The sequence below is a fragment of the Nomascus leucogenys genome, chromosome 15, assembly GCF_006542625.1.
Source record: "Nomascus leucogenys isolate Asia chromosome 15, Asia_NLE_v1, whole genome shotgun sequence".
NCBI classification, from domain to species: domain Eukaryota; kingdom Metazoa; phylum Chordata; class Mammalia; order Primates; family Hylobatidae; genus Nomascus; species Nomascus leucogenys.
Window position 1 is genome coordinate 66118375 of NC_044395.1, and position 70947 is coordinate 66189321.

General features: G+C 37.9%; 6 protein-coding genes and 1 long non-coding RNA gene across 7 annotated transcripts; all 7 read right to left on the bottom strand.

The window, feature by feature from the left end:
- Positions 1-2268: 2268 nt before the first annotated feature.
- LOC100605695 (olfactory receptor 52Z1) lies at positions 2269-3355 on the bottom strand. The gene has a single exon (XM_003254520.3). The coding sequence runs from the start codon at positions 3313-3315 to the stop codon at positions 2356-2358; it is 960 nt and encodes a 319-aa protein (XP_003254568.3). The 5' UTR covers positions 3316-3355; the 3' UTR covers positions 2269-2355.
- Positions 3356-24121: 20766 nt separating this feature from the next.
- Positions 24122-25081, bottom strand: LOC100581301 (olfactory receptor 51V1). The gene has a single exon (XM_003254824.1). The coding sequence runs from the start codon at positions 25079-25081 to the stop codon at positions 24122-24124; it is 960 nt and encodes a 319-aa protein (XP_003254872.1).
- A 14838-nt stretch (positions 25082-39919) lies between these two features.
- HBB (hemoglobin subunit beta) lies at positions 39920-41665 on the bottom strand. The gene is made up of 3 exons (XM_004090649.3): positions 41399-41665; positions 41046-41268; positions 39920-40182 (listed from the first exon to the last, which is right to left on the bottom strand). The coding sequence occupies exons 1-3, from the start codon at positions 41488-41490 to the stop codon at positions 40054-40056; spliced, it is 444 nt and encodes a 147-aa protein (XP_004090697.3). The 5' UTR covers positions 41491-41665; the 3' UTR covers positions 39920-40053.
- A 5646-nt stretch (positions 41666-47311) lies between these two features.
- Positions 47312-49103, bottom strand: LOC100580435 (hemoglobin subunit delta). The gene is made up of 3 exons (XM_003254822.3): positions 48817-49103; positions 48464-48686; positions 47312-47566 (listed from the first exon to the last, which is right to left on the bottom strand). Exons 1-3 carry the CDS (start codon positions 48906-48908, stop codon positions 47438-47440), a joined length of 444 nt encoding a protein of 147 aa, XP_003254870.1. The 5' UTR covers positions 48909-49103; the 3' UTR covers positions 47312-47437.
- Positions 49104-57450: 8347 nt separating this feature from the next.
- LOC115830493 lies at positions 57451-59030 on the bottom strand. The gene is made up of 3 exons (XR_004026046.1): positions 58888-59030; positions 58545-58766; positions 57451-57724 (listed from the first exon to the last, which is right to left on the bottom strand). It is a non-coding gene; the product is annotated as an uncharacterized LOC115830493 (long non-coding RNA).
- Positions 59031-63910: 4880 nt separating this feature from the next.
- LOC100581638 (hemoglobin subunit gamma-2) lies at positions 63911-65529 on the bottom strand. Its single transcript, XM_003254825.4, has 3 exons — positions 65355-65529; positions 65009-65231; positions 63911-64127 (listed from the first exon to the last, which is right to left on the bottom strand). Exons 1-3 carry the CDS (start codon positions 65444-65446, stop codon positions 63999-64001), a joined length of 444 nt encoding a protein of 147 aa, XP_003254873.1. The 5' UTR covers positions 65447-65529; the 3' UTR covers positions 63911-63998.
- A 3289-nt stretch (positions 65530-68818) lies between these two features.
- On the bottom strand, positions 68819-70433 carry LOC100582529 (hemoglobin subunit gamma-1). The gene is made up of 3 exons (XM_004090648.3): positions 70261-70433; positions 69915-70137; positions 68819-69035 (listed from the first exon to the last, which is right to left on the bottom strand). Exons 1-3 carry the CDS (start codon positions 70350-70352, stop codon positions 68907-68909), a joined length of 444 nt encoding a protein of 147 aa, XP_004090696.1. The 5' UTR covers positions 70353-70433; the 3' UTR covers positions 68819-68906.
- Between the last annotated feature and the right edge of the window lie 514 nt (positions 70434-70947).

The following is a 70947-nucleotide window of genomic DNA, read 5'->3' on the forward strand; positions in this document are numbered from 1 at the left end:
AAAAAATAAAGATGTAAATAAAGAAATACACCTCAGATTACAATCTTGTCTTTTTTCTCCCCCCAAAATCAAAATTTTGTTTGATTGATATTAACTAAGACCTCAGTTATAAAACAATAATTTGTAGTAGTACTGGTCTTTGATCTCTGCTCATTTGAAATACTATTCTCACCTTATCAATCGCTTAGCACCCTGTACCTTTTGTTTTTTGTTTTTGCTAATTCTGTCTAGAACAACATATCAGTTTTAGCTAAATGCTTCCAAAACTGCCTGCTTTAAAATTGTTTCGTTTCTGTCCTTTTTTTGGCTTCTTTCCTTTCCTTTCCTTTTTCCTCTTTCCTTTTTCCTCTTTCCTGTTTCCTGTTTCCTGTTTTCTCTTTCCCTTCCCTTTCCTTTCCTTTCCTTTCCTTTCCTTTCCTTTCCTTTCCTTTCCTTTCCTTTCCTTTTTCCTTTGCTGCTGAAGGGTTACTGGTTAAGGAGACAGTAGAACATGAAAACTTCTTCTCATGTCCAGGGCAATGGTTCAGTAATGTTACATTCAGCAGCTACATAGCAACAGCCATTTCCTAAATCCTTTCAGAATCTGAGTGCTCAACTGAAAGTTTATTTAGAGATTGTAAATTCAATCATTTTTACTTCTACCATTTTAACTGTCAAAATGACATATATATATTACTGTGTAGCTATATACGTATATATGACTATATATATTCATATACCTATTTAAGATATCATGTTTCATGCATTTTGGATGTGAAATTGGCATTTTCTTAGCTCCCCACTGCTAAAAGCAAGTATACAAAATCTTCCTACCTTTCAGTCAAATCCTCTGTCATCATACTGCAGCAATCTATCTATTCCCTCATTTTCCGTCATATTATGACTTTTATGGAGAAATGCAACACTGAATGTAAATTTCACATTAGAATGTCCAAAACATTCTGTAGAGTAGAAAAAAAACTATATGAAGTTTAACAGATGTAGTGAGAAATGCAAATATTTTGAAGATAATTCAAAATAGCACTTAAATATTTAGAGTAGTACTAGCAGAAACAAATTAATTAGATTTTTTTAGAATGTTTTATGTATTCTCCCTTCCCAATAATGGAAATACTGTAGGAAGTCCATTTCTAACTTTCTTATTCTTTGGTGCACAAACGTGTATGTGTGTGTGTGTGTGCATACATATATATATATATGTGTGTGTGTACATACACATGTATGAAGGTACATCCACATATAAATGTAGATAAATTCGTGTGTGTATATGTAAATGTAAGTGTTAATACATGTATAAATTTCTCTAAAAATCAGAGAAAAAGCTAAGCATAAGCCAAGCATGAATAGATTGCAAGTGTTTAAGATAGTACCTCAAATTTCTCAAAGTATTTTTTTTGTCTTTCTTTAGGTGTAGATAAAGTCATTTTTTAAACATTCTCATGGCATTGTTCTAGGCTTTTAAGAAGGAGAGATTGTAAAAATTTGTATTGATGTGACAGGATTAAAGTATAGTCTGTAGATAATATCATAGATAATTACTTTTGCTGTGATTACATTCTTTTGTATTTAAGTTTCTTGGAAAATATTCTCCTTAATCCTCCTTAGCTTTTTAAAAAATGTTTATTTTAAAAATTTATCACCCAGGTATAGAAATTTTCAATCATTTTACTTCTTCAGTGATGTTTCTGTTGATGCCATGATGCTCTATTGATGACTTGGGTCTAAAATCTCCACTATAGGGGGAAAATATGTATCAGCTTTTACGTCATCCAGGTAATCTCATATTTGTTAATTTAATATTGGTTATTATTTGCTTTAATTCACTATTATTCACTCATTGAATACATATGTATTATGTCTATTCCATACAATAGACTTTGTGAGATGTCAGTGAGTTGGAAAATATTTTAGGGATAACATTTTAACTTAAGTAACAGGTGTTGACAAAAATAACTATAATATTATGGCTTCATGTTATTGGTTCAAGTCTCTGCAGAGTACAGTGAGAGTGTTGTACATTTCAGCAGAATTTCATACTGACTATAAAAAGCCCAGTGACTGACTCAAAACCCCAATTCCTAGCTCTACGTAGGAAAAGTCAATCTGGATTAAACCCTAAAATATATTTCTCTTTTCTCAATTATCTTTATGTATTTTTAAGTTAAAATTCATGAAAATAGTATTTCTGAAAAAATGGAGAATTTCATTATTTTGAAGTATTTTTTTCAAAATCTTTGATCTTTGAGTGCCTTAGCAAAATTCCGTGGACACTTTTATAGACACCATCCTTTTAAGTGTGTTTGAGGATTTCTATGGACTGTATTTATTCTATTCCCTAAAACAGACTTTTTAATCTTAAAAGCATACACTGACAGGAGAGAAAAGCAAAATCACTCGATCTTTAATTTGTTTGGTCTTCACCCCATAAATGATGGGGTTTAGCATAGGGGGCACCAACACATAAAGATTGGCCACTAGGATGTGAATGTGGTGAGGGATGGTTTTACCTCCAAAGCGATGGGCAAGAAATGAAAAGAATGCTGGGGTATAGAACATAAGTATGACACAGATATGAGAGCCGCACGTACTAAGGGCCTTGAATCTGGCAGCCCAGGAAGGTATCTGAAACACTGTGTGAAGGATCATTGTGTAGGATATAGTGATAAGCACTATATCCAGTCCTGTAGAGAGTAGGGCCACAGTGAGGCCATAAATGATGTTGACATTGATATTGCCACATGCCAATCTGGCAATGCCCATGTGCTCACAGTAGGAATGAGGAATGATGTTTCTCCCACAATATGTAAGTCTGTATACCAGGAAGATGAACGGACAGCAGATGAAAAAGCTCCTGACCACAGCTGCTGTGCCAATCTTCCTGACGGCTGATGAGGTTAAAATGGTGGTGTATCTCAGTGGGTAACAGATGGCCACATAGCGGTCAAATGCCATTGCCAGGAGAATAGCAGATTCTGCCACAAAGATGAAATGTATGAAGAACATCTGAGACACACAACTACCAAAGGATATATCCATGGAGTGGAACCAGAGGATAGCCAGCATCTTAGGGGCTGCAGCAGTGGCAAGCAGGAAGTCAGCTGAGGACAGCATGGATAGGAAGAGATACATGGGCTCATGGAGACTGTGCTCAGTCATGATCAGGAAGATCAAGAAGATATTGCCTGCAACAGCCACAATGTACATAAAAGAAAAAGGGATGGAGATCCAGGTATGCAAGCCTTCCAGCCCTGGGATTCCCATCAGGACATACCACACATCCTGGGGATTAGTGTGATTGCAAAAGAAAGGAGCCATATGTACAGTTTATTCCAGGCCTAGTGCCATTAATGAAAGACTACAAGGTTGAGGATTTAGAAGCACCACCTTAGGCTGAATGAGGTCTCATCAGATATTTTTTCTTTCCAATGTTTTCTTCTCTGGGAAAGGAGAGTAAAATGGGTTAATAAACCTAATATTTAAGTCATATGAAATAATTAATTTTTTGTACCTTAAAAAATTAGTAGACATTATTTAATAACTGCTTAATATGTGTCATACTACTTTACAAATATTAACTTATTAAATCTTCACAATAACCTACTGAAAAGCCCTTTAAATAACCATTATATAAATACTATTATTTCTACAGATTTAAAAAAAACCCACAGACTTTCAGCCTCTTACCCTAGGCCCTACTGGATTTAAAGTAAGGCAGGGTAAATCTGAAAGCTTTGATCTTTACTACCATCCAATGCTGCCTATCAAGATAAAACTAGATATAAAACACAGTATCAAATTTTTTACTGATCATATCCCTAAGGAAAATAGAGAGTTATGAAATTGAGTTGTTCTACTTACAGAAATGGGAGGGAATTAAGTCTAACAAAATAGATTTCAAGCAATATAGCATATATACCCTCTTCTACATTTATTGGCCTTAACTTATTGTTAAGCCATATGCTAGCCATTGAAGACATACAGCAAATTAAATTGTTCTGCCAATTAATCTATTCCTCAAAAATATAAGATAAGACATTATAAATTTAGCTATTTGCAATGCCAAACTGAGCTGGGTTTTTAAATGTATATGCCAGCCAGGCACGGTGGCTCACAACTGTAATCCAAGCACTTTGGGAGGCCAAGGCGGGCAGATCACAAGGTCAGGAGTTCCAGACCAACTTGACCAAAGCAGTGAAACCCCGTCTCTACTAAAAATACAAAAATTAGCTGGGCGTAGTGGCGTGTGCCTTTAATCCCAGCTACTCAGGAAGCTGAGGCAGGAGAATGGCTTGAACCTGGGAGGCAGAGATTTCAGTGAGCAGAGATCGTGCAACTGCACTCCAGCCTGGGTGACACAGCGAGACTCCCTCTCAAAAAAAAAAAAAAAGTGTATGCCTCATAGGTGGTAAAGAATAAAATATTTTGTTTCTTTCCACTTCAGTCACTGATTGAAAATGAGACAATACACATTGTATTTCTTTATATATATATATATATATTTTATTATTATACTTTAAGTTCTAGGGTACATGTGCACAACATGCAGGTTTGTTACATATGTATACATGTGCCATGTTGGTGTGCTGCACCCATTAACTCGTTATTTACATTAGGTATATCTCCTAAAGCTATCACTCCCCACCGCCCCCAACCCCACAACAGGCCCTGGTGTGTGATGTTCCCCTTCCTGTGTCCAAATGTTCTCATTGTTCAATTCCCACCTATGAGTGAGAACATGTGGTGTTCGGTTTTTTGTCCTTGCGATAGTTTGCTGAGAATGATGGTTTTCAGCTACATCCATGTCCCTACAAAGCACATGAACTCATCATTTTTTATGGCTGCATAGTATTCCACGGTGTATATGTGCCACATTTTCTTAATCCAGTCTATCATTGTTGGACATTTGGGTTGGATCCAAGTCTTTGCTATTGTGAATAGTGCCGCAATAAACATACGTGTGCATGTGTCTTTATAGCAGCATGATTTATATTCCTTTGGGTATATACCCAGTAATGGGATGGCTGGGTCAAATGGTATTTCTAGTTCTAGATCCCTGAGGAATCACCACACTGTCTTCCACAATGGTTGAACTAGTTTACAGTCCCACCAACAGTGTAAAAGTGTTCCTATTTCTCCACATCCTCTCCAGCACCTGTTGTTTCCTGACTTTTTAATGATGGCCATTCTAACTGGTGTGAGATGGTATCTCATTGTGGTTTTGATTTGCATTTCTCTGATGGCCAGTGATGATGAGCATTTTTTCATATGTCTTTTGGCTGCATAAATGTCTTCTTTTGAGAAGTGTCTGTTCATATCCTTTGCCCACTTTTTGATGGGGTTGTTTGTTTTTTTCTTGTAAATTTGTTTTTTTTTTTTTTTTTTTTTTTTGAGATGGAGTCTCGCTCTGTCGCCCAGGCTGGAGTGCAGTGGCACAATCTTGGCTCACTGCAAGCTCCGCCTCCCGGGTTCACGCCGTTCTCCTGCCTCAGCCTCTCCGAGTAGCTGGGACTACAGGCGCCCACCACCACGCCCGGCTAATTTTTTTGTATTTTTAGTAGAGACAGGGTTTCACCGTGGTCTCGATCTCCTGACCTCGTGATCTGCCTGCCTCAGCCTCCCAAAGTGCTGGGATTATAAGCATGAGCCACCGCGCCCGGCTTTCTTGTAAATTTGTTTGAGTTCATTGTAGATTCTGGATATTAGCCCTTTGTCAGATGAGTAGATTGCAAAAATGTTCTCCCATTCTGTAGGTTGCCTGTTCACTCTGATGGTAGTTTCTTTTGCTGTGCAGAAGCTCTTTAGTTTAATTAGATCCCATTTGTCAATTTTGGCTTTTGTTGCCATTGCTTTTGGTGGTTTAGACATGAAGTCCTTGCCCATGCCCATGTCCTGAATGGTATTGCTTAGGTTTTCTTCCAGGGTTCTTATGGTTTTAGGTCTAACATGTAAGTCTTTAATCCATCTTGAATTAATTTTTGTATAAAGTGTAAGGAAGGGATCCAGTTTCAGCTTTCTACATATGGCTAGCCAGTTTTCCCAGCACCATTTATTAAATAGGGAATCCTTTCCCCATTTCTTGTTTTTGTCAGGTTTGTCAAAGATCAGATAGTTATAGATGTGTGGTTTTATTTCTGAGGGCTCTGTTCTGTTCCAGTGATCTATATCTCTGTTTTGGTACCAGTACCATGCTGTTTTGGTTACTGTAGCCTTGTAATATAGTTTGAAGTCAGGTAGCATGATGCCTCTAGCTTTGTTCTTTTGGCTTCGGATTGACTTGGCAATGCGGGCTCTTTTTTGGTTCCATACGAACTTTAAAGCAGTTTTTTCCAATTCTGTGAAGAAAGTCATTGGTAGCTTGATGGGGATGGCACTGAATCTATAAACTACCTTGGGCAGTAAGGCCATTTTCACGATATTGATTCTTCCTATCCATGAGCATGTAATGTTCTTCCATTTGTTTGTGTCCTCTTTTATTTCATTGAGCAGTGGTTTGTATTTCTCCTTGAAGACGTCCTTCACATGCCTTGAAAGTTGGATTCCTAGGCATTTTATTCTCTTTGAAGCAATTGTGAATGGGAGTTCACTCATGATTTGGCTCTCTGTTTGTCTGTTATTGGTGTATAAGAATGCTTATGATTTTTGCACATTGACTTTGTATCCTGAGACTTTTCTGAAGTTGCTTATCAGCTTAAGGAGACTTTGGGCTGAGACAATGGGGTTTTCTAGATATGCAGTCATGTCGTCTGCAAACAGGGACAATTTGACTTCCTCTTTTCCTAATTGAATACCCTTTATTTCTTTCTCCTGCCTGATTGCCCTGGCCAGAACTTCCAACACTATGTTGAATAGGAGTGGCGAGAGAGGACATCCCTGTCTTGTGCCAGTTTTCAAAGGGAATGCTTCCAGTTTGTGTCTGTTCAGTATGATATTGGCTGTGGGTTTGTCATAAATAGCCCTTATTATTTTGAGATACATCCCATCAATACCTAATTTATTGAGAGTTTTTACCATGAAGCATTGTTGAATTTTGTCAAAGGCCTTTTCTGCATCTGTTGAGATAATCATGTGGTTTTTGTCTTTGGTTCTATTTATATGCTGGATTATGTTTATTGATTTGAGTATGTTGAACCAGCCTTGCATCCCAGGAATGAAGCCCACTCGATCATGGTGGATAAGCTTTTTGACATGCTGCTGGATTTGATTTGCCAGTATTTTACTGAGGATTTTTGCATCAATGTTCATAAGGGATATTGGTCTAAAATTCTCTTTTTTTGTTGTGTCTCTGCCAGGCTTTGGTATCAGGATGATGCTGGCCTGATAAAATGTGTTAGGGAGGATTCCCTCTTTTTCTATTGATTGGAATAGTTTCAGAAGGAATGGTGCCAGTTCCTCCTTGTGCCTCTGGTAGAATTCGGCTGTGAATCCATCTGGTCCTAGACTTTTTTTGGTTGGTAAGCTTCATAAGTGAAGGAGAAATAAAATACTTTCCAGACAAGCAAATGCTGCGAGATTTTGTCACCACCAGGCCTGCCCTACCAGAGCTCCTCAAGGAAGCACTAAACATGGAAAGAAACAGCCAGTACCAGCCACTGCAAAAACATGCCAAATTGTAAAGACCATCGAGGCTAGGGAGAAACTGCATCAACTAACGAGCAGAATAACCAGCTAACATCATAATGACAGGATCAAATTCACACATAACAATATTAACCTTAAATGTAAATGGGCTAAATCCTCCAATTAAAAGACACAGACTGGCAAATTGGATAAAGAGTCAAGACCCATTAGTGTGCTATATTCAGGAAACCCATCTCATGTGCAGAGACACACATAGGCTCAAAATAAAGGGATGGAGCAATGGAAGCAAATGGAAAACAAAAAAAGGCAGGGGTTGCAATCTTAGTCTCTGATAAAACAGACTTTAAACCAACAAAGATCAAAAGAGAAAAAGAAGGCCATTACATAATGGTAAAGGGATCAATTCAACAAGAAGAGCTAACTATCCTAAATATATATGCACCCAATACAGGAGCACCCAGATTCATAAAGCAAGTCCTTAGAGACCTGCAAACAGACTTAGACTCCCACACAGTAATAATGGGAGACTTTAAAACCCCACGGTCAACATTAGACAGATCAAGGAGACAGAAAGTTAACAAGGATATCCAGGAATGATATGAATGAATGAATTCAGCTCTGCACCAAGCAGACCTAATAGACATCTACAGAACTCTCCACCCCAAATCAACAGAATATACATTATTCTCAGCACCACACCACACCTATTCCAGTTGACCACATAGTTGGAAGTGAAGCACCCCTCAGAAAATGTAAAAGAACAGAAACTATAACAAACTATCTCTCCAACCACAGTGCAATCAAACTAGAACTCAGGATTAAGAAACTCACTCAAAACCACTCCACTACGTGGAAACTGAACCGCCTGCTCCTGAATGACTACTGGGCACATAAGGAAATGAAGGCAGAAATAAAGATGTTCTTTAAAACCAATGAGAACAAAAGACACAACATACCAGAATCTCTGGGACACATTTAAAGCAGTGTGTAGAGGGAAATTTATAGCACTAAATGCCCACAAAAAAGAGCAGGAAAGATCGAAAATTGACACCCTAACATCACAATTAAAAGAGAAGCAAGAGCAAACACATTCAAAAGCTAGCAGAAGACAAGAAATAAGTAAGATCAGAGCAGAAGTGAAGGAGATAGAGACACAAAAAACCCTCCGAAAAATCAATGAATCCAGGAGCTGATTTTTTGAAAAGATCAACAAAATTGATAGACCGCTAGCAAGACTAATAAAGAAGAAAAGAGAGAAGAATCAAATAGACGCAATAAAAAATGATAAAGGGGATTTCACCACCAATCTCACAGAAATACAAACCACTATCAGAGAATACTATAAACACCTCTACGCAAATAAACTAGAAAATCTAGTAGAAATGGATAAATTCCTCGACACATACACCCTCCCAAGACTAAACCAGGAAGAAGTTGAATCTCTTAATAGACAAATAATAGGCTCTGAAATTGAGGCAATAATTAATAGCTTACACATTGTATATCTAAGTACTACCACAGCAGCAAGTAATTTAATGTTTTCACATTATAAACAGGAGTCTATATTACTTCAATAAATTACTAGTTATTACTAATTACTAGTTCTAAAAAATGTGGATAGAAGCAAGTGTAATATTGGGTGAAAAGAAAGATTAGGTGATGCAACACCAGGGTAGGTGGCATATACACAGATAGATTAGATAGGTAGACAGCTAGCTAGCTAGCTAGAGAGATAGATGCATGGTATAAACATAGATAATAATATGTGAATGACAGTTAGCTTCTATACTCTCAGTCCCCTTTCTCAAATAAAAGCTGGCTAAGTTCTCATTTTTTGAGGTGGCACAGGGGCTTAAGAAATGACTACTCCCCCATCTCTTGATTCCATTACAGTTCAGTATACTGATCATTGTATAGCATAGTCTGCTACCTTTACTTTTGTTTTTCTTAAGTGCTAAATATTCTGGTTTCAAATTTTATATGATGGAAATGTTTGGGCCTCATTTTTTGAATTACAGTTTAGAATATAAAATACCCACATGGTTGAGCAATTTAGCCTTGCTTTAAGTTGGCATGAGGTTCTTTAAAAATATTAAGATAAAATTTGAAGTTATTTAACTCTGTGGATCTACTTTATTTACATAAACTAATTGTTTTACTATTTAATATATATCTCACATTGTTAGAATATTTTAAGTAAACTGTTGATGTTTCAGAGAAAGAAAAGATTAATTCTGAAGCATTCCTGACACAGTTCTAGGCCAGAGCCATGCATGTGAGTGAAGTGTAGTTATAGAAGTGAGGGTTACAGTGACTGGGGCTTCATCAGGACATTAGGGATGGGAGAGAAGAATCTAAGTGAAAAAAAAAATACAGGAATGAAGATAAGGGGGAAAGAAAACAGGTTTTCTGGCCTTTAAAATTTTTCTGGAGATCTTTTGTGATACCAATGGTTTTTTAATACTTGTTTGTTTGTTTGTTTGTTTTTCCTAAAACATTGTCATATGTGATTACCCAAATTATAGGCCTGGGTTCCTTGTAGCATTATTCTAGGATATTTCTGATAGCATATTCTGGCTGAATCATGAATGTATCCACAGAGCAAAGATAGCATGGTGTAGTAGAAACAGTATAGCTCTAAGGACATATATAATTGTATTTAAATACTGACTCTATGACCCTGGAAACGTCATTTAATTTAAACTTTAGTTCTCTTGCTTGTAAAATACCTAAAAATAAGCATAAATTTAAAATGTGAGTCATTTCTGAAGTCAGTATTTTAGGAAGGTAGCTACAAAAGTCATTTATATCTCTATCCCAACAATAGATGACATCAAGGCACTAACAAAATTGTAGCAATTAAGACCAAAATTATTGTCAACTTGAATAAGTTTAACTTTCGGGACTTCAGGCTCATTATCCATCAAACTGAGATTGAATTGATTTAGGGTATCCATAAATACTAGGAATAAATTTCTTTTTTTTCTTAATAAATTTCTTATGCTGGGCACATGGTATCAATTGGTAATCTTCACCCCGAATCTGTCATTTACTTTTATAAGGTGCAAATAGTTCAGCATGGTGACAGACACATGAATTTTGAAATGGAGTTTTATTTTTGCCCCATCACCAGTGTAACATCTTTGTTACACAGGGAAGAGAGTTAAAAATTTTGGAGTGCTGACTTCTTAATCTGTGCCTAGACTATTACCTGATGCATAATAGTCAATAAACTATAGAACAATGCACACACATGCACACACACACATTAAACTACTAAAATTTTTTATTACTGAGCCTTGTTTTAACTACTAGAATATAAATTCATTGAATCTTTGTACAACATTCAAATCTGCATATCAAAGAAAATGAGCATTATATAAACATATTCTAAGAGAAAACTAAAATATTCTTTTTGAAAATGACTCACTTAACACAAGAACACAAAAAAATACAATTGCAAATCAACTCCAGCTAAAGCCAAGTCCAGTACTCCATGAGTCAGAAATCAAGGAAAATGTGAGATGACTAAGTTGTTGGAAGAATGAGCAGCTTCTACAGTTTCTTGCCTTTTTTTCTTTTCTGGTGTCATTTTCTACATGTTTTCATTGAGCATAACTCAGTTTACTTACTTGTATTTTCTAGAATCCTGAAGATATTTAGCAGGTTGAGAGGAGACAAAATAAATGCAAAGAGATATCCAAACACAGATAGGAAATCTGGAACTATTTATACTTCTTTTAAAGCATCTCTTGGGCCCAAGGTTTTCAGCTTGAGAGGACTGAATTTTACTCCTCCCATGGAAGGAGATGACACAGAGTTGGTTCTGGTACATAGTCCACAGGGAGAAACATACTGCATTCTCTTCCATTATAATTTGTGCATTTTTTTCTTCAGCCACCACTCTCTGACACCTAAGTTAACACATACATCTACATGTCCAGGTCTTTTGTCCCTGTCATATATTGTTCCCAATGAGCCATTGGCAAATATAGGTTGCCATGGAGACATATGGGAGAAGGACCTTACACATCTTAGATGGCATCTAAAAGTTAATTTTCTCATTTTATTTCCCTTTAATTTTTAAGGCTCTATTGCTTTCCCTGTTTTTTCTTGGTCAATGGTAAATGGGTCAGAATCTGAAGGGCCAAGAAATTATATTAGCTACTGTAGAGATCCTATTCTCTTGAAGGATACTTTAATGAGGAATACAGATGAAGATAAAAAGATAGAAACAAATACTATGATATTCATGGAATTAAAAACTGGCTTCACACAGATAAACCAGATTTATGGAGAGAGATGTTTCCTTATTCTCTCAAGTGGAGTTTTCCATATATCTGTGATTTTCTGATATTTTTCAAGGAATCCCTAAAGGCTTTTTTCACCTATAGTAGTAAAACTTATTTTAAAAAAAATAGTAAAACTTCCCTATAAATATGATGTTTGACATCAGCTGACCCTGACTGGATGATCTTGATTGGATGCTAGGCAAGTGCCCAGGTCCTCCAATCAGTCATCTAGACATCTTAGTTCTCACTGGCTAAGAGAGGTCATATTTTATTACATAAGTATGAGTGCTATATGGAGGGAAATATAAGAATTGTCACGTGCATTTCAAGTGCTTTCCATTCAAAGGTCTTGAAACCAAGTGAGGGTAAGTTGGACGGATTCACCTTGCTTTTTTAGACATTAAAAAAAAAGGATAGTACTTATCTTCCCACCTATCCTTGGAAAAGAAATTAAAAGAATCAAAGGATATTAGAGAAAAAGAGATGGAGAAAGGAGGAGAATTTAGGGGACAATAGAAATTGATGTCTGCATCTGACTGCCTGGTAGTGACCAGAAGAACAAAGAATAGAATCCATGAGGTATACTCTGCTGATAACTTATTATAATATTTTTAAATCTAGGGACTCTAAAGCTTAAAGAACTTTTTTTGAGCAAACATTTTCAGTAAATAATGATTTCTGATGCATATAATAAGCAAGAGGGCAGTGATCCAAACTACTACTGCTGTGATACAAGTACCATGTTACTACTTTAAAACACACCTTCAGCAATATTCTATGCAGATGAAATAATCGTTATTGATATGTTTAGTTTTCTTACAGAAGTCTACAGTCTTTGAGCCACATGCTTTAGAAAAATAATTTTCCAATTTTTATGAATGTTATATAATCATATTATTGATATCAAGTAATATCATTGGAGTCTTGGTATGCCCTTAATAAGCATATATCTATATAATTAATATACCTAGATATTTTTGCAGGGAACATGTAAGTATTATGTAGAATAAAGATTATAAAAATTCTCACATAAGTTCATGTCAGAAATTGCCATCACTTTAGAGCATATTGTGCTATTAAAAGACTCAGTTTTTAAATTTCTATGGATTTCAAGGAAATGGATAAATGATTGTGGCCTTGTTAACCAAAATAGCAGTAAAAATGGCTTTGGCTACTGATTTAATTTCTGTAAATTAAGGATGTTGGATTGCTTGAGATTTTAGCTCTAACTCTGCTTCAATATGTAAGATACTTCTAATTGAGTCTAGATAATTGTTCTATAGGAAAATTAGTGTCCTGGATGCTAGACCTTCAACCAAAAAATGAAAAAGATACAATTAAATGAAAGCCTTTATCTTACTATAGGACTTGAGTGGAGGAAATCCAAGAGAAGAATTCCAGATGGTCCTTTCTTTGAGCAAGTAATTTGGCATAATTGGACGCCTGGTTTCTTCTCATTCGTAAGTTAGTAAAGCTGGGAGTTGGTGCTAGTAAAGCTGGGAGTTGGTGCCAGAAAGGAGAGCAGAAACATTTATTTATTTCTTCCTTGTTTGTAGGCTGTAGAGCAAGCTTGTCCAACCTGTGACCAGTGGGCTGCATGTGTCCCAAGATGGCTTTGAATGCTATCCAAGACAACTTTCTTAAAACATTATGAGATTTTATGGGGCATTTTGTGATTTTTTTTTTGGCTCATCAGCTGTCATTAGTGTTAGTATATTTTATGTGTGGCCCAGGGAAGCCAAAATATTGGACATCCTTGCTGTAGAGTTTCTCAGTAGTTGGAATCAATATTTGCAGAGCCTTGTAGCTTTTTCAAAGTTTTTTTCCCCTGCCACATTGAAGAATAGCTTGAGCAATAGCCACTCTTCTTTCCAGGTGGATTTTCTGAATTACTTTAGAGATGATTTTTATCTGGGAAGAATCACTAATATATTATCTCTTCGTTTAGCTAATGTAAGGTTATTAGGTACTTTTCTTTAAGGAAGCATACACCAGGACCTGCCTTAATAAGGCTTGATGACATTTGTCTTCCTTCTAATACATTATAATGTGTGTCATGCAGAGCCAATGTGACTGCTTGTATTAAAGAAAGTTTAATTCTTTGTTTTATTGTTTTGTTTTGTTTACATTTTATGTATTTTGTTGAACTGTGTTTAATTACAAGAGTAATGCATGCCTGATATGGTTTGGATCTGTGTCTCCACCCTAATCTCATGTTCACTTGTAATCCCCAGTGTTGAAGATGGGGCCTGGTGGGAAGTGATTCGATCATAGGGGCAAAGTTATCATAAATAGCTTAATATCAGTCCCTTTTAGTATGTATAGTGGGTGAGTTCTCATGAGATATGGTTGTTTACTACCTCCCCACCTCTTCTTCCTGCTCCAACCATGTGAAGACACCTGCTCCTGTTTTGCTCTCTGCCATGATTATAAGTTTCCTGAAGCCTCCCTAGAAGCTGAGCAGATGTTGCCATGCTTCCTGTACAGCCTTTAGAACTGTGAGCCAATTAAACTTCTGTTCTTCACAACTTACCCAGTCTCAGGTATTTCCTTATAGCAAGATGAGAATGGACTAATACAGAAAATTGGTACCAAGAGTGGGGTACTTCTATAAAGATACACGAAAATGTGGAAGCAACTTTGGCATTGGATAACAGGCAGAAGTTGGAAGAGTGTGGATGGCTCAGAAGAAGACAGGGAAATGAGGGAGAATTTGGAACTTTCTAGAGACTTGTGGAATGGTTGTGACCAAAATTCTGATAGTGATATGGACAATGAAGTCCAGACAGAGGAGGTCTCAGATGGAAATGAATAATTTATTGGAAACTGGAGCAAAGGTCACTTTTGTTATGCATTAGCAAAGAGGTGGGCTGCGTTGTGCCCCTACCTTAGAGAATCTGTGGAAATTTGAACTTGATAATATTATTTAAGTTATGTGACAGAAGTTTCTAAGCAGCAAGGTGTTCAAGATGTGGCCTGGCTGCTTCTAACAACCTATGATCATATGTGTGAGCAAAGAAATAACATAAAATCAGAACTTAAAAGGGAAGCAGAGCATAAAAGTTTGGAAAATGATCTGCTTGGCCATGTGGTAGCAAACAAAAGCTCATTTTCAAAAGAACAATTCAAGCAGGCTGTAGGAATTTGCATAAATGAAGAGGAACCAAGTTGTAATAGCCAAAATAAAGGGGAGAATGCATCAAAGACATTTCAGAGACCCTTGTAGCAGCCCCTCACATCACAGGCCTGGTGGCCTAGGAGGACTGAATGATTCTGTGGGTGAGACTCAGGATCCTGCTGCCTTGAGCAGCCTCAGGACACTGTTCCTTGCATCCTGGCTGCTCCAGCACCAGCTGTGGCTCAAAGGGGCCCAGGAACAGGTAGGGCCACTGTTTCAGAGGGTGCAAGACATAAGCCTTGGAGGCTTCCACGTGGTGATAAATCTGGGAGTGTGCAAAGGTCAAAAGTTGAGGCTTGTGAGCCTCCACCTAGATTTCAGAGGATGTGTAGAAAAGCCTGAGTGTTCAGGCAGAAGCCTGCTGCAGGGGCAGAACCCTCATGAAGAACCTCTAATAGGGCAATATGGAGGGAAAATATGAGGTTGGAACCCCCTCACAGAGTCCCCACTGGGGTACTGCCTAGCAGAGCTATGAGAAAAGGGCCACCGTCCTCCAGACCCCAGAATGGTAGATCCACTGACAGCTTGCACCATGCACCTAGAAAAGCTGCAAACAGTCAATGCAATCTCTTGAGAGTAGCAGCAGGGGCTAAACTGTGCAAAGCAATAGGGGTGGAACTTCCCAAGGCCTTGGGAGCCCACCTCTTGCATCAGTGTGTCCCTAATATGAGACATGGGGTCAAAGGAGATTATTTTGGAATGTTAAGGTGTGTATTTGTCTTAAACTGCTATGAAGAAATACCCAAGAATGGGTAATTTATAACGAAAAAGAGGTTTAATGGACTCATAGATCCACATTGCTGGGGAGGCCTCACAATCATGGTGGAAGGTGAAGGAGGAGCAAAGTCACATCTGACATGGTGGCAGGCAAGAGAGCATGTGCAAGGGAAATGCCCTTTATAAAACCATCAGATCTCATGAGACTTATTCACTATCATGAGAACAGCATGTGAAAAACCTACCTCCATGATTCAGTTACCTCCCAGTGGGCCCCTTCCATGACAGGCAGGGATTATGGGACCTACTATTCAAGATGAAATTTGGGTGGGAAAACTGCCAAACCATACCAAGGTGTAATGACTGCCCTGCTGGGTTTTCTACTTGTGTGGGACCTTTAGCCCCTTTCTTTTGGTGCATTTCTCTCTTGGAATGGGAATTTGTGCCAAATGCCTGTACCTCCATTATGTCTTGGAAGTAACTAACTTGTTTTTGATTTTACAGGCTCGTAGGTTGAAGGGACTTGCCTTGTCTTGGATGAGACTTTGGACTTTGGACTTTTGAGTTAATGCTGGAATGAGTTAAGACTTTGTAGGAGTATTGGGAAGTAATGATTGTATTTTGTGATGTGAGAAGAACATGAGATTTGGAAGGGGCCAGAGGTGGAAGGATATGGTTTGGATCTGTGTCACCACCCAAATATCATGTTAAATTATAATCGCCAGTGTTGGAGGTGGGGCCTGGTGGGAGGTAATTCAATCATGGTGGCAGAGTTCTCATCAGTGATTTAGTACCATCCTCCTTGGTACTGTATAGTGAGTGAGTTCTCATGAGGCTGGTTGTTTAAAAGTGTGTAGCACCTCCTACCCTGCTTCTCCCTGTCCTGGTCATGTGAAGATTCCTGCTCCCGCTTTGTCTTTTGCCATGATTGTAAGTTCATTGCAGTCTCCCTAGAAGCTGAGCAGATGCTGCCATGCTTCCTGTACAGCCTGAAGAACTGTGAGCCAATTAAACCTCTGTTCTTTATAAATTGTCAGTCTCAGGTATTTTTTTACAGCAGTGTGAAAACAGGCCAATGCAATGCCAATAACATATCCAACAATAAATGATATTTAATGCCACCATTAATAATTTTTTCTTCTTCCTTCCTTTGATATTCAATGTGGTCAAGGTTTGGGAGTTAATCATTTTACTCCTCTTTACTCATGTCCAAAGTGACATGAAACCTGCATCTAAGTGTGTTATCTCCATGGGAAGATACTAAATCTTTTATTTATCATCTTTTTTTAATAAATCATAACATTGCCCATTATTAAATATTAATCTATTCTATGCAATAGCTGTCTGAAACTAAGTCAAAGAATGTACCATACTTTATTCACTATTTGTCTATTATTGAATATCTATATTTGTTTGAGGAATAATAATCAGAACAGAAGGATATGAAAAACTATAGGAATGGAAGTTTCTCAACAGCAAGATAAAATAGGTCAATAGACTAATAGGTAGAGAATGATGACTATAATTAAAGAAAATGAATTAGGCAATATGCAATTAAAGCTCTTTATGTCTTTTCACAGCTTGATAGACCTTTATTTAAATCACTGAATAATATTCTATCCTATGGATGTTCCACAGTTTATCCATTCATCTTGGTTGCTTTCAACTTTTGGCAATTATGAATAAAGTTCCTATAAACCTTGGTTAGTTCATGTCTGTGTGTGGACATAAATTTTCAATTCAGTTGGGTAAATACATAGAAGTGTGATTGTTGGGTCACATGAAAATACTATGTTTAGTTTTGTAAGAAACTGTAAACTGTCTTCCAATTTGGCTGCACTATTTCTCATCCCTACCAGCAATAAGTGAGAGTTCCTGTTGCTCCACTTCCTTGCCAGTGTTTGGTGGATGTCAGTATTTTGGAATTTGGCTTTCTAATATGTGCGTAGTGGTTGGTATCTTCTTGTTTTAATGTGCAGTTTCTTAATGATGTGTGTTACTGAGTATATTTTCCTGTGCTTATTGCAATCTATATATCTTCTTCAGTAAAGTGTCTGTTCAGATCTTTTGCCCACTTTGTAATTGGATTGTTTGTTTATTGTTGAATTTTAAAAGTTTTTTGTATAATATGTATACAACTCCTTTATCAGATAATATGTCTTGCAAATATGTTCTCAGTCCGTGGCTTTTTTTTCATTCTCTTTACTATGAATTTTTATTTTATTTTATTTTGTTCTAGGTATTTTGTGGATACTCTCAATTTCAACTGCTGTGTTCTTTTGTTCAGAAAAATGTCTTGTATTGATCTCTAATAAGTTCCTTCTACATGTTCTATTTTCATTCTCTCCTGAACTCCAGTAAGATGTTGGAGTTCCTGACTTCACCGTATTTTTTCCTCCATGCCCCCCCCATTTATTCCTTTGTCCATTTTTTCTGCACTCTTAAATCTACTTCCTATGCCCCTTATCAGCTACTTCATCTCTCATATTTTTAATTTACCAATATTTATCATGTCCTCTATTTTTACACTATTCTGTTCTTATATCAAGGATCTAAAATAAGTGGTTATTTCATTAAGAATATTTATTATGTACCTCTATTATTAACTTTTATTTTCTGCCCTGAATAAGCTGTGCTCCAAGTAAATTCTTTATTAAAATTGATTCTAGGTGTGTAATTTTTGTGTTGGTGGACTTAATTGCATTCCTGATAATCTTTGTCCTTCTGTGTCCAGAATTGGTGGGTTCTTGGTCTTGCTGACTTCAAGAATGAACCCAGGGACCCTCGTGGTGAGTGTTACAGTTCTTAAGGATAGCGTGTCCAGAGTTTCTTCCTTCTGGTGGGTTCCTGGTCTTGCTGGCTTCATGAGTGAAGCTGCAGACCTCCGCGGTGACTGTTATAGCTCTTAAAGGCTGCGTCTGGAGTTGTTCGTTCCTCCTGTCGGGAGTAGTTCATCCCCCCTGGTGGGTTCGTGGTCTTGCTGGCTTCAGAAGTGAAGCTGAAGACCCCGGTGAGTGTTACAGCTCATAAAGGTGGCGCCAATCCAAAGAGTGAGCAACAGCAAGATTTATTGCAAACAGCAACAGAACAAAGCTTCAACAGTGTGGTAGGGAATCCAACTTCGTTGCCGCAGCTGGCTGAGGCAGCCTGCTTTTATTTGCTTATCTGACCCCATCCACATCCTGCTGATTGGTCCATTTTACAGAGAGCTGATTGGTCCGTTTTGACAGGGTGCTGATTGGTGGGTTTACAAACCTTGAGCTAGACACAGATTGCTGATTGGTGCATTTACAATCCTTTAGCTAGACACAAAAGTTCTCCAAGTCCCCACTAGATTAGCTAGACACAGAGCAATGATTGGTGCATTTACAAATCTTGAGCTAGACACAGGGTGCTGATTGGTGCTTTTACAAACCTTGAACTAGACACAGATTGCTGATTGGTGCATTTACAAACCTTTAGCTAGACATAAAATTTCTCCACTTCCAAATTTCATGGTGAGGAATGAAGAATATAGTGGGGATTTCTATGAACATGGTACAATTAGTTATCTGGCCAGTTACTTTGAAGGCTCATCAGAAAGAAGCCTGGCTAATCCAGTAAGCGAATACTCAAATGCCAATATCTATTAGTTCTTTCTCTTGAGACAGTTTATCTGCATTCAATGTGTATTCTTTTGCATAATCTCTCTGTTTCATATATTACACCTTAGTCCTGTCATCCTTTGCACTGAATTTCCCAGTGTCTGGATCATCATTGATTTGGTTACTACGGACACTAATCATTTTGCCAGAACTAAACAGAAATGAGTACCTGACTATCTTTTAGGCAACCTTAAACAGGTATTCATCTTTTCTACGATTTTTTTAGCCCTACCCCTCACGAATGCTTTATAAGTAATTCCCGTGTTTTTCCAGAAATGCTCTTTGCAGATAATGTTTTTTCTTATTGGTATCCTTTTCTGTAGAAATATAGATTTCAGATTAATCTATCCTGTTCTGTTTTTTAAAAAATCATATTTAAATGTATATATTTATCAATTTGTTTATACATACACTGCTATTATTTTCTTCACAATGTCTCTGTGTGTATATCTGTAGTTTTAGTGGATTAGAGAAAGTAGCAGAAATGAACACATATTCAGTCTGACAGGTTCATATGTAAATTGACACTTTCACTCATATTTCTTAAATTTATATTTTATTATTCAGTACATAAAAATACATAAATAAAAGTACAGTTTGATCAATTGACACAAAATTGGCGAAAGCTTTTAACAAACACTCAGACCAAGAAAGAGAACATTACCAGCATCTCAAAAGCTAAACACTGATTCTGATTCATCAGTACTGGCTTGAACCTGAAAGCCTGCATTTTCTATGTGCTATTACATGGTGCCAAGACTGCAGGGGCAGAAACCACGCTTTTACTGGAAAAGCTTTAGGACATCGACTCCTATTGCAGGGGTTTTCTTGGCTAGGTTGGCATTATTTTTTAAGTTTCTGCAAGAGACTTCTGGGAAAATGGACTATTTTTATTTCCTTCATCTGGAGGCCTCTATTCACTACTCTAGCAATTCTCTTCTGCAAGTAATGGTCACAAATATCCTAGGGAATGGAGACACAGCCTCAAGTAGAACATCTCTTAAGTCTATTTAACAATAAGATTTTGATAAGCCTAGGAAAATAGGGAGGTATAGTGTAGAGCAGTCCTGGCTGCTCACCAGTACTGGTCCATAGCCTGCTAGGAAACTGGTCTCACAGGAGGCGGGTGAGCAAGCATTACTGCCTGAGTTCCTCCTCCTGTCAAATCGGCAGTGGTGGCATTAGCTTCTCATAGAGGCGTGCAAGGGATCTAGGTTGCATGCTTCTTTTGAGAATCTAATGCCTAAAACTCTGAGGTGGAACAGTTTCGTCCTGAAACCATCCCCTCCTTCACCTCGTCTTCCGCAAAACCAGTCCCTGGTACCAAAAACATTGAAGACCGCTGGTGTACAGTGGACGTCTGCCTGTGGATTTATTATTAGCAGATCATTTTTAATAAAAACACATTTCTAATCCCGAACCATGTCCTGTGACTTCTAAGAATCACTGATTTCTCTCACTGGACCTTAGCTTTTTGGTGTAAGAGTTAAATGAATAGAAACTGAATGGACTAGACTTTCTGATTTTTGTCACCTGGTTCTCAGCAATATCTTTTTGTTTTCTCCTTATTATAATAACTGTGACTTCATTTAAGGGAGCGGTTACAATGATATGACAGTCTACCTATCAAAAAAAAAAAAAAAGCAAAAAGAAGAGAAGTGTGTTTCCCTAACATCACTGTGACTGTTTTCGTAAGGTTTCTCAGTGATGCTGGATAGTAGCCTTGCAGGCCTTACAAAGGAATCTGGTAACTGCTTCTCACTGGCTCTGCAGGCTACATCAACAACAGTTTCAGCTGTTGTTGCCTAATTCATGGAAAACAGGTTTCCTTAGAAGCTGGCTTTTTGAGATATATGGAAAAATGTCTCCACGTGGCTTCTTAAAAAGCTACATAGTAGCTTTAATAAGCTTTAATTTTTTAATAAGCGGCCAGGACTGCTCTACACTATACCTCCCTATTTTCCTAGGCTTATCAAAATCTTATTGTTAAATAGACTTAAGAGATGTTCTACTTGAGGCTGTGTCTCAAGCTACATAGTAGCTTTTTAAAACAGACAGTGTTTTAAACACCTGTGATGTCTCTATCTGCTCTTCCTTTCAGGACCTGGGCTGACGTCTCTGAAATTGCCTTTTCTTCCTCAGGAGAGATTTAGTTATTTTAAGTAATTGCTTCCAGATAGAGGCTTTTGCAAAACAAACAATCTAAACTACTAATGTTCTAAACCTGTTTCTTTCTGCATAAAGCCCAGTAATCATATAAAGTTTACTTTCATTGGCTTTTTTTTTTTTTTACTGATTTTCCTCCCTTTGGCTGAATTTTAAAGATTCTGAAGTTCTTCCTAAATCTTATCATCATAGTAAAATTATATAGCTCTAAAATAAGCAATGATTTCTGAGGATACTCTTAGGTTTTTCTTATCACCTGTTTTGTCACGGCCATTATTTCAAACTATTTTGGTTCACATTCTATAGGTTGCCTGATCTGAAGCACAAACACTCATAGTATGAAGTCTTCAGATGAGCCTTCCTACTCTCCCTATTAAACATAACTCTCAAACCAACAACTCAGTTGTGTCAGACATGTAATATTGTTCAAATAATAAATATAAATTCATTCTGATGCTTCCCTGTGAGTGGCTGGTGGGAAACATATTGTCAGTTATTGAAGAATTCTCTGCTTCCCCAGTGTTGTGTCAGCTCTCCGGTGTATGGGAGGTGGATGCTTATTCACTTTCAAAGCATTAGAGGGAAGCTTCTTTGACCACTGAGAAGTCTGTGAGACATTCACATGACCTCTACAGATTCAGCAGCTAACTTCTCTTTTCATTATAAAACTGGGGCATAGGAATCTTGTCAGATTGGCCACATTCCAGTCGGCCAGGAGGGACCATGCAGACATTTATTATCATTAGGGAACCTGGAGCAGTACTACAACCTAACATTCATATCAACTTTTCTTTTTTTTTTCTTTTTTTGAGAGTCTCACTCTGTCGCCCAGGCTGGAGTGCAGTGGCATGATCTCGACTCACTGCAAGCTCCGCCTCCTAGGTTCACGCCATTCTCCTGTCTCAGCCTCCCAAGTAGCTGGGACTACAGGTGCCCACCACCACACCTGGCTAATTTTTTGTGTTTCTTTTAATAGAGATGGGGTTTCACCGTTGTTGGCCAGGATGGTCTCGATCTCCTGACCTCGTGATCCGCCCGCCTCAGCAGCTACTATGATTATATAGTAAAATATATATATATTGACATTTTCCCCTCTAGAACCTACCTCACAGTTTTCAGCTCTGATAGCTATACCAGAAGATACACTAGATCCTCTTTGACATCAGGAAATTCACTCCTTTATCCTTCAAATTAAGCTTATACTGTAACCCAGAAGACCTAATTTATTGTTCTAGGAATAATTTTACACTTATCTTTCTAACCAGATACTTTACTCTGTCCAGAAACAATTTCCTCACTTTGAGGCTTAAGCTGTTAGAAACCAAAGCCTGTATTTTTGTTTCCCTCTAAGTCAAGTAAGTAGACAGAGGCTATGTTATTGAATGAAGTCCAAAGTGAAAGGAAAGGAAGGCATAACTACAGGAAGACAAATATAGTTAAGTTTCAGTTGATATCTAAAAATAAGAAATATTTGCTTTTTGGTGTAAAATGACTCTTATGCATTAATTTGTCCAATTTTAACACTTACCTCCTTAGATACCTAACAGAATATAGGAAGATTAAAACAATTATTTTCTTTTTATCCATGCATAGTTCTGTACCTGATTTCCTTCCTTTCTTTCCTTCTTTGGAAAGCTGCACTAGCTTACTTAGAAGAGAACCCCTTTATGTTCTTTAATCTTTTTTCCTTTAAACTCAGAATAAGTCATTAGCAGACAGTCTCATCTGTTCAGAAGATCTCCCACTTAGATATAAAAGCAAAAGATCCAGACCAAAATCTACTTGCAGCCTTGTAGCAGTGGAGTCCACATATAAAATCTAAAAACTAAGGATTCTAATTTAAATTAGACATGGTAAAGTTGAATCCAAAGTCATATTTCTTTGTGTCCTCTTTATAAACTATAGCTTCCCTGTCCAATACAGTGGCTGCTGAACTGAACTGTCCAATACAAGGACATTAAACATTTAAATATAAATTAAAGTAACTGAAATGGTAAATACAGTTGTTCAATTACACTACCATCATTTCAAGCTCACAGGAGCCATATATTCCACTTTAGCCATTTTATGGTATTTTATAGAACTTCTCCATCAGTTTAGAAAAGTTCCCTCGGACAATTCTGGTCCATACAGGTATCACAACTTTCCTGTGAGTTGGCTATATTCTCCATTTTGAAGGTTAATTAAGCAAACCTCAGAGAATGAAAGAAACTTCAAGTTATCGACTTTGAAACTTGAAAACCTAGGCTTTTAATCCAGCTTTGTTTTACAGCAAAGGAAATGCTCAAAAGTATATTTGAGGCAAATAAACAATTTTTTCCTCTTTCTTAAATATGGTCAGACTGATAGAGTGACCTACATGTGTCCAGGCTGACACAATGGAACTCGTTTGTTGATTATCTGACTATATTTAAATATTTTTTAGAGTCATTTATCATGGACTCAGAGTAAATCTCCAATTTTAATAATGTTTTTCTTTTTTGTGGCATTGATTTTTATTATTGTTGCTGCTTTTCTTTTTTTTAGGCAATAAATCTCAATATCTCTCAATATCTTTTCAGAGAAAAGAGTCTAAGCATTCTGGTATGAATCTGTTGGGTCTTGACACTGTAGATGATGGGATTCATTAAAGGTGGGAAAAGGATGTAGATGTTGCCAATGAGAACGTGGGCCACGGGGGAAAGGTGCTGGCCAAAACGGTGCACCATTGTGAGGCTAATGATAGGGATGTAGAACACAAGGACAGCACAGATGTGGGAGATGCAGGTCTGAAATAATTTATGCCGCTCTTCCTGAGAGGCAACTGCCAGGACTGACTTAAGAATCAGGATGTAGGAGAAAAGGATGAGTATAGCATCCAACAACAGTATGCAAATAACCAGCATCAGGGCATAGTAACTATTGAATCGAATGTCTGAACAGGCTAAGCGGAGAAGATCCTGGTGCAGGCAGAAAGAGTGAGAAAGGATGTGGAAATGACAGTAATTAAAAAATTTCAGACGGATGATGGGGGGTATAATCAAGAAAAAACTCCTACCTATTATAGTGAGCCCAATTTTGATAATTCTGGAATTAGTCAGGATGGAGGAATAACGCAGTGGATTGCAAATTGCAATGTATCGGTCAAAGGCCATAGCGAGGAGGACAGAGGACTCCATGAAGGACAGACCATGGATGAAATAGGACTGGGCAATACAGGAATCCAAGCTGATCTCTCGAATAATCCCCCACAGGATCCCCAGCACTGTGTACACAGTGGACAGCCCCATGCACAGGTCAGTGAAGGCCAGCATGGACAGGAAGTAAAACATGGGCTGGTGCAGGCTTGGCTCAGTCCATATCACATGGAGAACCATGCAATTGCCCAAAAGCACCATGGCATAGATTGAGGAGAAGGGGATGGAGAACCAGGGGTATTGCTGCTCCATGCCAGAAAATCCAGTGAGAAGAAAGGAAGAATTAGTGCTAGGGCTTACTGAAGTAATCATTCTGGAACTGAGATACATGTGAGAGTATTTTTTCAAAGGAAATGTTTCCATTTCAGCTGAATAAAATGAAATTTCTAAGTAAACGAAATACCCTAAAAATTACTGACTTAAAAAAATATAGCTGAGCAATTCTGTTTCTTTGAGACAGAGTATCCATTGCCCCTTTGAGAAAATGGTCTTGTTTTGATGTCATTTAAAAGTCATTATTTTTTCACTATCTGGATGTGAACATATATCCTTACAAGCCATAAGTAAAAACAAATAAGGAAGAGATTAGTAAAAGGAGAAGGACAGTTTTAAAAAATATGTTGCTTAGACATTTTCCCAAGGATAGTGGTAAAAATTTTATACCAGTAAAGAGCTGAGGTTCTTGAAAAATTATTTTCTTCTCTCCAATTCATTAAACATTCGAAGTGAAGAGTAATCTTTGGGCTTTAAATATCATAAGTCCATTAAATAGTCACTTTTCCATCATTTTCCATTTTGTGCCATCTCCAAGTATATTTTTTCTCCAAATAGTATTTAATGAAGATACTCCTGTTTTCTGCCCCTCCAGATGACATAGCCAGCAATTACTTTTTCTTCGTTGGTGATAAGCAGACAGGAATATTTATGCATGAGACCTTGGGTAAATGATTTCTCACTGGAGCTCTGGCCTCTTGAGATGTTCAACTCATTTGTGCCTTTGTGATGTAGAGAATTAGACTGAAGACACTGAGCCTTTGATAGCAGCTCAGTGCTTCCCATTCTTTTATTTATTCAGTTAATGAGCTGATTAAGTATTTATTCAATATACATTTATTCAATGTATTGGCCAATTGTGTTTTCTTTCTTAGAACCTGCAGTTCTACAGATCACAAAGCCAGGCTCAAACAACCAAGCTTATAATTTCAAAAGCCTCATGGTAGCAGAATCAATTGGCTGCTTCTTTACATTGTTTGCCTGCTTTAAGTTCCAGACCGGAGAGTCATCATAAGTTTTTTTAAAGCTCTAATAATGTAAACAGATGTTCAAAAGTCCATACTTTCATGTTTGATTGAGTGATTTCGAGATGTTAAAGTAACTTCAGATTTGGGCTGCCCTTTATGTCCTACTTTTCAGCTTTGTCTTACCAGCCTCACAACACAGTTCCACAGACTTTCTTCTCAATGTACTCTCTATACTACACTGACGTCTTCCAGCAGTCTAACCATTGTTTTTCTTTCCCTGACTGCTCAGCATTGAATAACTTAGCTCACTATTTTTAATACTTTTTTCTGCATAGAATGCTTGAAGTTTATTCGTTTCTTGCAGAGGATTTTTCAGTCTTTTGAATACATATCTTCTTTCATTTCTCCAAATCGAGTTTCTCTTCTTTCGTAAAATTTTTCTCGAAATGTTCTATCTGCCTAAATTATTCATCATCTTTTCCTCAATTTCTTCCTACCCTTTTTAAAACGATCTTGCAACTCAACAATCACTTTTCAAGAAGTTACTTAAGACAAATTTATCCATATATCTATTATTTTGGTATCACATTTCAATTTTAAATAAAACTTATAATTTTGTATTTATTAGCTAAATATTTAACTAATATTTGAACTAAATATTTAATATCTCTGTTACAAACTAAATTCTCAGTTCCTTAACGTGCAGACTATGTCAACTTTTTCTTACTATTTGAGACTAACATTTGCACCTCTAATTCCTGACCACTCCTGAGAGCTCAGATTCATGAATACGACTGCCTATTTGATATATTCATCTGAGTGTTTAATCTTAAAATTAGAATGATGCCAATAAAGTATTTGATTTTCCCCCCAAAATCTATTTTCTGTCCCTTTCCTCCTAATATCATAAAGTGACTCCACCAATAACACAATTGCATAAGACAAGTCTTGAGTCATTTTTAAAATTTTTTATTTCTCTCTTTCCTTCCCTTTCCTTTCTCCACCAAATCTTTCATCAGTTTCTACCATTTCCACCAGAAACACATGCCAGATATGCCCACTTTTACACATTGCCCATCTTGGTTTATAATATCATTGTTTCCCTGGATACTATGATAATTTATTAAATTAATAATAATTTAATATTATTACTAGCTAATATCATGATTTATCTGTTTGTCCTCTAAAAAATGTATTATCTCCAGGGAAACCAAATTGCTTTTCTGCAAACATCTACTAAATCACACAAGCCTTTGTTGAAAAAACACTTTGATGGTCACTTACCCATTGCTCTTAATGTAAAATACAAATTCTTTATCATAGTCAAAAAGCCTTGTATAACGTGGCTCACCTGCCTCTTCTATTACATCTTTAGACCACTACTGCCTACACTCCTTAATATTTAGGTATCTGTATCTTCCTCAAAACAAGCTAAGTACATGCATGTCTCAGGATCTTTGCCCATGGTCTTCTCTGTGCTCCGAATTATCTACCCCAAGTATTTGCACAGCAATTCCTTTCACCATTAACTTTTGAGTTAAAATGATTACTTCCTCAGGGGGATTTTTCTAATACTGCTCCCCATCTAGATTATCTCATTTCTTCAACCCCCTTAACTAACTTACTCTCTTCACAGTATGCTGGTTTATATTTATACCATTTATTATACACTGAATTTCCATTAGATTCATTAGAGGTTGTAGAAGATTAGGAACCATGTCTGTTTTTTGCTCAAGAATATGAAAAATAAGAGTTAGCATAGAATGGGCACTTATCAAATAATTTTTAATTATTATTTCTTATTCTATGAAATAAGAGCTATACAATCACAGAGATATAAAGATAATATGAATGTGAACACTCCTATCAAAGTGTGTGTAAAATCATCTGTGTACACTTGGTCTTTTCTGACCTTGGGCCACCAACTGAGTCATCACATACCAGGTTTGAATGGTTTATAAAACAGATGCTGCTCCAGGGATCATGCTGACCTTGAATACAACACTCAAATTTCAAACATGATTTCTCTCATTTCCAGCCTGACTCGGACATATAGTTAAGGATCTGGGATTGATCACAAAAGATTTAATATTCTGTGAATGTAGGTATGTGTTAAAAGTATCTACTTTCAGCCAGGCTTGGTGGCTCACGCCTGTAATCCTGGCACTTTGGGAGGCTGAGGCAGGTGGATTGGCTGAGCTCAAGAGTTGGAGACCAGCCCGGGCAAAACGGCGAAACCCTGTCTCTACTAAAATACAAAAAACATTAGCTGGGCATGGCGGTGTGCTCCTGTAATCCCAGTTACTTGGGAGACTGAGGCAGGAGAATTGCTTGAACCCGGGAGGTGGAGGTTGCAGTGAGCCAAGATCGCACCATTGCACTCCAGTCTGGGTGACAGAGCAAGACTCTGTCCCAAAGGAAAAAAAAAAAAATCTACTTTCATGCAGGTTTCTTCAGACTGACTACAAAGGCTTCAGACTAGCTACAAAGGTTAAAAATCTACTCTCACGCTTGTAATCCCAGCACTTTGGGAAGCCGAGGCGGGCGGATCACGAGGTCAGGAGCTGGAGACCACGGTGAAACCCCGTCTCTACTAAAAATACAAAAAAAAAAAAAAAAAAATTTAGCCAGGCGTGGTGGCGGGCGCCTGTAGTCCCAGCTACTCAGCTACTCGGAGAGGCTGAGGCAGGAGAATGGCGTGAACCCGGGAGGCGGAGCTTGCAGTGAGCCGAGATTGAGCCACTGCACTCCAGCCTGGGCGACAGAGCGAGACTCCGTCTCAAAAAAAAAAAAAAAAAAAAAAATCTACTTTCATTCAGGCTTCTTCAGACTAGCTGTAGAAGAAATGAGACAATCTAGATGGGAACAGTATTATCCATGTTGCCACCATGAAGACTATCAGCCTTTGGGATTACAAGAGCAAAATACATGTTGGAGGATTTTTTTTTTTTATATGTTTTGAGAGGTAGGATGAAAGAGCACAGTTTTGATGAGGTAAATAAATGAAGATTTAAAGAAAAACAAGGTCCATATGTCAGGTGTGCCAAATGCTCTACCTGTATTTAAAAAACAAAAAGATTTACAGTTTTCCAAGACATCATGTTGTGTTATGCTATCTGAGAATCAGTGTATGATATCTCTGTCTGAGTTCCCAGCAACCAGAACAATGCCTAGAATAAAATAAATAGAGAAGACAAATAGCAGTGAATTTGAGTCTGGAGAAATAAAAGGGTTTTTCTATCCCCTCTGAGCACTGTCTGCAATGTTGACTTGGAAAGCAAGTCTGTGATTATAATAACCAGGTCATTCTTTCAGGAGTCTTTTCTGATGCCCTCTGATTAAAACTGACCTACATGTGCAGAAATCTCTTGTTTTTTTTTTTTTTTTCTGTCTTTTCGGAATAATTCCCTGTGTGATTACTTGCTTACTTTAAAATAGGGTAATGACCAATAGTCATTGTTCCAAAGATATAGAGAAAGTATATTGTGTTTAAAAGACAGTTTCTTTATAATTATATAGAAGTAAAACATTCCTATTTGCCAAGGCAGTGGAGTTTTTGCTGTTCTTAGAACATAATTACTGAAAGACACCCACACATGTCCTGCCTTGGACAAAAAAATTGTATGTCCATCCTTCAAAGGTCATTCCTCTAATGGTCTTTTCTGGACACCACTAGGGGTCAGAAGTAGTTCATTAAACTTTCTTCCCTCCTTACTTCAGTGACGCATAAGGCAGATCTGCTTTAGTGTAAGCGAGGTCAGGTCCTCAAGAGTCTTGGGATGGCTGAAGAGATAAGAACATTCTATAAGACTTGTCCAAAGAACTGACTGACTGACGATTCTGAATATGCTAGTTCAGAGAGAATCTATTTACCACAAACCTGAAGTAGGCTTAAATTTTCAGTTTACCTGAATGGTTATGAACTAATTAGAGGAATGACTTTAAAAACATATATAGATACAAATATATAATATATATTTATTATATACTATATATTTATTATCTATTATATATTTATTATATACTATATATTATATACTATATATTTATGTAAGTATAAAATGTAATAAATTATGTTTAATAATACATTATTATATTTTAATTTATAATAATATATAAAATATATTATATTTAATATTATATATTATATGTAATATACAAATATGCATTATATATTTATTATATAAATATATATTACGTAAATATATAATATATATTTATTATATAAATATATAACATATATTATGTATATACATATTTATCTAGACTATTACATATTTTATTATATATTTCATAAGATTTCTATAAATAATATTCCCATCATGACTAAAATTTTTTTTTTAAATTAGCCATACCTTAGAAGCATTATAAAAAATATATGACATGATCCATCTGTTTGACTGTAGCCATCTCTTTAAGAAGTTTTTATAAGATTTATAGCATTTGATTGTACCATGACGTAAATCGTCTCATGCAAGATAATGTATTTGTTTTGTTGGCTTTAATATGTTCCCTTTTCTTCAGAAAATGTGAGACAGCTTAAAATAAAATTAACTATAAGAAACTGGTAAACACTGAATGAAAGACGAAAACCAAGCAGAAAAGTAAAAGGGGGTTACAAATAAATTGATATTTTAAAAACATTATTTTTTATTTAATTGGCAAATAATAAGTGCATATATTAATGGGATACAATAATATATATTATAAATATATAATATATATAATATGTTATGGGATACAATGTGATGTTTGATCTATGTATACATTGTAGAGAGAATCTATCAAGCTAATTAGCGTATGAATCACCTTCCAACTTTTTTTGTGGTAAGGACATAAAATATTTTTTAGCAATTTTTAATTTAAATACATAATATATTATTAACTGTGTTCACTATGCAGTGTGAGAGATCACTAAAACTTATTCCTCTAGTCTAACTGAAGATCAACTTCTTTCCCTTCCCATCCCTCCTCTACACTCTCAATGAGCCTATGGAACCATCTTTCTATTCCCTGTTTTTATGAAATCAACTTTTTAAAGAATTCATCCTTAAATATATTAAAATGAACAGTTAAATTTATGAGGATAAATAAACTATTACACATATTTTAAGTTGTCCTCTGAAAATTCTAGAATTCTACTTCAATACCCTTATTTTTAAGATAAAGGAAATTGTAAAGACTTTCTAAGAAATCGAGTACCCATACCTAGGCTGCTAGACTCCAGGTCCAAATTTTCTCCAAGGGGTTACTATGGCTTCAGGGAAGCTATCTATAATCACCATCTCCAGAACGTCTCTCACTTTCTTGCCATCACATAGTGGAATAAGAATAGTTTTGGCAGCAAGAAAAAAGTAATGCCATATCAAATTAGTAAAGCCTTCAGAAAAATTATGAATATTACAGAGTTACACTTACATTAGAACTAAAATTTATTTATTGAAATTCACATTACCATAATTATTTATGTCTGATTAAATGTTATTAAAACTAAAATTTTGAATTGATATACTAGTATTAATTTCCAGTTCTATCTTTCTGTTCAAGAAAAGAATGTGAGGAGAAGTAAATTAGTGCCTCAAATTTGCCTACTTCATCCCCAACAGAGGAGATCATGACTATATTGATAATGGAGGCTGGGCCCAGACAACTGGTTACGAGAGAGGTCATTCTGACCTCAGAACATAGGCGAGTGGACACCACAGAGTCCAGGATGACTATCAGTGAAGGATTCAAATGCCTGCCCAAATCTCCTATAGAACCAGAGAGACCCAAGTCCCCAAAGATAAGAAGCAATGATGAAATGGCCTCTGCATGACATGACTTGCCTATAAGCCCTCCCATTGCCACAAGGATGGATCTTAGCGCAGTGCCTTGTGTGGATCTTAGCGCAGTGCCTTGTGTGAACAGTAATGCTGGCCTTGATCTTACCATGGCAAGTTTGTTTAGGGAAAAAAATCAGCTGGTAAAAACAAGCTGATTATAACTCTATAAAAAGATATGTGACTAATAGCTGGAAAGAGGAGCAAGGAAGAATAAAACGGGAGGAAAGAACTGCTAAAGACTCATGATGGTTTGTTACATAGCTAAACACATGTCATGGGTTTGTTGTACAGATTATTTCATCTCCCAGTACTCAATAGTTACTTTTTCTGCTCTTCTCCCCCTTCCCACCCTCTAAACTCAAGTAGGCTGCAGTGTCTTTTGTTCCCATTATGTATGCATGTTTTCTCATCATTTAGCTCCTACTTATAAGTGATAACATGTAGTATTTGGTTTTCTGTTCTTACATTAGTTTGTTAAGGATAATGGTGTCTGGCTCCATCCATGTTCCTGCAAAGGACGTGATCTCATTCTTTTTTATGGCCACATAGTATTCCATGGCATATATGTACATTTTCTTTATCAGTATACCACTAATGGGCCTTCAGGTTGATTCTGTCTTTGCTATTGTGATTATGCTGCAATGGACACATGTGTGCATGTGTCTTTGTGATAGAATGGTTTATTTTCCTTTAGGCATATACTCAATAATAGGATTGTTGGGTTAAGTGGTATTTCTGTTTTTAGGTCTTTAGGGAATTGCCACACTGCTTTCCACAATGGTTGAACTAATTTATATTCCCACCAATGGTGTATAAGCATTCCCTTTTTTCCACAACCTTACCAGCATCTGTTATTTTTTCACTATTTAATTATAGACATTTTAAGTGATGTGAGATAGTATCTCATTTTGGTTTTGATTGGCATTTCTCTAATGATCAGTGACATTGAGCTTTTTTCATATGCTTGGTGGTCACACGTATGTCTTCTTTTGAATAGTGTCTGTGTCCTTTACCCATTTTTTGTGGCATTGTTTGTTTTGTTCTTGTAGATTCATTTAAGTTCCTTATAGATTCTGAATATTAGACCTTTGTTGGATGCATAGTTTGCAAACATTTTCTCCCATTCTATAGGTTGTTTGTTTACTCGGTTGATAGTTTCTTTTGCTGTGCAGAAACTTTTTAGTTTAATTAGATCCTATTTGTCAATTTTTGCTTTTGCTGCAATGGCTCTTGGCATCTTTGTCATGAAATCTTTGCCCCTGCTTATGTCCTGAATGGTATTGCCTACGTTGCTTTCCAGCATTTTTATAGTTTGGGTTTTGCATTTAAGTCTTTAATCCATCTTGAGTTTATTTTTGTATATGATATAGAAAGGGGTCTGGTTTCAATCTTCTACATGTGGTTAGCCAGTTATCCCAACACCACTTGTTGAATAGGGTGTCTTTTTCCCCATTGCTTGTTTTTATCAGCTTTGGCAAAGATCAGATGGTTGTAGGTGTGTGGTCTTAATTCTAGGCTCTCTATTCTGTTCATTTGTCTATGTGTCTTTTCTGTACAGTACCACACTGTTTTGGTTACTGTAGCCCTGTGGTATGGTTTGAAGTTAGGCAATGTGATACCTCCAGCTTTGTTCTTTTTTTTTTTTTTTTGTACTTCAAGTTCTACGGTCCATGTGCGGTTTGTTAAATATGTATACAAGTGCCATGTTGGTGTGCTGCACCCGTTAACTTGTCATTTACCTCAGGTATATCTCCTAATGCTGTCCCTCCCCTCTCCTCCCACCCCATGACAGGCCCCCCAGTGTGTGATGTTCCACACCCTGTGTCCAAGTGTTCTCATTGTTCAATTCCCACCTATGAGTATTAGGATTTCCTAGGCTATTTGGGCTTTTTTTGTTTTTTGGTTCCATATGAACTTTAAAATATATTTTTCTAGTTCTATGAAGAGCGTCATTGGTAGTTTGATAGGAATAGCATTGAAACTGTAAATTGCTCGAGGCAGTATGGCCATTTTAACAATATTGATTCTTTTCATCCATGAGCATGGAAAGTTTTTCCATTTGTTTCTATCAGCTCTGATTTCTTTGAGCAGTGTTTTGTAACTCTCATTGTAGAGATCTTTCAACTCCTTGGTTAGATATATCCCTAGGTATTTTATTCTTTTTGTGGCAATTGTAAATGGGATTGACTTCCTGATTTGGCTCTTGGCTTGGCTGTTGTTGATGTATGGGAATGCTAGTGATTTTTGTACATTAATTTTATATCCTGAAACCTTGCTGAAATCATCAGCTGAAGGAGCTTTCGGGCCTTGAATACGATGTTTTCTAGATATAGAAAACAGGGATACTTTGACTTTCTCTCTTCCTATTTGGATGCCCTTTGTTTCCTTCTCTTACCTGATTGCTGTGGCCAGGACTGCCAATACTACACTGAATAGGAGTGGTGAGAGAGGGCATCCTTGTCTTGTGCCAGTTTTCAAGAAGAATGCTTCCAGGTTTTGCCATTCTGTATGATGTTGGCTGTGGGTTTGTCATAGATGGCTCATATAATTTTGAGGTGATATCCTTAGCTAGTTTGTTGAGAGGTTTTAACATGAAGTGATGTTGAATTTTATCAGAATCTTTTTTTGCACATATTGAAATGATCATGTGGTTTCTGTTTTTAGTGCTGTATATATGATGAATCACATTTATCGATTTGCGTATGCTGAACCAATCTTGCTTCTCAGGGATAAAGCCTACTTGATTGAGGTGGATTAGCTTTGTGATGTGTTGCTGGATTTGGTTTGCTAGTATTTTATTGAAAATTTTTGCATCAATGTTCAAGGATATTGGCCTGAAGTTTTCTTTTTTTGTTGTTGTGTGTCTATCAGGTTTTGTTATCAGGATGATGCTGGCCTCCTAAAATGAGCTGGGGTTGAATCTGTCCTCCTCAATTTTTTGGAGTAGCTTTGGTAGGAATTTTTCCAACTCTTCTTTGTGTGTCTGATAGAATTTTATTGTAGATAATATGGTCCAGGGCTTTTTTTGTTTGATAGGCTATTTATTACTGAATCATTTTCAGAGCTCATCATTGATCTCTTCAGGAAATCGATTTCTTCCTGGTTCAGTCTTGGGAGGGCACAAAAAAATCCTCAGCAAATGCAAAAATAAAAAAATCATATCAATCACTCTCAGACCACAGAGGAATAAAAATAGATTTCAAGACTAACGAATAGCTGAAAACCACGCAATTACATGGAAATGAAACAACCTGCTCCTGAATGAATTTTGGGTAAATAATGAAACTAAGGCAAAAATAAAGTAGTTCTTTGAAACTAACGAGAACAAAGATACAATATACCAGAATCTCTGGGACACAGCTTAGACAGTGTTAAGAGAGAAATTTACATCAAAAAGTCTTATGATCTCAAATTAACAACCTAATGTCACAACTAAAAGAACCAGAGAACCAAGAGCAAATGAACCCCAAATCTAGCAGAAGACAAGAAATAAACAAGATCAGAGCTAACTGAAGGATATTAAAACACAAAATACCATTCAAAAGATTAATGAGTACAAGAGCTGGTTTTGTGAAAAAATTAATAAGGTAGACCACTAGCTAGACTAATAAAGAAGACAAGAGAGAAGATCCAAATAAGCAGTTAGAAACAAAAAAGGGGATATTATCACTCACCCCACAGAAATACAAATAATCAAAAACTACTATGAACATCTCTATGCACATAAACTAGAAAATCTAAAAGAAATGGATAACTTCCTGGACTGCTCATTGTCTTAGGCAAAGAAGACTAGCCATACTTTATTTGAGGGCTCTTTGAGTACAGTCCTATAAATTCCTGTATTTCTCTCAACTCTATGTCCCCCTCCCCAGAATACAAAGCCCCTTCTGTGATGCCTCCTTTGCTTCTTTTGGTTATATCTGTGTTATATCTGAATCTATGGCTGTAGAGAATCCCGAGAAATAGAAAAAGCTAGTCCAAAATCCAAAGTCTGAAGAAGACAGGTGAGACCTTTGGATGACTATCTTTTCACAAAGTTGAGAAGATGTGAAGAACCCAAGAATCCACTGGAGAAACAGCCCCGAGGCACTGCAAGGGGTTCAGACCTCTGTTGGAGTATATCATCACAGCAACAAAACTTCTATGTTCTTAATATCTGTGTGTTTGTTTGTTTGTTTTTCCTCAGAAACAGTATCTCAGTCACCAAGGCTACAGAGCAGTGGTATCATTATTGCTCACAGCAGCCTTGAAATCCTGGGCTCAAGTGATCCTCTCACTTCAGTTTCCTGGGTTACTGGGACTACAGATGCAAGCCACTGTGCCCAGTTTGGCTCTTTATTTTTATTTTAATTGGTCACTTTGTTTTCAGACCTCTTGTTATCTTTAATCATTTTTCACCTCTGATTTGACCTCCCAGTTGTCAAATATTTGACTTAATGGGAGACTTTCCCCTAGCTTGTTGATTCCAGAAATTCAACTTTATTCTAGGCTTGGCTCCTGTTTAGCATTGCTGCTTTGAGATTGTTCTCATTCATGAAAAACAAGTCTCCAAAATTTTCTACTTCTCAATATTGCCATTTACTAAATTCTTATAAACAAGTAAGGAAGACACTCAGAAATATATGGAGAGATGAGGTTAGAGTTGAGCAAGGCCTGAAGTTTTGTCACAACTAATCTAGTTGAAGGAATGTTGACTGACTGAGAAAACACTAAATTTCTGTCTATTTCAAAGAGAAAGACTTGATAATGGCTCTACGGATCTGTGAGATCAGTTTTAATAGGATAACTTTTTTTGTGTGTGTATGACGGAGTCTCACGCTGTCACCTGGGCTGGAATTCAGTGGCACGATCTTGGCTCACTGCAACCTCTGCCTCCCAGGATCAAGTGATTGTCCTGCCTCAGCCTCCCAAGTTGCTGGGATTACATGCGCCCACCACCACGCCAGGCTAATTTTTTATATTTTTAGTAGAGACGGGGTGTCACTATATTGGCCAGGCTGATCTTGAACTCCTGACGTCATGATCCGCCTGTCTGGGCCTCCAAAGTGCTGGGATTACAGATGTGAGCCACCGCTTCCAGCCTAGAATAACTTTTGAATGCTTTTATTGTTGACTGAATTTATTTCTCCCTTGATAGTTTCTACTTTGGGTTGATAATTAAAAAACACTCTTATCTCTAAGATTATATACATGTCTTCCCATATTTTTATTCTAGTTTTTTCATGACTGGGTTTTACCTTCACACCTAATTGTGTAATCGATTGTGGTGTATGCAGTTAAGCATTTCACTTTACTCTTTCCAAAGAGTATAGTTGTTCAATTACTATTTGTTTTTTATTGCCAAGCTAAATTTAAAAGCTATATTTTTAGATATCGATTATTATATTTTAGTGAGATTTAGTTTTTGGACTTCTATTTATTCCACTATCTGACTTACACATGAGTGATATTAATTTAATATGCTTTTAGAATGAAGAAAATGAAGCCATTTTTAGATAAACCAAAAGTAACAATGTATTTCCAGCAGAAAGAGATAATATTAAGGATACTCAGAAAAAAATAGAATAAACTTAGAAGGTTAGAAATGAAGAAAAGCATGTAAAACGTTTTGTAAATAAGTGTAAACATTACTTCACTATTTAATAATAATAATAGGAAATCTAGGGAGTAAAACTATACAAAATATCTAAAATATATATATATAATTATAGATTGGGAAGGGGAAAATGAAGATAAAGTGCTAAAACTTATTGTATTGTTTTGGAAAAGTGTAAACAGTCAAATGGATATTTGTGTCTGAAAAATCAAGAATGCAATTCTAATCATCGAGATGCATTTTTTTATTTTTTAGTTTTTTGATTTGTGTGATATATATTTTTTCCTTTTTTATTATTCTTCAACTCTATTGAGGTATGATTCACAAATAAAAATTGTATATATTTAAGGTGTACAACATGATGTTTTAATATATGTATACCTTGTGAAATGATTACCACAATCAAGCTAATTAACATACCCATTATCTCACATAGTTACCTTTTTCTTGTGGTAAGCACTTTTAAGATCTACTCTTGGCCAGGCCCAGTGGCTCACGCCTGTAATTCCAGCCCTTTGGGTGGCTGAGGTGGGCGGACCAGCCTGACCAACATGGAGAAACCCTGTCTCTACTAAAAATACAAAATTAGCTGGGCATGGTGTCGCATGCCTGCAATCCCAGCTACTCGGGAGGCTGAGGCAGGAGATTTGCTTGAACCTGGGAGGTGGAGGTTGCAGTGAGCCAAGATCTTGCCATTACATTCCAGCTTGGACAACAAGAGCAAAATTCCTTCTAAAAAAAAAAAAAATCCACTCTCTTTGCAAATTTTAAATATATATACAGTACAATTAACTACAGTCATGATGCTGTACATTAGATATCTAGAATTTATTCATCCCACATAACTGAAATTTTATACCCCTTGAATAATAGTTTCCTGATTCTCCCACCCCCATCCCCTGGAAACCATACCTCTACTGTCTGTTTCCATGAGTTTGACTTTTTTAGGTTTCACATATGAGCAAGTTTGTGCAGTATTTGTCTTTTTGTGTCAAGCTTATTTTCCTTAGTTTTACATCCTCTAGGTTCATCAATTCTGTCATAAATGGCAGGATTTCCTTCTTTTTAATTTTTTTCTCTTCCTATGTTTAATTTTTTTGTTTGTTATTGAATCATATGAGTTTCTTATATATTTTGGATATTAACCAAAATATATAAGAAATATTTGGTTTGCAAATATGCTATTTCATAGGTCACCTTTCATTTGTTAGTTGTTTTCTTTTTTGTGTGGAAATTTTTTGGTTTGATGTAGCCTCACTTCTTTATTTTTCCTTTTGTTGCCTTTGCTTCTCATATCAAATTCAAAAAATGGCTGCAATATGAATATTAGAATTTTCTTCTTATGATTTCTTTAAAAATTTTTATGGTTTTAGGTCTTAGTTTAAATCTTTAACCCATTTTGAATTTATTTTTGTTTATGGTGTAAGACAAGGGTCTGATTTCATTTCATTTTGAGGGCTTCACCCTCTCATATCATAAAATTCTTCTATATACCCTTCTATCATCACTTATTGCTGATTATATGCCTTGATTTCAGAATCTTGCCAACTAGAATCAGAATTTGACTAGGAGAGAGGACAAGGACAACTTGAGACTCATATTTTATTTCCAGAATCTAGCATCTACCTACCTAGGTATTGAATAAGAAAAATAAAGTTAAGGTTGTTGATGGTAACACTATGCTAATAACTGCAGAGCCAGAAGCACCATAAGGGGCACCATAAGGGAGCCAGCAGACCTCTAATCACTTCCTGAATACCAGTCTTAAACATCCTGAGGAAGAATGAGACTTCCATTTGGGGTGGGCCTGTGACAGGGTGATAAGACAGCAGTGAATAGCAAGCTACAAAAGCCCATTTCACATTCTTCTCAGTCCTACATTTTCACACTAAGCCCAGTCCTTCCAAAGCAGACTGTGAAAGAGTAAAAGTTCCGGGAGACTAGCACTGCAGATTCCGGGTCACTGTGAGTGGGGGAGGCAGGGAAGAAGCGCTCACAGGACAGTCAAACCATGACCCCCTGTTTTTCCTTCTTCAAGTAGACCTCTATAAGACAACACAGACAACTAAGCCTGAGTGACCAGGCAAGGAGAAACCATCTGGCCGTAAAACATGGAAGGAACACTTTAGGGGAAAAGTAATATCTCTAAGCAAGAGAACTGAGTGGAGTCAAGGCTGAGAGATGCAGGATAAGCAAATGGATAGTGAAAAGACATTCATGAGGACAGCTAAAACAATAAATAATGTAAAATGTAATATAGCAAAACTTTAACCTCCAAATCAAGCCTCCACTTGAATCCTTTTCTGAGGGATGAATAAGGCATAGGCATCACGGGCTGTTGCCAGTGTGCATTAGCTGTTTGCAGCCTCACCTTCTTTCATGGAGTTCAAGATATAGTGTATTTTCCCAAGGTTTGAACTAGCTTTTCATTTCTTTATGTTTTAAATGCACTGACCTCCCACATTCCCTTTTTAGTAAAATATTCAGAAATAATTTAAATACACCATTGCAATGAAAATAAATGTTTTTTATTAGGCAGAATCCAGATGCTCAAGGCCCTTCATAATATCCCCCAGTTTAGTAGTTGGACTTAGGGAACAAAGGAACCTTTAATAGAAACTGGACAGCAAGAAAGCAAGCTTAGTGGTACTTGTGGGCCAGGGCATTAGCCACACCAGCCACCACTTTCTGATAGGCAGCCTGCACTTGCGGGGTGAATTCTTTGCCAAAGTGATGGGCCAGCACACAGACCAGCACGTTGCCCAGGAGCTGTGGGAGGGAGACAAGAGGTATGAACATGATTAGCAAAAGGGCCAAGCTTGGACTCAGAATACTCCAGCCTTATCTCAACCATAAAATAAAAGCAGAATGATAGCTGGATTGTAGCTGCTATTAGCAATATGAAACCTCTTACATCAGTTACAATTTATATGCAGAAATATTATATTTATATGCAGAAATATTTATATGCAGAAATATTGCTATTGCCTTAACCCAGAAATTATCACAATTATTCTTTAGAATGGTGCAAAGAGGCATGATACATTATATGATTATTGCCCTGAAATAAAGAGATTAGGGAATGTATTAGAAATAAAATAAACAAAAAAGTATATTAAAACAAGAAAGCATTTTTTAAAATTACAAATGCAAAATTACCCTGATTTGGTCAATATGTGTACACATATTAAAACATTATGCTTTAACCCATAAATATGTATAATGACTATGTATCAATTAAAAATAAAAGAAAATAAAGTAGGTAGATTATGAATATGCAAATAAGCACACATATATTCCAAATAGTAATGTACTAGGCAGACTGCGTAAACTTTTTTTAAGTTACTTAATGTATCTCAGAGATATTTCCTTTTGTTATACACAACGTTAAGGCATTAAGTATAATAGTAAAAATTGCAGAGAAGAAAAAAAAGCAAGAATTAAACAAAAGAAAACAATTGTTATGAACAGCAAATAAAAGAAACTAAATGATCCTGAGAGTTCCACACTGATGCAATCATTCGTCTCTTTCCCATTCTAAACTGTACCCTGATACTTATCCCCTTCCTATGACATGAACTTAACCATAGAAAAGAAGGGGAAAGAAAACATCAAGGGTCCCATAGACTCACCCTGAAGTTCTCAGGATCCACGTGCAGCTTGTCACAGTGTAGCTCACTCAGCTGGGCAAAGGTGCCCTTGAGGTTGTCCAGGTGAGCCAGGCCATCACTAAAGGCACCGAGCACTTTCTTGCCATGAGCCTTCACCTTAGGGTTGCCCATAACAGCATCAGGAGTGGACAGATCCCCAAAGGACTCAAAGAACCTCTGGGTCCAAGGGTAGACCACCAGCAGCCTAAGGGTGGGAAAATAGCCCAATAGGCAGAGAGAGTCAGTGCCTATCAGAAACCCAAGAGCCTTCTCTGTCTCCACATGCACAGTTTCTATTTGCCTCCTTAAGCCTGTCTTGTAACCTTGATACCAACCTGCCCAGGGCCTCACCACCAACTTCATCCACCTTCACCTTGCCCCACAGGGCAGTAACGGCGGACTTCTCCTCAGGAGTCAGGTGCACCATGGTGTCTGTTTGAGGTTGCTAGTGAACACAGTTGCGTCAGAAGCAAGTGTAAGCAATAGATGGCTCTGCCCTGACTTTTATGCCCAGCCCTGGCTCCTGCCCTCCCTGCTCCTGGGAGTAGATTGGCCAACCCTAGGGTGTGGCTCCACAGGGTGAGGTCTAAGTGATGACAGCCATACCTGTCCTTGGCTCTTCTGGCACTGGCTTAGGAGTTGGACTTCAAACCCTCAGCCCTCCCTCTAAGACATATCTCTTGGCCCCATACCATCGGTACAAATTGCTACTAAAAACATCCTCCTTTGCAAGTGTATTTACGTAATATTTGGAATCACAGCTTGGTAAGCATATTGAAGATTGTTTTCCCAATTTTCTTATTACACAAATAAAAAATTGATGCACTAAAAGTGGAAGAGTTTTGCCTACCATAATTCAGCTTAGGGATATATAGATGGATCTCTTCCTGTGTCTCCAGAATATGCAAAATACTTACGAGACAGAATGGATGAAAACTCTACCTCAGTTCAAAGCATATCTTCTCCTGATTTGGAGTAAAACCTTCTGGTAAGAAAAGAAAAAAAAAACATATACACACACACACACACACACACATATATACACATATATATATACACATATATATGCATTCATTTGTTGTTTTTTCTTAAGTTGCTCATATATGCTAATAAATTATGTCTAAAAATAGAATAAATACAAATCAATGTGCTCTGTGCAATAGTTACTTATTAGGTTTTGAGAAACGAGAGATAAAAAACTAGAGACCTCTTAATGCAGTCAAAAATACAAATAAATAAAAAGTCACTTACAACCCAAAGTGTGACTAACAATGGGGTAATCAGTGGTGTCAAATAGGAGATTAACTGGGGACATCTAACTGTTTCTGCCTGGACTAATCTGCAAAAGTGTCTGGGGGAACAAAAAGCCTCTGTGACTTAAAAAGTAGGGGTAGGAAGGGAAAAGATCTTCTACTTGGCTCAGATTATTTTTTCCTCTAGTCCACTAAGAATACTGCGTTTTAAAATCATTTCCTTGATTCAAGTTCCTATTTCTCTTTATGTTTTGTTTGCTTAAACCTCCTTTACTAAAATTTACTCTTCTTTCTCTATAGCTTTCCAATATGATCTCCTTTCTCCCATCCCCCTGTACTTTTTCTCCCTTGTACTAAATTAACTCCTCAGGTGAGGAAAAACTTTTGAAGTGCAGAGTTCTGCTTCCTGCCTTTAAAAGATGTAATGAAAACGGCAAAGGTAGCAAGCATTTATGAGGTCAGCGTAGGATCTCAGTGTTCCCTGAGGGCCCTGTCAGTCATTCTGAATCCTGCCCCTACACGGAAACCCATGTCCTTTTAGTAAGGAAAGTGTTATACTTTTACTTTCCATGTTTCTCCTACTTCTTCCTTTCAGCTCTAACACTCTGAAACTACAATTACACAAAATTAAAATAAAATAAAATAAAATTTAGGTTAACCAAAAGAAACTGGATCCTCTATTTCTAGTTATCAGAAGGAAATTTACAAATTTATTTCCATTGCTTTATTCTCTTAAACACTTTCTCCATTATTGCTAAATAAATAAAGCTCACTTTTTCTACCTGTCTCAACCCTCGTCAGGTACTTGTGAAAAAATCTCACTCTGATTATTCTCACACATGCAGAAAGTGTTTGGTTCTTCTATGGCTATCTGGAGCCTAGGTTAAAAAATTATGCCTATATATGATTATAGAGTAAGAGAGATAAAATTTAAGTATTTTCTTTTTATATTTATTCCTCTGTAAAAAACTAAAGCAATGAGGATCTAGGAACACGTGTAGCCCTGAGAAAAGATTTCACATGTTGAATCCTGGGAAAAGAGGTCTTTAAAATATTTTAAATGTTAAAACATATAGATTTGACTTGACTTTTAGATTTTGGATTTTATTTTATTAAATTTAAACCTGCATTAGCATTAGCATTGTTTTAGATTCAGACTGTTTTCAAGACCCTGTTTCACATCCCTGATATAAGAGGCATGTATATGTGAAATAAAGTGTTCTGCGGAAGTTTGAATATGTCTTTTGCAAATATCCCAGGTCAAAGAAAATCCACAGACTTTATGAAATTATAATATAGGTTGTATTTATAGTATTCTGAAAGATCAAAATTGTCAAAGCAACAGCTTTGAAATCCTGATTGGCAGAAATTGTCACCTTCTTAAAGACTTACCCTACAACTTCTTATGCTCAGAAATAATTTTCCTAAGTTTTTCTATTTTGTTTTCTTTTTTAAATGATGAACTATGGATCCTTCTCTTGTGTTGGCAACTGCTGCAGATACCATCATCCTGGCTTCAAGGCAGGGGTTGCTTTTCCAATGGTAGTTACTTAGTGTGACTAGAGTGTAATGCAGACTTTTCTTTCTATTACCCCTAATCCTGCAGGGACAAGGCTGCAAGCTATACTAAGACCATCAAAAGCCCAGGCATACCAGGCAAAAATATGTTTCAAGAAGCGATAAATAGTGCAAATTTGGTTATGGTCAGAGCCTCAGTTTCAAATCTAAATCAGCATTCAAAGTTCCTGAAAAACTACTCAAGCTCACTGACATCTTCGCCATTGTGAGCTTACTTCTACTCTGTGAATGAATGCCACAGCAGGTGCAGGTCTATTCTACTTTTATTCCAGCCCCACTGACCACAACACACACACACACACACACACACACACACACACACACATGCACACACACACACACAGAAGTCCTCATAAAAGAGACAGCGAGAGAGAGGTCCGTTTCCTTTACTCCAGTCTATTAATCTTTCTTAAGTCCTAATGTTTTATACCAGAATGGCCCTAGTCTGAGTATACTTAGAGGATGAATATTAACTTCCTCCACGAAAATCATGACACTCATCTATGGGAGTGTGGTTTTATCATTTGTTTCAAAAGCAGCACTCAACTAGAGTATTTTTATACGTGCTCTACTGTTTAATCTAAAATTTCCCAAGTGAGACATTTTAGCAATCTACTGTATATGTTCCTAGGTCAAGCACAGTCTAGCTACTTGCTACAGACTTCTCTCCCAGACACACAGTCTCTCAGTAAACACAACTCAGCATCTTCTCAGAATTAATTAATTAAAATGAAATGAAAATGTTCCAAGAAAACCAGAACCCACAGAAACAAACTGCACACACACAAAATAGTTTGGAAATAGGATAGTTTAGTTCACTTTAAAAAGTTGTATTTCTTACCAAAAAGCAATAAAGTCAACATAGACACAACTTTGCTAAAGTATATGCATAATTATTACAGAGAAATTTATATTTCAGTCTACACCTTATTCATTAATATTTCTTCCACTGGGCTCAGATTTTTCATTCAGAATTAGCTTTTTTTTTAACCTCATTAAGTGGGCCATGGTGTCAGTTTATGGAGAGCAGAGGTACAGTCTTCAGATAAATTTGAGACTGCATCTCTTTAGAGGTAGAATCTTGGCTTCAGTCTGAACACCCTTTACAAACATGTAGGCATTAATTCAGAAGACTGCTCTGAAGCTCAAGAGATGGATTATTTAGGAGACTATTATGCTAAACTCTCCTGACATTTTCTTTAAAAATTTTCATGAACTCAAATTCACATTATTATGCCCTTTCTTCCCTTCCTCTCTCCCTCTCTTTCACACACACACACACCCTTTCATTCAGACATATTGAACATAGTTTATAAAGCAATGCCATAGTGAGAAAAGAAAAGAAAAACAACCATTTGATAAATTATCAAATAAAATTAAAGCCAAATCTTGAGGAATTAATTCCACTCCTATACTTTGTTTTAACTTTTATTTTAAATTTGGGGGTACATGTACAAGTTATATAGGTAAATTGCATGTGACTGGGTTTTGATGTACAGATTATTTCATCACTCAGTGATGAACTTAGTACCCAACAGGTACTTTTTCATCCTCTCCCTCTTCCCACCCTCAACCCTCAAGTAGGCCTGGGTGTCTGTTGATCTCTTCTTTGTGTCCATGTGTATCATCATTTGGCTCCCACACTCCTAGACTCTTACAGAAGCTCTACTCTAACAAATAATTTTAATATAACAACAAGGTGCCAAGTCTTTTTTCATCTCTTGACCTCCTCATCCTCAATATGAAGATAGCAATGCCAGCATATAGTAATTGTGTGTGCTCAGCACATGTCCCATCCAGGTGACGTTCTCATGAATTCTCCGGTATTGGGATTTTTAAGACCAACTTCTTGCCTAGATTCACTGACTACTTTTAATGGTGTAGGAATAGAAGAAAGTATAGTAAGCTATATTTGCTCTTTTTTTGACTTTTGGAGAAAGGAAGGTAGTTTGTTTTCCCTATCAAGATCATAATGTCTACAATCTCTCTTACTGTCTTTCGAATACCACACAAGTATCTCCTTTTAATATCTTACTCTTATGAGAACTTCCCTGTGCTCAGGAATGGGAAAGTGATCTTCCCCAAAATGCCCTGAGTAGCTCTGCTTCTGATATGTAAACCAGTGGTTCCTAAATATCCTATTCAGATATAAAGAGTTCTTCAGTGCCTACTATGTGTAATGACTTCAGGAAAACACATGGATATAAAAGAGCTTCTGCTGCCAGTCAATTCAAAATATTGTGATCAAAACAGTTAACTATAATGCATTGTCAAAATATTCTGGCAGTACAGACAGAGGTACTGTGAAAGCACTTTCAAACACAAGGAAACAACAGATTCTGTTTAGGTATTCAAGTAAGTTTGAAATTAATCAACATGCATATAATACAGATTTTTTAAAATGTATACAACTGAGAAAGTTCTAAAAATCCTTCTAATTTTACCTATTGCAAAAATGGTGCTCAAAGAAAAAAAATTACTACCTATGATCAGAAAGGAAATGACTGGTTGTTTACTGCGTGCTTCCTCTTTGTTGTAGCATTAACAACAAAGAAACACTGTGCAATGGTATTATTAATATTGTCCTCTAATTCTAGAAGTTCTAAAGCAAGGAATAATCATTCCTTCATTTACTCATTTACTCATTCATTCGTTCATTCATTATTTTCTTGAATAAATATTTTCTTGCTGCCCATTGATGAATTTAATACAAGGCACAGTAGGCATGTAAGAAGGTAGAGAATAGGCAGAATTGTTTATAAAGCATGGAGTGTGTGTATGTGCATGAAATAAATAAGAAAAATATAAAAATATAAAAAATGGTGTGGGGGAGGGTTTGGAAAGATTTTTTGGATAGTATCAAAAAGTTTATTGAGGCTGGGGTCAAGAGAGGTCACAAGTAATACGTGAGCAATGAATCTTGACTGAAATATGGGAAGATAAGAGGAAATTCTTTACAGAGATGTTCTGTGGCAAGTAAGAGGAGGGAGCTATTTCTTGGAGCAGGAACACTTGATGAGGTATAGTATTATGGGGTACAATGTGCATGCAAAGGAAGTAGGAAGAAAGAGAACATAACATTGTCTTGAGCAATCATTATGCTTTTAACTGAACACATTATTTTCTCAATAATTGTTGGAGTTTAATCATAGCATTACCACTGAGGCTATGACTTAGGGTTGAGATCTTCCCTAGAGCCTCTGCAGTGCCAGTATTATCTCTGTATCAAGAGTTCTTGATAATTTCTGCTCTTTGGAGGTAGAAGTGTCATCCATTAATGCTTTGTATGGTTCCCTTGCTTTTCTCTTTTCCCATGTACTCTTTGTAAAATATACAAGTGCTCCCTATCTGTAGACCCTCAGGAACCTTCTTACATACCTGGACAAAAAAATGAAATAAGTAAAATTAATCATGAAGTTAAGCTGAACATTCTTTATTAGGCAGAAGCCATACCCTTGAAGCAGACATTGTGTTCCCAAGTTCAGAAAATAGAATCTAGGGAAATAGGGTCTTCTTATGGTTATCAGGAAACAGTCCAGGATCTCAATGGTACTTGTGAGCCAGGGCGTTAGCCACACCAGCCACCACCTTCTGATAGGCAGCCTGCACCTGTGGGGTGAATTCCTTGCCAAAGTTGCGGGCCAGCACACACACCAGCACATTGCCCAGGAGCTGCAGAGAAAAGGTAGGCAGATATATGCATATGGTTAACAGAGAAATAAAGATTGGCTTCTGAGAAACTGGGCCAACACCCATTTTTTTCTGCGCAAATCTTAGACAAAACTGATCCCCAGGTTATTCCCATCAGCATAAATAAGTACATATATGAATGCATGCATATAACATATATCTATACACACACATCCTCTGTGTACTTAACTAGCATATAGTCTATATATGTACATATATGCTATATATGCTGTATAATGCTATATACAAATTAATTCCAAATTAGTTTTAATTTTGTATGTGTATATAGCATATACAAATTAATTACTCTAAACAGATTAATAGATACAAATTAATTCATTAATCAGTGTGATGATGGGCTGTCTCCTAGCAACGACTTCTGCCCCACCTCCAGTGTAACTTTCTAGTCTTTCATAATCAAATATTCACTTTCCTTTCCATCCCATTTACTACCAAATTTATAAAATTCCAATTATTCCTTATTGTAAAATAATTTATAGCCTCTAAAACAGTATTCTATGCCTCTCGTCTTTGAGCTGGAGCCTCTCTCATACCCATGTGGAGAGACAAAAGAATTATTCTAAGTGCAGAATTAGCAGGTGAGAGCTGGCATGCATAATTTGAGTTGTGGTTAGAGAAGGAAAAACGAAGGGAAGGGGTTGGGAGAGAAGGACAGGATATTAAATAATTTAAAATAGCAAGATTGTGAGGAAGGAAAAAATGCAGAATATTTAAATAAAAAAATTAACAAAATTTTAGAAGCATTAAATGATAAAATATAGTAAAATGACAAAAATGTGGGGGAAGAGCAGGTAGGTAAAAACTAAAATGTAAGATTAGACAGTAAACAGAGAAAAGTGAAGCATCTCCTGGACTCACCCTGAAGTTCTCAGGATCCACGTGCAGCTTGTCACAGTGCAGCTCACTCAGCTGAGAAAAAGTGCCCTTGAGGTTGTCCAGGTGAGCCAGGCCATCACTAAAGGCACCGAGCACTTTCTTGCCATGAGCCTTCACCTTAGGGTTGCCCATAACAGCATCAGGAGAGGACAGATCCCCAAAGGACTCAAAGAACCTCTGGGTCCAAGGGTAGACCACCAGTAACCTGAGGGTAGGAAAACAGCCCAAGGGACAGAGAGAGTCAATGCCTATCAGAAACCCAAGAGTCTTCTCTGTCTACACATGCCCAGCTTCCATTTGCCTCCTTAAGCCTGTCTTGTAACCTTGATACCAACCTGCCCAGGGCCTCACCACCAACTGCATCCACGTTCACTTTGCCCCACAGGGCATTGACAGCAGTCTTCTCCTCAGGAGTCAGATGCACCATGGTGTCTGTTTGAGGTTGCTAGTGAACACCGTTATGTCAGAAGCAAGTGTAAGCAACAGTCGGCTCTGCCCTCCCTTTTATGCTGGTCCTGTCCTCCCTGTTCCAGTGAGCAGGCTGGTTTAAGATAAGCAGGGTTTCATTAGTTTGTGAGAATGAAAAATGAACCTTCATTCCACTGTTCCCTTAACTTGCCCTGAGATTGGCTGTTCTGTCATGTGTGTCTTGACTCAGAAACCCTGTTCTCCTCTACATATCGCCCCACCGCATCTCTTTCAGCAGTTGTTTCTGAAAATATCCTCCTAGTTTCATTTATGCAGAATTGTTTTAGTCTAATATAGTGGAATGTATCTTAGAGTTTAGCTTATTTGTTTCTGCCACTTTATACTAAGAAAACTTGTCTAAAAGCAGATGTTTTAACAAGTTGACTCAATATAAAGTTCTTGTTTGTCTCTAGGGATTTTTTGTCTCCAAGGGAATTTTAAGAGGTTGGAATGGACAAATCTATTGCTGCAGTTTAAACTTGCTTGCTTCCTCCTTCTTTTGGTAAATTCTTCTTATAATAAAACTAATTTTTTATTATATTGAAATAAATATCCATTAAAAGAATATTTTAAAAATGAATGGTATTTATTTACCAGTTATTGAAATAGGCTCTGGAAACATGAATTTTAAGGGTAACATTTTAATGACAGATAAAATCAAATATTATATACAAGTATTTTGAATGTTTAAAATTATGGTATGACTAAAGAAAGAATGCAGAGAAAGTGCAAAGTAGATTTACTATATTCAGCCAGATTAAATTTAATGAAGTTCCTGGGAAAATGCTAGTACAGAACATTTTACAACTGTGTTCTTAAAAAAAAAAATGTGGAATTAGACCCAGGAATGAAGATCCCAGTAGTTTTTCACTCTTTTCTGAATTCAAATAATGCCACAATGGCAGACAAATACACACCCATGAGCATATCCAAAAGGAAGGATTGAGGGAAAGAGGAGGAGGAAGAAATGGAGAAAGGAAGGAAGGAAGAGGGGAAGAGAGAGAATGGAATGGATGGAGGAGAAGAAGGAAAAATAAATAATGGAGAGGAGAGGAGAAAAAAGGAGGGGAGAGGAGAGGATAAGGGATAGGGAAGAGAAAAAGAAAGGGAAGGGAAGAGAGGAAAGAAGAGAAGAGGAGAGAAAAAATGAGAGAGGGGAAGGGAAGTGAAAAAAGAGGAAAAAGGAGACAAGAGAAAAGACAGTTCAAATTTTGGTAATAATATGGATCAATAGAAACTCAAACTCTGTTGGTGAGAGTGTACAATAGTATAACCCCTTTGGAAAACATTTAATAGTATCCACAAAAGCTGGATACATGATAAATCTATTACCTAGCAATTATATTTTTAGATATTCAGAAACACATGCATGTGTGTATCCAAAGACGTGTATAGAAATGCTTATGACAGCAATAATCATAAAAACCTCAAACTGGTAGCCACTTAAATGCTTATCAACAGTAGAACTAATAAATTATGATATAGTCAAAGAATAGAATATTACACAGAAATGAAAAGAATCAACTACTGCTTAACATGTAGCAATACAAATGCATTTTACAGCATTTGGTTGATTAAAAGTAACCAGAGGTGAGTTCAAACTATATGATTTTATTTGTATATAGAAAGATGGTTGATGTGACTGAGATTCTGATCACAAGGGGAAATGTTATAAAATACAGTAGAGAGGAGCCATGAATGACCTTTAAACTTTGTTACAAATTATTTTTCTGTAACCTGGAAGCCAAGGAAAGATATCGAATAATTCAAGAAAGATGGTGGCATGGGTTGATTTGTGTCTTTAAAGGATTATTCTCACTTAGTGAAGAAATGTATTTTAGAAGTAGAGAAAATGGGAGACAAATAGCTGGGCCTCTGTTGCAGTAGGGAAGAAAGTGACAATGCCATTTCTATTATCAGACTTGGACCATGATGGTGATGTCAGTCGTGAACACAAGAATAGGGCCACATTTGTGAGTTTAGTGGTACGATAAAATCAGAAATTCAGTCTTGGATACATTGTATTGTATGCACTCTTGTAAAATGCAAAAGGATGTGCTTAGATATATGGATCTGGAGCTCAGAAAGAATACAACCAGCTCAAGAATACAGAATGGAACAGAACATACAAAAACAGATCACAATGTGCTGTGTAAATCTCTACCACTACCTGTTAAAAATGACAGATGATGTACTTCATCAATATCTCCGTAAAATCTTAGAATGTGTTTGTGAGGTAGGAATTATGTTTCCAATTCATATATAAGGAAATTAATTCTAAAAAAATGTTAGGTAAATTCTTAAGGCCATGAGGACTGTTATTTGATCTTTGTCTGTTAATTCCAAAGGCTTGGCTTTTCACTTTAATTCTGTTCTACCTGAAATGATTTTACACATTGGGAGAGCTGGTTGCATGTTTATTATATATGGATTGCATTGAGAGTTTTTGTATAACAGAATAAGGTCTTTTTTCTTTTCTCTTCTGAGATGGAGTTTCATCCCTATTGCCCAAGCTAGAGTGCAATGGTGCGATCTAGGCTCACTGCAACCTCCGCCTCCTGGGTTCAAGCAATTCTCTTGCCTCAGCCACCTGAGAAGCTGGGATTGCAGGCATGTACCACACGCCCAGCTGATTTTTAGTAGAGATGGGGTTTCACCATGTTGGTCAGGCTGGTCTTGAACTCCTGACCTCAAGTGATCTGCCTGCCTCGGCCTCCCAAAGTTCTGGGTTTACATGCCTGAGCCACCGCATCCAGACAAGATAAGATCTTAAAGTGGAAAGAATAGCATCTACTCTTGTTCAGGAAACAATGAGGACATGACTGTGGGCAGGAAGAGTGGTGATTAATAGATAGGGACAAATTGAAGCAGAATTGAACTGTTGATTAGAGGTAGGGAAATGATTTTAATCTCTGGCCTTGGTGAATGGGCAAGTAGCTATCTAATGACTAAAATGGAAAACACTAGAAGAGAAACAGTTTATTTATTTATTTTTTTAATTATTATACTTTAGGTTTTAGGGTACATGTGCACAATGTGCAGGTTTGTTACATATGTATCTATGTGCCGTGTTGGTTTGCTGCACCCATTAACTCGTCATTTAGCATTAGGTGTATCTCCTAATGCTGTCCCTCCCCCCTCCCCCCACCCCACAACAGTCCCTGGAGTGTGATGTTCCCCTTCCTGTGTCCATGAGTTCTCATTGTTCAATTCCCACCTATGCGTGAGAACATGCGGTGTTTGGTTTTTTGTCCTTGTGATAGTTTACTGAGAATGATGGTTTCCAGTTTCATGCATGTCCCTACAAAGGACATGAACTCATCATTTTTTATGGCCGCATAGTATTCCATGGTGAATATGTGCCACATTTTCTTAATCCAGTCTATCGTTGTTGGACATTTGGGTTGGTTCCAAGTCTTTGCTATTGTGAATAGTGCCGCAATAAACATACGTGTGCATGTGTCTTTATAGCAGCATGATTTATAGTCCTTTGGGTATATACCCAGTAATGGGATTGCTAGGTCAAATGGTATTTCTAGTTCGAGATCCCTGAGGAATCGCCACACTGACTTCCACAATGGTTGAACTAGTTTACAGTCCCACCAACAATGTAAAAGTGTTCCTATTTCTCCACATCCTCTCCAGCACCTGTTGTTTCCTGACTTTTTAATGATGGCCATTCTAACTGGTGTGAGATGGTATCTCATTGTGGTTTTGATTTTCATTTCTCTGATGGCCAGTGATGATGAGCATTTTATCATGTGTTTTTTGGCTGCATAAATGTCTTCTTTTGAGAAGTGTCTGTTCATGTCCTTCACCCACTTTTTGATGGGGTTGTTTGTTTTTTTCTTGTAAATTTGTTTGAGTTCATTGTAGATTCTGGATATTAGCCCTTTGTCAGATGAGTAGGTTGCAAAAATTTTCTCCCATTTTGTAGGTTGCCTGTTCACTCTGATGAGAAACAGTTTTAGTATAAAAAGTGAAATACCCATGCTGAGTCTGTGGTGCCTATAGGACATCGATATAAATAAATCCAGTACATAGTTTGATATATGGGTTTGGCACTGAGGTCAGAGGTCAGAGCTAGAAATCAGACTTGGGAATTGGGATTATACAGGCTATATTTAAGAGTTTAGATGTAACTGTGAATCCAAGAGTGTGATGAATACAAAGTTAAATGAAGGAGCTTTAATGAACACCAACATTTAATGTGAAATCTCAAGGAAGTATGAAGTAAGACATAGTCCCCAAAATCCCCGATGATTTTAGAACTCAGTATCAATTTTAATTAGTGTAATGCCAATTTTGGTTAGAATGGAAGTCAACTTGCTGTTGGTTTCAGAGCGGGTAGGAGATAAGGTTCTAGATTTTGACACACAGTGAAAAGCTGAAACGAAAAGGAAAAGATAGGGTGAAAGATGGGAAATGTATGTAAGGAGGATGAGCCACATGGTATGGGAGGTATACTAAGGACTCTAGGGTCAGAGAAATATGGGTTATATCCTTCTACAAAATTCACATTCTTGGCTGAGCATGGTGGCTCACGCCTGTGATCCCAGCACTTTCAGAGGCCAAAGAGGGTGGATCACCTGATGTTAGGAGTTCGAGATCAGCCTGACCAACATGGTGAAACCCCCTCTCTACTAAAAATACAAAATTAGCGGGGCATGGTGGTGGCACGCCTGTAATCCCAGCTACTTGGGAGGCTGAGGCAGGAGAATCGCTTAAACCTGGGAGGTGGATGTTGCAGTGAGCTTAGATCGTGCCATTGCACTCCAGCCTGGGCAACCAGAGCAAAACTCCATCTCAAAAACAAACAAAAAAACATAACGTTCTTGCTAACCTGAAAAAATAAATTATTTGAACTTTGTACCTAATTCATAATTTTCAGATAATAAATATTGAGATGATACATTTATATGCACAAAACAATGCCTAGGAGACACATTCTAAGTGTAAGTGGCATTCTTAAATGCCAGCGCTCTCCACAATTCTAATCTCAGTTCACTGCTCTTTGAATTCTGTTTTCATGTTATCTTACCAATACATTAATCATTGCAATAATCACTGCACACTATAATTATTCATTTACTGGACACATCCTAGTTTCCTTATGTCAATTACCATTCTGCTTTGAAATTTATTCGTCATCCTTCCCTCAGTGTTCCCTGTATTTGAGGAACTGACATTTCCCAGGTTTCCTCACCCTTTCAGTCGCATGTGCATTCTGCAGTGGTAAACACTGGCTGAGGGAAAGCATACGCAAGATTATTTCTGGTCTCTCTCTCTCTGAAGGGATCTCCTACAGCAGACAGTCTTTTTTAGGTTTTTTTATGGCTGATATTTTGATGCCCCCATTAGACAGTTCTGGCTCTCTCCAAGGAGCCCCCAGTAGCTCACTGAATCCCGTAGACCTCTGGTTATGGGCTCTGGTTCTGGACTCTGGTGGTATAAACATTTTCTCCTTCTGTCCTTCTAGGCCTAATGATGGAAGAGGTTTTCTGATGTTACTAACATCTAGATTTCTGCACTGTCCTTTATTTGATATTTTAGCTCTTCCAATACAAGGATAATTAACTATTAAGAGCTGTATTTAATTCTTGATTGAGTAACAGATAATGGTTTGTCCTTTCCTTCGATGGACCCTAACTGATATAACTAATAAACTGATTTCTGATACTATGTCTTATTAGTGTATGAAATTCTGATGTGAATAAATGCATGACACATACTTGTTGACTAATCAAAATATAGCTAGGGAGATAGAGGGAACAGCCTTATAGAGGCAGAGGAAGGAACCTCATGACCTATAAATACTAAGATATCACATAGTCATTTTAGAACGAAAAGTTCCTCAGTTTAGGTCTCAAACAAACTTCTCTGTGGATAGTGTAATACTCATAATGTAGAAAAGAAAGATCTAATTTTGCATAATTTAATCTTTTTTTTCATCTCCAAATACTAGGGAAATAAGAGTTTCCAAGACAATGTCTCTACCATAAAACGTTAAAATTTAGTGGTAGGAATATACAATGAGCAGATTAAGTACCTTAGTAGTAAAAACACTAAATATTATAAGAGCCCATAATTGTAGCAGAGTTTATAGACAGGTCCTTTAGCCCAGTTAAAATTAAAAAAAAAATAGCTTCTTAGTTGAGATGACATTTAAGTAAGGACTTAAAGTATGAGTACAAGATAGACAGGGCAAAATGAGGGAAAGATGTCACCCAGAGTAAATGAACAGCATGCACAAAGCTAACAGAGTCAAATGCAGAAATCCAAATTCTCTAGATTGACTGGGGTAATTTTGTCAATGCACTCAAGTATGCATCTGTAACAGTGTGTGTTCTTATGTGTGCGTGGGATGTTTGTTCATGGAGCATAAGAAATTGTGTAGACATATACACACATCTGCATGTGTGTATCAGAGAATGTTTACATTGCTACAAGATTTTATATGACTACATTCACAAGCATTCATGCTACATGCCAGTTTTGTATATTTTTCCTAAAAGATGTGTACTTATGTGTTTTCCAGTAAAGGTGAATGTGAAAACTGCTCATCGAGAAATGAACAACAAGTAACACAGGAAATTGAACCCTGGTCTCTTAATTTAAAATACAGAATGACATTCAGAAGGGCAATGGATAGCACAAGTGGGAGATTTTAAAGTTTGATTGTTTGGACACAGTAATTATTCAAAGAATGTGCTTAATTAATGTATGCTATAAGACAGCAGTTGAGTGATTATTGTACATGAGCAGCTGTTATTTATTCTGCTTTGTGGGTTATTAGTGGGGACTTAAAAATATGACAAAGGAATTTCAGAAGCTGTTAGATGGTAGCACCGCCTATCTATGTGCTCCCACTCAAGAGATATGGTGAGACGAGCTCTTTGGGGTGGACACACACAGGAAATACTTTGAGAAAGAGGTTTTGGGATTAGTGAAACTGGAGAAGAAAGGATATTACATCTTCTAAAACCTATTTCTTGAGTCAGTTTGAGGGTGCTACATACTTCCTAAGGGTCTTGGGTACAGAAGTTTGAAGCGATTACCACAGAATGGCTATGTTCATTGTCAGATCCAAACAGGGTGCTCGTAGATATTTTCTGTTCTGTCAGTAAATTTCCTTCTTTTCATTCACAGGCAAGGATTTTAGCTGTCATCTCTGACTCTCTGTTTCACAATGTTTTCCAGTTCTGTGCAATCACTGCCACAATGGTCTCTTACTCGATTTTTTTCGTAACTTCATTGTTTCCATCAACTTCAGTTCTTTATCCATCACCTCAATATAATTACAGCAAGCTCCTCTGACTATACCCAAGTTAGACTTTGTCTAATCAGTTCTATATATATACATGTGAATCAATTTTCCTACATTTCCCTATTTATTATGTCACTCTCATATGCAAGAAACTTCAGTGATTTTTGCTCAAAACAATAGCTATTTTTCTTGCTTCATCTGGTCTCTGCATCCAGTTTCCCTAATTTTATATCACGCTGCCTCTTTCAAAATGTCCATATTTTCCTATATCAACTTGACCTAACATGCTGATTCCTAAATCTCAGCCTTTTAATCTGCTGTTTACTCACATAAACAAGACTTTTTTCTTCAACAAAAATCAGTTGTTTTCAATATTGATTGCTAATAATTTCTTATTCATAAAAATTGTATATATTTATGAATGCACACATATGTATATATAGAAAGAGAATAAAATCACTACCACTAAAAACAATAAAACTTGTATATATTTATAGAAACAGAGAACTGAACAAAGAGATTTATTATTTATCGGGTAGTGTGATAAAGACTTTACAGGTATCGATTCAATTAGTTCTTACAAAAATCCTTTAAGGAAAATAAATATAAATAAATACAAGATAAATCTATCATATGTACAGCTTAATGGAATTACAAATATGTTTCAGGTCACAGAGGTAGCAGATGAAGTACAGATGAAAACCAAGACAGCCAGTTCACATGCCTTAGAGATAATTCTCTATTAATACCATTGAAGACATTAAGAGAAAGTTCAAGGTTTGGCCCTTGATTGGTCTCTAGGAAGCCCCATCCCCACTGCATTATAAATCATAAAAATATGTTGTTTAAAATAAGTAGAAGTGAACTACAGTCACCAAATGAGCTATATCCTGAGTTCATATAAATAAAATAATAGCCTATACAGAATTTCTAATTTGAGTCCTAACATACCTCTACACGCTACCAACAATCGTCTTACATCTCTAAAGAGTACCTCCATTGCCCTGCCTTTCTGTAAAGATATTGTCTTATTCTAGAGACGATTTCCCCTTCCTAGGAATAACTACCCCATTAAAGCCACCCACAAGTTCTCTCTTATCTTGCAGGATTGCAAGGAAGTATCTTCTCTATCCTTAAACTCCCATTCTCCAACATTCTCATTTCCATCAGAAATGGTGCGTCCTTTTGGCTGAATCAGGGTAAAATATAAAGACAGAAAAACAATACAATGATATTTCTTAGAGAGCATATTTCTCTATTTTATTTTTATCATGCAGGAACTAAATCAGCAGGCAGGATACTGCTCTTCTCCCCATTCTCCCCCATCTAAAGGAGATGAGCTTTTGGGACATTAGTAGGTACAAACATAGCAGACGGGGAACTCAGTGGTCCTTGTGGGCTACAGAATTAACCACAGCATTTGTTAGTTCCTGCCAAGAAGCCTGTATCTGTAGGGTAAACTCGCTGAAGTGGGTTGCCAAAACAATCAATATCATGTTGCCTAAGAGCTGGGGAGGGAGTGAAGATAAAAAGAAAATGTTACATAGTGAATAGAAGGCCTCAAGCTGAACTTCCATCCTTTTTGACCAGAGCTTGAGCAACTCTCACCATTATGGGCTAGACATCAGCTTCAATATGACTGGCAGCCCTGCACCTCCCATTGCGTCCTATCCTTCTCTTACTTGCTATGCCAACTCACTACCCCAGCACATTGTGATTAATTGTTTCACTTTTTTAGAGACTCCGTCCTTTTAAAAAGTAGGATAATAGTACTTCATGGAACAGTAAGGGATAGGATACATCCCCAGTCATCACACACATACAATTTTCCCAAACACTCATAACAAAGAGTCCTGTACCATGCGTACAAAAGCATACCATCATCATTCAGAGGGAAACAATCCTCTTTTTAACAGCTTCCCACTGTTCTGTTCAGTTGATCTTTTTCTAACCTCCAGGGCTATGCAGAAAAGTGTCTATTAATTTTCATAGAAAATTTCACTGACCAAAGGAAAGATGTTATTTTCTCTATCTCAACTTCTGTTCCCTCATCCAAAAACACTCAGTTTGATTTTGGCCAGAATTTTTTATAAGATGTGTTTTTCAGAGCCATCAAATGGTGAGTGTCCTTCCATTATTCATAGTCCTTGCTCTACCAAATTTTAGTTATGTTTTTTACAGCAACATAACTCTCAAAATCCCACTGCTGAAATATCATACCCCATAGCTGACTCATAGCACAAGAAAAAGCCACCTCGACTTTCAAAAGTACCCATGGTGCAAATATCTAAGGGTAAAGAAGAAAGCATGAGTGTACTTAGTACTCACCAGGAAGTTCTCAGGGTCTGCGTGCAGCTTGTTACAGTGCAGGTCACTCAACGTAGCAAAGTTGCCTTGAGTTCATCCGTGAGCATAACAGCTTTTCTGAAGGAGATCAGCACCTTCTTGCCATGTGCCTTGACTTTGGGGTTGCTCATTATTGCACAGTCAGAGCCCAGATAGCCAAAACTTCCAAAGTACCTCTGGGTCCATGGGTAGACAACCAGGAGACTGTGGGATAGTCATAATCACAGAGCAGGTGCAAAGTCAGACTATGTAAGACAATGGGCTAATCCCTCTTTCAGAAACACTTTCTGCCTTTCTGCACCTTGCCCCGGCTTCCGGTACCTACCTGCCCAGAATCTCACCTCCAGCCTTCTCACCTTAACCTTGCTTCCCAGGCTAGTGGCAGCAGCCTTCTTGTCAGCAGTGAAATGCACTACAGTGTCAGATCTGGGAGTTTCCTGGTGATCACAGATGAGTCAGAAGCATGCCTGCATTCCTGCTTCATGTGTGGCTTTTTACTTCTCCTCTCCAGCCCCCAGCCCTTTGCCTCTCCCAGTGAAATGAATCTATTGACCAGTCCTTTGCCTCTCCCAGTGAAATGAATCTATTGACCAGCCCTTTGCCTCTCCCAGTGAAATGAATCTATTGACCAGCCCTTTGCCTCTCCCAGTGAAATGAATCTATTGACCAGCCCTTTGCCTCTCCCAGTGAAATGAATCTATTGACCAGCCCTTTGCCTCTCCCAGTGAAATGAATCTATTGGTCAAGGGTGGGTTGTGACTCCAGGGGTGGGGTTTGGGCAAGGAAGTTTTGCAAGATGGACATTTGAGTTTCTGATAGAATCCGGGTGGCCTTCTCAGGGGAGCTTTGCTGTTCAGGCTTAATTTGAAACTTTACTTCCTTCCCTTCCATTTTCCTACACTACCCCCACCACCCAGTGTGCAGTTTATTTCTCAAGGACTTCGCCAGCGGCCACTAATAACCTGAATGCTGACAAATAGGAATAAGTTACAACTGAAAAGGATAAGAATTACGAATATCTTAGCCATCAATTCCTGGATCAGGAGTTGTGACAATGTAACAACATGTATGGTGCTATTCATCCAGGCTTTATGTGGAAGAAGCCACAGGCTTTCTTGGTTTTCAGTTCTCTTGAGACTACATTGAGTACACAATTTCATCACTCTTTCTTTCTTTCTTTCTTTCTTTTTTTTTTTTTTTTTAGATGGAGTCTCGCTTTGTCACCCAGGCTGGACTGCAGTGGTGCGATCTCTGCTCACTGCAAGCTCTGCCTCCCAGGTTCACGCCATTATCCCGCCTCAGCCTCCTGAGTAGCTGGGACTACAGGTGCCCGCCACCATGTCTGGCTAATTTTTTGTATTTTTAGTGGAGACAGGGTTTCACCATGTTAGCCAGGATGGTCTTGATCTCCTGACCTCATTATCTGCCCACCTCAGTGTCCCAAAGTGCTGGGATTACAGGTGTAAGCCACCGCGCCCGGCCCATTTCATCACTTTTTAGAATAGAAATAAACACCTCTATCCAGCATCAATTTGGAAGAAAGCAGAATAAGAAACAAACTAGGGAAGTAAGGGGAAAACTGGGTTTTATTACCATGTTTTTTAATCCATTTAGTAGTCAGTGTACTTATCTGAACAAAGGAGATTTCCTCTGAATCGTTGAACAACAGTCCATGTCAAATCATGCATATCTACAAAATTATGCCAGAACATCTAACAGTGTTGGGGAAGAAGTGTGCTGCTCTGTTCAAGCAAGAGGATAGAAGATTCCATGGCCCGTGCTGGGCATTAGGTCATTTGTGTCTGGCACAGGCTCGATGTACAGTCTAATGCTGTGTTAAACTTGTCTTTATATCTAATCAGGCAGAGACATTCTTTACTGACATTATTCCACAGGCTGCTGCACGTGTCTCATGTGCTGCACGTCTCATGCGTCTCAAACAAGTGATTTCAGGGATAGACAGAGCACACTTCCACCTGCAGAGAGAATAACAGTTTATTTTATATTCTTAAGGCTTATTGTCCTCATACTTAGAGGTTCAGGATGCTGGTTTGTGTGTTACCCCTGAGATAAATCCTTACAAGAAATAAAGTTTAGGAAATCACCCCCATGTGTATTTCAAGGAGACTCTAAATTTCAAAGAGTTAAACCCAATATATTAAAGCTGAATTTCTGATATTACAGACACAATATTTTAGTCTACTTGATACAGTTGAGAGGCAGTTATCTGTTTTACTTAGGAACATGGGGAAAGTTTGTAGTGACAAACAGAGTTTGAGGCAAAACCAAGATTATCTTTAAGAGCAGAGATCGATGATATGAAGAAAAAGAAGTGGTAAGTTTGACTATATGCAGGAAACACATTTATATTGAGTTGTGGGGACTGGCCTGAGAGGAAACTTCAGGTCATGTCCTTTAATGGCCCTAAAACTAATTCCCAAAAGAATTTCTGTTCATTGCCATACCTCATATCCTTAGGTACATACATCTAAAACCCTGCATACCAGTGAACAGCTGCTGCATCTTTCCGTCAGCCAACTAGGAATTCAGCAGTTACTGCTAACTTCCACTTTTCTCTCATCTGCTCCAGGAAAAGTGACCTGCAGTCACTTTCCTGGAAGTATTGATTCTTTCTTGTTTGTGGCGGTTCCCGGTTTCCAATTGTTTTCCATGATTATTGCTTCCACTGTGATCTATAGACTCTTATATCATCAATACCAGGTTATCATTGCAGTTGTCAACTTCTCCCTGTTGCTTTTTATGCATTAATTCAACAAATATGTATTAGGTTCCATATGTCATCAATTAAGTTTCATTCATATACCATCCATTTTTTTTAATTCTGAGAATCTTACATGAACTAGACAGACAGATTCTCTGGTTTAATGGTGCCCTCACTATAGTGAGCAGAGGAGACCAGCATACATACTAAAAGAAATGAATGAATAAGAGATTTCAGATGGTATTATATGACTTGAAGAAACTGCATATTGTGTCTACAAACCATCTGGTCTTTGAGAAACCTGACAAAAGCAAGCAATGGGGAAAGGATTTTCAATTTAATAAATGATGGGGGAGAACTGGCTAGCCATATGCTGAAAAATGAAACTGGACTCCTTCCTTATACCTTATCCAAAAATTAACTCCAGATGGATTAGAGACTTAAATGAAAAACCCCAAACTATAAAAAGCCTAGAAAAAAATCAAGGCAATACCATTCATGATATAAGCACGGGCACAGATTTCATGGTGAAAACATGAAAAGCAATTGCAGCAAAAGCAAAAATTGACAAATGGAATCTAATTAAACTAAAGAGCTCCTGCACAGCAAAAGAAACTACCATCAGAGTGAAAGACAATCTACAGAATGGGAAAAAATTTTTCCAATCTGTTCTTCTGACAAAGGCCTAATATCCAGAGTAAATAAGAAACTTAAACAACTTCACAAAAAAAAAAAACCAACCCCATTAAAACCATGGCACACTTCTACCTATAAAACAAACCTGCATATCCTGTACATGTACCACTGAATTTAAGGTAACATTAAATTAAATTAAAAGAAAAAAAAAACAAATGCCATGGCAATGTCGGGAAGTTACCCTATATGGCCTAAAAAGAGAAGGCATAAATAATGCAAAACTTGTTTAACATATCATCAAGAAATAACCACGAAAATGAAGAACCAGTGGCCCTCAGGGCTGCTCTGCCTATGCAGTAGTCATTCGTTTATTTCTTTACTCTCAAGAAATTTGCTTTCACTTAAAAAAAACAAAAAACAAAAAAGAAAGAAAGAAAGTGCATATTCTGAAATGGTAGTGACTGCATTTGAAGTGGGACCTTTTTGATATGATGAAGCCAGGCAGAGACGTTTGGAGAAGTTCTTGAAAGAAGGAAGGGCATGTGCCAAATTCTGAGGCTGAGGAGAAAAAAGAAAGAAAGGAAAGAAAGAGAAAGGAAGGAAGGAAAGGAAGGAAGAAAGAAAGAAAGAGAGAAAGAAAGAGAAAGAGAATAAAGAACTTTACATTTCACTGTATGTAAAGATATTACAAGGCTAGAGTAAAGCATGTTGAAGTAAAAATAGGAGAAATCAAAGTTAGAGAGAAGGGCGCAGGCTTCTTATTTGGGTCTTACAGATGAGAGTAGTAGAGTAGGTATTGTATACTGAAACATAGGGGACGAGGGGAGATTTGCAAACCTGAGATAAACGTGGTCTCTAGTCCACTCAAAACCCAAGCTTATTTTTTTCTCCTTCCTCATCTGCCTTACTCAGTGCAAGGTGCTATAACAAAATACCAGAGACTGGATGGCTACAACAACAGAGTTTTTTCTCACATTTCTGAAGGCTGATTCGTGGTCCTGGATTGCAGATGGCTGACTTCTCACTGTGTCCTCACCGGGAGGAAGGAGGAATGGCTGGTCTCTCTGCTTCTGATAAGGAAAATAATTTTATGGTGGGGATCTGCTCTCATGACCTCATCTAAACCTAATTACTTTTCAAAAGCCTCCCCTACAGATAAGGTCAGTTGGGAGATGGGGATTCAGCATGTGAATTTTGAGGAGACACAAACATTAGGTCCATAACACCATCACATTAAACTCTTATTTATAGAGATGCACTAACATCCAACTATATAAAAATTCCATTGAGTAAGCCTTCCAATTAATGTACAAATTCTTCCCACTACATTTTGATCTCACAGTGCTGGCCTGTTGCTCAACATAACATGCTCATGCTGACTTGTGAGGCTCTGCTGATTCATTTCTTACAGCTAAGTCCCCACCTCCCCAGAAGCTTACAATGAGGTCTCTCGCCTGAAATGCTGTGACCAATCTGCACACTTGAGGGCATGGGATTAATTTCACTTTCTTAGGCATCCACAAGGGCTGCGAAAAGCTAAGTGCCATTAGAAAGAGTATTCCCCCTGATAAAATAGAATTGCTAAACCTGACTAAACCTTGACCTCCTAAAGCTTGGAACACTTTCCGTTCATTAAGAACCATCCTTGCTACTCTGCTGCAATCCAGTCCTCAGGTCTTCACTGAACATTTCCCCACCTCTTCCAAAACATCTGTTTCTGAGGAGTCCTGTCCTATAGAGGTCTTTATTCCCACCGGATTTCTCCTACACCATTTACTCCCACTTGCAGAACTCCCGTGAACAAGTGTCTTTACTGCTTTGTTCTTTTATTTGCTCATCAAAATTCACATCTCTTACGAAAATAAATGAGTACGCACACACCACAAACACACACAGGCAGCAGAAATACACATACACACATCCCTCAATATAAACCCTTTGTGGCTCATATATTTAAAAAGATGTAAAAAAAGAGCTGAAGAAAATCATGTGTGATCTCTTAGCAGAATAGATTTATTATTTTTATTGCTTGCAGAATAAAGCCTATCCTTGAAAGCTCTGCATCATGGGCAGGGGGCTCAGTGGTATCTGGAGGACAGGGCACTGGCCACTCCAGCCACCATCTTCTGCCAGGAAGCCTGCACCTCAGGGGTGAATTCTTTGCCGAAATGGATTGCCAAAACGGTCACCAGCACATTTCCTAGGAGCTGTTGAGATGAAAAGAGACAATAAAGATGAACCCATAGTGAGCTGAGACTCCAGCCTGGCCTCCAGATAACTACACACCCAGCTTCCACCCAGAATCAAGCCTATGTTAACTTCCTCAAAGCCTGAGATTCTGCCTTCCCATTAAATGCAGGTAGTTGTTCCTCTTGCAGCACTAGTCACTGGCCATAATTTAAATCTTGCTATCTTCTTGCCACCATGAACCCTGTATGTTGTAGGCTGAAGACGTTAAAAGAAACACACGCTCACACACACACACACACACACACACACACTCACAGCTGACTTTCAAAATCTACTCCAGCCCAAATGTTTCAATTGTTCCTCACCCCCGGACATACTTTGCCCCCATCTGGAACTAGAAGACATACGTTTGTAATGAAGCATTAGCAGCATTTTATATGTGTCCAGCTGATATAGGAATAGCCTTAGCAATATATGTTTGGCCACCAAAGTTCCCCACTTTGACTGAGCCAATATACGCCTTCTGCCTGCATCTTTTTAATGACCATACTTGTCCTGCCTCCAGATAGATGTTTTAAAACGAATAACAAAAATGGTGAAATGATTAGAATTCTTTCTACCGGAATCTAATAAAGAAAAGTAATTTGCCTCATTTCCACATCTCCTTTCTCAAAGTCAAAATCGTCCGTCTAGATTTTTAGAGGCACTCCTTAGGCCCTAAAACGTTAGCACTGGGTCTCAGCCCAGTTAGTCTTCTGCAGTTTCTTCACTCCCAACCCCAATATCTTCAAACAGCTCACACCCTGCGGGTAGATTCAGCTGTGCTCAGATCAATACTTAGTTGTCTAAGTTGCCTCGAGACTAAAGGCAACAGGGCTGAAACATCTCCTGTACTCACCCTGAAGTTCTCAGGATCCACATGCAGCTTGTCACAGTGCAGCTCACTCAGCTGGGCAAAGGTGCCCTTGAGATCATCCAGGTTCTTTATGGCACCTCCCAGGGAAGTCAGCACCTTCTTGCCATGTGCCTTGACTTTGGGGTTGCCCATGATGGCAGAGGCAGAGGACAGGTTGCCAAAGCTGTCAAAGAACCTCTGCGTCCATGGGTAGACAACCAGGAGCCTGTGAGATTGAACAAGAGCAGTTTGACAGTCAGAAGGTGCCACAAATCCTGAGAAGCGACCTGGACTTTTGCCAGGCACAGGGTCCTTCCTCCCCTCCCTTGTCCTGGTCACCAGAGCCTACCTTCCCAGGGTTTCTCCTCCAACGTCTTCCACATTCACCTTGCCCCACAGGCTTGTGATAGTAGCCTTGTCCTCCTCTGTGAAATGACCCATGGCGTCTGGACTAGGAGCTTATTGATAATCTCAGACGTTCCAGAAGCGAGTGTGTGGAACTGCTGGAGGGTGCTTCCTTTTATTCTTCATCCCTAGCCAGCCGCCGGCCCCTGGCCTCACTGGATACTCTAAGACTATTGGTCAAGTTTGCCTTGTCAAGGCTATTGGTCAAGGCAAGGCTGGCCAACCCATGGGTGGAGTTTAGCCAGGGACCGTTTCAGACAGATATTTGCATTGAGATAGTGTGGGGAAGGGGCCCCCAAGAAGATACTGCTGCTTAATTTTTTTATAGCTTTTGCATTGTTCCAATTCAGTCATTCCAATTTTTCTCTAATTTATTCTTCCCTTTAGCTAGTTTTCTTCTCCCATCATAGAGGATACCAGGACTTCTTTTGTCAGCCTTTTTTTACCTTCTTGTATCTAGCTCCAGTGAGGCCTGGAGATTAAAGCTAAAGCATGTACCAATTTTTGAAAAGTTCAGGGATTGTGAAATGTGTTTTAGGCATAGGTCCAGGATTTTTGATGGGACAAATCTTAGTCTCATTTAGTGAGCATTGGTTTCTAAGGAAAAAGTGCTATACTTCTTTTTGAATGTACTCTCTGTGACTTTTGCCATTATCTCTTAAGTTCTCAATAGTGCAGTGAAAACAATTCCTATAGAGCTACAGTTTCAGCGCAGTAATAGATTAGTGTTATGTAATATAAGACCTAATGCCTACCTCAATATCTACTTATGCGTACCTATTTGAAATAAATCATGACTGTTTCATCTTAGAAGAAATATTTGATTCCATATTCATGTATGTTTGTATACACCAGATGATGTGTGTTTATCACTGGATAAGTGTGTGTGCTGGCTGATGACCCAGGGTTTTGGTGTAGCTCTTCTATGCTCAGTAAAGCTGATGGTAGAATGTTCTTTGGCAGGTACTGTGGATTAGAATTAATTATCTTGTATAAATGCTAGGTTCAATTCTCAGGGAATCTTATTCTAAGACATAAGACATGCATGTGCATGGAAAACAACTCTAAAGAGGCAAGGGCTGTTTTTATCGACTAATAGTCCACACACTGTGATAACTCGAATCTCAGTGTGCCTTAGACAGCTTTTTTTCTAACGCAGTGCTGTTTCTGACATATTGGACCATTAACAGGGTAGGAAGTATTTATGCTGGTTTTTTGGTTCTGTTTTGCTTTCGGTTAGTTTGTTTTTGTTTTTCTCTGAAAGTGATCCATGATCTCAAACCTTGCTAGATTATAATGCCAGAAGCTCTGGAATTCTGGCTATTGGAGGCGAGCTGTATCTTCAAATTAGTTTATCCCCTAAGCTATCAGGTTGATTGAAATTATAATAATATTGGTGAAATCCTTTCAGCCTTCATGATCCTGTGTAAAGCTTATATCTGCTCATTGATAAAGATGGCTAAAAGGCCAGAAGGATACACATTTACCCATGTAACAAGCCTGCATATCCTGCACATGTACCTTGGGAATTAAAATGAAATGAAAAAAATTAAAAGGAAAAAAATGCCATGGCAACATCAGGAAGTTATCTTTTATGGTCTAAAAATAGGCAGCATAAATAATCTACCCCTTGTTTAGCATACTATTGAAAAATTACAATAAAAATCGGCAACCAGCAGCCCTTAGGGCTACTCTGCCTATGAAGTAGCCATTCATTTATTCCTTTAATTTTTTATAAACTTGTTTTACTAAAAATAAAAGAAAAAAGAAAGAAAGTGCAAATTGTGAAATGGTAGTGAGTGACTGCATTTGAAGTGGGTCCTTTTTGATATGATGGAGCCAGGCAGAAGACGTTTGGAGAAAGAAGTTCCTGAAAGTAGGAAGGGCATGTGGAAAACTCTGAGGCTGAGGAGAAAAAAGAAAGAAAGAAATATAAAGAAAGAACTTGACATTTCACTGTATATAAATACATTACAAGCCTAAAGTATGTTGAAGAAAAAATAGAAATCAAAGTTAGAGAGAAGGGCTCAGGCTTACTATTTGGGTCTTGCAGATGAGAGTAGTAGAGTTGGTATTTTATACTGAAACACAGGGGACCAGTGGCGATTTGTAAACCTGAGATAAACATGGTTTCTAATCCACTGAACACCCAAGCTCACTTTTTTCTCTTTCTTCATCTACCTTACTTAGTGCAAGGTGCTATAACAAAATAGGATAGACTGGATGACTTCAACAACAGAATTTTTTCTCACATTTCTGCTGGTTCCTGGTCAGGGCTCTCTTCCTGGGTTGCAGGTGGCTGACTTCCCACTCTGTCCTCACCGGAAGGAAGAGAAATGGCTAATCTCTCTGCTTCTGATGAGGAAAATAATTCTGTGATGGGGATCTGCTCTCATGAGCTCATCTAAACCTAATTACTTTTCCAAAGCCACCCCCACAAATGGGGCCAATTGGGAGTTGGGGATTCAGCATGTGAATTTTCTGTAGACACAAGCGTTAAGTTCATAACACCATCACATTAAACTAAACTCTTGCCTATAAACATGCATTAACTTTCAATTATATAAGAACTCCAGTGAATCTGCCTTCTCAGTTAATGTTATACAAATTCTTCACACTACATTTTCATCTGACCATGCTGGTCTGCTGCTCAGACATGACACGCTGATGCTGACTTGTGAGCCTCTGCTGGCTCATTTCCTTCACCTAATTCCCCACCTCCCCTAGAAGCTTACAATGAGGTCTCTTCCTTGAAATGCTGTGACCAGTCTGTACACTTAAGGGTACGGGATTAATTTCACCTCTTTAGGCATGCATCAACACTTAAAACGAAAAGTTCCTTAGTAAAGTAAGGATCACTTCATTGTAGTTACCGTGAAAAGAAAAACCTGTTTCCTGCTCTGATCTCTAACACCTCAACCTCCCCATAGAGCCTCACAAGGGCTGAGAAAAGCCAGATGCCATTAGAAATAGTATTGCTCCTAATAAAATAGAATGGCTATCCCTGCCTAAACCTTGACTTCCTAAAGCTTGGAACACTTTTTCTTTGTTGAGCCCCTTCCTCACTGCTGTGCTGCAATCCAGTGAAGGGGGTTCAGCACCTTAACTGAACCTTTCCCCATCTCTTCCAAACCATGTGTTTCTGAGGAGTCCTGTCCTATAGAGGCCTTTCTTCCCACCAGATTTCTCCTGCACCTTTTACTCCCACTTGCAGAACTCCCATGTACAAGTTTCTTTATTGCCTAGTTCTTTTATTTGCTCATCAAAACCCACATCTCATGTAAACAAAAAAGTGAGGAGTATGCACACAGCCATGTACAAATACACATACACACATCCCTCAACATAAAACCCTTTGTGGCTCATATATTTAAAAAGACATATAAAAAAGAACTGAAGACAACCGTGTGTGATCTCTTAGCAGAATAGATTTATTATTTTTATTGCTTGCAGAATAAAGCCTATCCTTGAAAGCTCTGCATCATGGGCAGGGGGCTCAGTGGTATCTGGAGGACAGGGCACTGGCCACTCCAGCCACCATCTTCTGCCAGGAAGCCTGCACCTCAGGGGTGAATTCTTTGCCGAAATGGATTGCCAAAACGGTCACCAGCACATTTCCCAGGAGCTGTTGAGATGAAAAGAGACAACAAAGACGAACCCATAGTGAGCTGAGACTCCAGCCTGGCCTCCAGATAACTACACACCCAGCTTCCACCCAGAATCAAGCCTATGTTAACTTCCTCAAAGCCTGAGATTCTGCCTTCCCATTAAATGCAGGTAGTTGTTCCCCTTGCAGCACTAGTCACTGGCCATAATTTAAATCTTGCTATCTTCTTGCCACCATGAACCCTGTATGTTGTAGGCTGAAGACGTTAAAAGAAACACACGCTCACACACACACACACACACACACACACTCACAGCTGACTTTCAAAATCTACTCCAGCCCAAATGTTTCAATTGTTCCTCACCCCCGGACATACTTTGCCCCCATCTGGAACTAGAAGACATACGTTTGTAATGAAGCATTAGCAGCATTTTATATGTGTCCAGCTGATATAGGAATAGCCTTAGCAATATATGTTTGGCCACCAAAGTTCCCCACTTTGACTGAGCCAATATACGCCTTCTGCCTGCATCTTTTTAATGACCATACTTGTCCTGCCTCCAGATAGATGTTTTAAAACGAATAACAAAAATGGTGAAATGATTAGAATTCTTTCTACCGGAATCTAATAAAGAAAAGTAATTTGCCTCATTTCCACCTCTCTATTCTCAAAGTCAAAATTGTCCGTCTAGATTTTTAGAGGCACTCCTTAGGCCCTAAAACGTTACCACTGGGTCTCAGCCCAGTTAGTCTTCTGCAGTTTCTTCACTCCCAACCCCAGTATCTTCAAACAGCTCACACCCTGCGGGTAGATTCAGCTGTGATCAGATCAATACTTAGTTGTCTAAGTTGCCTCGAGACTAAAGGCAACAGGGCTGAAACATCTCCTGTACTCACCCTGAAGTTCTCAGGATCCACATGCAGCTTGTCACAGTGCAGCTCACTCAGCTGGGCAAAGGTGCCCTTGAGATCATCCAGATTCTTTATGGCACCTCCCAGGGAAGTCAGCACCTTCTTGCCATGTGCCTTGACTTTTGGGTTGCCCATGATGGCAGAGGCAGAGGACAGGTTGCCAAAGCTGTCAAAGAACCTCTGCGTCCATGGGTAGACAACCAGGAGCCTGTGAGATTGAACAAGAGCAGTTTGACAGTCAGAAGGTGCCACAAGTCCTGAGAAGCGACCTGGACTTTTGCCAGGCACAGGGTCCTTCCTTCCCTCCCTTGTCCTGGTCACCAGAGCCTACCTTCCCAGGGTTTCTCCTCCAGCATCTTCCACATTCACCTTGCCCCACAGGCTTGTGATAGTAGCCTTGTCCTCCTCTGTAAAATGACCCATGGCGTCTGGACTAGGAGCTTATTGATAATCTCAGACGTTCCAGAAGCGAGTGTGTGGAACTGCTGGAGGGTGCTTCCTTTTATTCTTCATCCCTAGCCAGCCACCGGCCCCTGGCCTCACTGGATACTCTAAGACTATTGGTCAAGTTTGCCTTGTCAAGGCTATTGGTCAAGGCAAGGCTGGCCAACCCATGGGTGGAGTTTAGCCAGGGACCGTTTCAGACAGATATTTGCATTGAGATAGTGTGGGGAAGGGGCCCCCAAGAGGATACTGCTGCTTAATTTTTTTTATAGGCTTTGCCTTGTTCCAATTCAGTCATTCCAATTTTTGTCTAATTTATTCTTCCCTTTAGCTAGTTTTCTTCTCCCACCATAGAGGATACCAGGACTTCTTTTGTCAGCCTTTTTTTACCTTCTTGTCTCTAGCTCCAGTGAGGCCTGGAGATTAAAGCTAAAGCACGTACCAGTTTTTGAAAAGTTCAGGGATTGTGAAATGTGTTTTAGGCATAGGTCTAGGATTTTTGGCAAAGTCTAGGATTTTTGGGACAAGTCTTAGTCTCATTTAGTAAGCATTGGTTTCCAAATAAGAAGTGCTA

What these genes read in the sequence shown, in the direction of transcription:
- HBB (XM_004090649.3), bottom strand. Translation starts at nt 41,490, where the DNA reads ATGGTGCACCTGACTCCTGAGGAGAAGTCCGCCGTTACTGCCCTGTGG. An exon ending in GGTGGTGAGGCCCTGGGCAG is followed by an intron (nt 41,269 to 41,398) that starts GTTGGTATCAAG and finishes TCCCACCCTTAG; the next exon opens with GCTGCTGGTGGTCTACCCTT. An exon ending in TGGATCCTGAGAACTTCAGG is followed by an intron (nt 40,183 to 41,045) that starts GTGAGTCTATGG and finishes TCCCTCCCACAG; the next exon opens with CTCCTGGGCAACGTGCTGGT.
- LOC100605695 (XM_003254520.3), bottom strand. Translation starts at nt 3,315, where the DNA reads ATGGCTCCTTTCTTTTGCAATCACACTAATCCCCAGGATGTGTGGTAT.
- LOC100581638 (XM_003254825.4), bottom strand. Translation starts at nt 65,446, where the DNA reads ATGGGTCATTTCACAGAGGAGGACAAGGCTACTATCACAAGCCTGTGG. An exon ending in GGAGGAGAAACCCTGGGAAG is followed by an intron (nt 65,232 to 65,354) that starts GTAGGCTCTGGT and finishes TCAATCTCACAG; the next exon opens with GCTCCTGGTTGTCTACCCAT. An exon ending in TGGATCCTGAGAACTTCAGG is followed by an intron (nt 64,128 to 65,008) that starts GTGAGTACAGGA and finishes TCATCTCAACAG; the next exon opens with CTCCTAGGAAATGTGCTGGT.
- LOC100581301 (XM_003254824.1), bottom strand. Translation starts at nt 25,081, where the DNA reads ATGTATCTCAGTTCCAGAATGATTACTTCAGTAAGCCCTAGCACTAAT.
- LOC100580435 (XM_003254822.3), bottom strand. Translation starts at nt 48,908, where the DNA reads ATGGTGCATCTGACTCCTGAGGAGAAGACTGCTGTCAATGCCCTGTGG. An exon ending in GGTGGTGAGGCCCTGGGCAG is followed by an intron (nt 48,687 to 48,816) that starts GTTGGTATCAAG and finishes TCCTACCCTCAG; the next exon opens with GTTACTGGTGGTCTACCCTT. An exon ending in TGGATCCTGAGAACTTCAGG is followed by an intron (nt 47,567 to 48,463) that starts GTGAGTCCAGGA and finishes TTTTCTCTGCAG; the next exon opens with CTCCTGGGCAATGTGCTGGT.
- LOC100582529 (XM_004090648.3), bottom strand. Translation starts at nt 70,352, where the DNA reads ATGGGTCATTTTACAGAGGAGGACAAGGCTACTATCACAAGCCTGTGG. An exon ending in GGAGGAGAAACCCTGGGAAG is followed by an intron (nt 70,138 to 70,260) that starts GTAGGCTCTGGT and finishes TCAATCTCACAG; the next exon opens with GCTCCTGGTTGTCTACCCAT. An exon ending in TGGATCCTGAGAACTTCAGG is followed by an intron (nt 69,036 to 69,914) that starts GTGAGTACAGGA and finishes TCATCTCAACAG; the next exon opens with CTCCTGGGAAATGTGCTGGT.